Genomic DNA, 72089 nt, shown 5'->3' on the forward strand with positions numbered 1-72089 from the left:
TGAGATATTCTGAGAGAAAAAGAAGGAGAAGAAGAGACCACAGAACTTTTATTAGAGTATATTGCTATAATTGTTCTGTTTTATTATTAGCTATTGTTAATCTTTGTGCCTATTTTTAAAACGACTTCATTTATTTATTTGTCAGAGAGAGCGAGAGGGCATATAAGCAGGGGGAGTAGCAGACAGAGGGAGAAGCAGGCTCCCTGCCGAGCAAGGAGCCTGGTGTGGGACTCAGTCCCAGCACCCTGGGATCATGACCTCAGCTGAAGGCAGATGCTTAACTGACTGAGCCACCCAGATGCCCCTCTTTGTGCCTAATTTATAAATTAAACTTTATCCAAGATACCTATGTATAAGAGAAAACAGTATATAGGGAGTTCAGTACTATCTATGGTTTCAGGCATCCTTGGGGGGTCTTAGAATGTATTCCCCTCCAATAAAGGGGAGCTATTTATCATGTCATAAAATAAGTGAAGGTAAATGTTTTTATCATATTTCACTCTATTTCAAAATATATGATGACCTATATAAAGATCTTTCCCCCCTCCCCCCGTGACTGACCCATTGGCACTGCTCTGCTTCTCAACCTTCTTCCTTTTCATTAGTCCGACAGTATACTGATGGGGAACTTGGCATCACTTAAAGCGTGAGCCTGAAGGCTCACACTTATCTTAAAAGGCTGTCTTCTGCTTAAAAGGCTTTCATCTACTTTGAAACTGTAACAGCATCTCCTTAATTTCAATATGATAATTCCTAGAACATGCATCTAAACCTATTGGGAAAGGGCATTTGAAGTTTTTGAAGGAAGCATGATGCCTGATTTTTCTACAAAACAATGAACATGAAATCACTTTAGAATCAGAATATTCCTTCTTACCACTAATGCCTACTTTTTTATTCTGAGGTTAGAGATGGTGGAAGTGTTTCTTCAAATGTCGATAGCTATGAATAATCTTCTAGGCACAATGTTAAGATATTTCATAGTGTCTGAGCCTATGCCAAGGTTTGCGAAAGTTTCCATTACTACCTTCTACCTTCTTTCTCATGCATCGTCTTTTCCCAGGCACCAGGAACTCTCATTTACTCTTTGGTGTTCCCTTCTTAGATTAAAGGCTGATTTAGCTTCATCAGGCAATCTCCTACTCTAAAATATCTCTGATTTCCCTTCTGAAATCACACATGATATAAGTCTCTCTCTTAGGATTTTCTGAACAATTACTTCACACCAAATAAATGGTTGATAATGATACAACATTGCTGTTCCCAGGAGGAAAAATTAACTACTTCATCAAGGACTTCTGCATAAGCATGATTAAGTCAAAGACAAGGAACATCAAGGATAGGAGTGAGAATTTTGGGGCCGGACGTCTTACTCCGCTTCTAATGAGCACTGCACCGAGTCGAAGACTCTGATACCAAGGGGTTGAACCTGAGCTGTCCTGTTTTGAAAAACTGGAAAAAGGAGAAGCAGAGGCTGAGATATCAGTGGAGCATAATAACTGGGATTGCAAAAGATCAGTGCGTTTAGATTCAGGCACATCTCAGCGAGCGAAGTGGACAGACGTTTAATAATGGGTGAAATAATCAGATTGGATATAATTGGAACGTTCCTGTCCTTAGTTATTCTCCACTTTCCTTCTCTTTCCAGCACTCATACAAATGCCTCTTTGCAGTCTGGGACACGTATTCTTAAGTTGAATGTCAACAGAGGCAGTGAGACGGGTTCACGGGTCAGTATGAAAATGCTAATAGCCCGTCCTGCCCTGGGCTGTTGATGGTACTGGGCGCGCGCAGGTCCATCAGAGAAAGCTCGCCTAGGATTTGGGCTCTGAGTTCTTGTTCCCATTCCAGCTCTCAACCAGGAACAGTATTTGAAGCATTTTTTTTTTTTAAAGATTTTATCTATTTATTTGACGGAGAGAAATCACAAGTAGATGGAGAGGCAGGCAGAGAGAGAGAGAGGGAAGCAGGCTCCCTGCTGAGCAGAGAGCCCGACGCAGGACTCGATCCCAGGACCCTGAGATCATGACCCGAGCCGAAGGCAAGCGGCTTAACCCACTGAGCCACCCAGGCGCCCCTATCTGAAGCATTTTTTAAGAGATAAGTTTTATGTGGTTATTTCCCCCAGGAGTTTAGCATTTTAAATAGTTGCCTTTTTTTTTTCATTGATTAGTATCTGAAAAGATCAAATATATGTACAGTAGCTTGGAAACGGTTGTTTTATGTTTGCACACCTAGAGTCCCAGATATTAAATTCATGTTAACTGACAACTTCCTGAGGAAAAAAGTGTGCTATAGTTTAACAATATCTACTTTAGAAACGTTGTGTTGTATATGGTGTAACACTACCTACTTCAGAAACACCCTGTGAGGGGCATCTGGGTGGCTCAGTCCATTAAGGGACTGCCTTCGGCTCTTCTCATGATCCCAGGCGATCTGCTCAGTGGGAAGCCTGTTTCCCCCTCAGCCTGCTACTTCCCCAGCTTGGGCGGACAGTGTCTGTCTCTCTGACAAAAAAATAAATAAAATCTTTTAAAAAGGGGGGGGCATCCTGTTACATATGCATGTCAAAGAAGAATCAAAGATTGCTCGAAGTAATGAATGCAGCAGATTATTTTTTAAATTGTGTTTGATAAAGCTCTAAATCTGCATAGAGATGTTTATGTGACTGGGAAACTAGCAGTTGGAGATTAGCCATTAGGAGACTCAAGATGGCCACAGGAAATGATTTGGCAAGGAAGGAAATAGAGCTCATGATTAAATTAACCGTCAGTTAATTGACCCATCTGAAAAATGCATCCTCTATTACTATTAAAATTATTAATGTGTGTTGAAATACATGTGATAAGATTCAGTAAGCCCGTGTAACTTATTCTACATAAAAATAATTTTAAGAAAAAGTTACATAGAGAGAATGAAGATTTTTTATTTATCTTGAGTTCATTTATCTTACCCCAAATTTACCCCTTAGAATACACACACAGGCACACACACAACACACAACACACACACACACACACACACACACACACACACGTATATAGGTCATAGGAATTTATATTTTTTCTTAGTTAATGTTGTAGCAACAGAAAATATTAGTGGCTTTTAGAACCACAGAAGCAACCGAAGAGCATGTGTTGGGCATGATTAGAAGTGATCTTCTCTACAATCTCGCTAAAGAAATAATTAAATTATTTGACAGAATATCTAGGGCTAACAAGTACACATATCTTCCTCCTTCATTTCAGAAAACAAGACACAATTAGGAAAGAGTTTCTCAAGATTCTATTTCACACAATCACAAAGAAAAACATTTTTGTTTCCTTATTCTTTGTTTCATCTATTTCCTTGCTAAGGTTTTTGGTTTTTGTTTCCTTCTGCCTCCTAGCCATTACAGTTAGACATGCTTCCCGACAGGATAAGTAACACAGCATCATGTATGTATTGATATGAAATGTAAGGAAGATTGTCAGTATGACAAACATTTTATACCTACTTTGATGACAAATAAAAAAATAAAAATCTCTTTGACATGTACATTCCTGAGAGATTAATTTTGTGATCTAAGTCTGTTTGACGGCTTCCCAGATTATTAAGCAGCATTGTGTACAGATGCAGTAATAGGTAGAGAATCATATAATTTGACTTTTAAACAGGGATACTTGCAATAATGAAAAGGGCATAAAAAATAATTACCAGGTGTCAACCAATCTATAAAAGGCATAAAACCCAGTCAGCCTCGGAAGAATCAAGAATAGTGATAGTATACTATGTAGTAAGACCACAGAATTCCCCCGGATTTTCTCATAGATAAAAAATATCTTCCTTAGTATCACACTCCCTTCAAGATATTGAACAAGCAGCAGTCTAGCCATTCAAAATGGCTGAAAATAAAGGTGAGATTATTTGATTTAAGAAGTCAAACTTATAATGAGTAAACATTATTAGCATATGAGAAGTCTACATTTATTAATATGTTTTTGAGGTGAATATATCCGTTTGGAAAAAATGACATCTTCAAAAGCTCAAGAAATTTGCTTTCAAAGACAAGTGTGAAATACAGGATAATTCCATGGTATTGGCACATGGGAGGTAGAGCACAAATCACCCCCAAGTGATGGCAGAGGCTAGTTAATTCAGCTGCCCAGATCACTGGGTCAGTTCTCAGACTTGGGAGCTCTAGTATAATTTCGGCAAAGAGACAGACATCACAAAAAGAGTTGCACAAATATCCATCATCTCACAGACTGATTTCAGGGACATTGCCAGCTTACTTCAGAAGTAAAAGACAACAGGAATAGATCTGGAAAAGTTATTAGAGATAACTTTCTTAAAATTGCTATTGCACATAAAGTTACTGAGACTTATTGAAAGTGAGAGATTTGGCCAAGGTTAAACATTTTAAGAAATTTTATTATTGTCTTGTAGATGAAAACGAATTTTAAAAACTATTCCACATTCAGTCGTGAGATGATAGGAGTATGGCAGAAGTGAGAACACATATGACTAAGAAAGAGTGTTCCTAAAGGATTTTTACAGCTTTATGAAAATATGTAGATTTAGAAGAATAAGACACTCATTGATTACTTGTCATTTGAATTGTTAGGACAAGAATTAAATACTTTTATTATTTTCAACATTTAGAGACTCAGCAGTAACAGAATTTAGTACCTAAAATATTCTTAGAAATTTAGTAGAGATTTTTACAGCTTTGACCTTTCAATATTTCACATTAGGATTGGTTGGCAATTCTTTCTATCCCCACAGGTTACTAAGGCCATAAAAAGAGAAGGGAATTGAATAACTAGTGAATTAGATACATTATATGAAAAGGCCAAAGAGGAAGTCAATGGCTCCATAATTTATGGAAATTATAAGATATCAAAACACCTGGATGATAAGATGTGTACTATCTGGGAAGGGAGGGGGTTGTTTTCAATCCTTGCTAAAAATGGATTTTCTAAACCCCTGGCATTCAACCTCAAAATAGTTGTTATATATTCCAAAAATCTGGGATTAGAAACAAAGATGGATGCTTTTCAGGGGATTGCTGATAACACCCACACCCCTTAGGTTGCTGCATAGACAGCTCTGATGAATGCTGCATTATAAAGACTGTTCAGTACCAATGACAGAAACTGACTTTAGGTGACATAAGGCAGGAGGGACTATAGGGAGGCATATATTAACTCTGATTTATTCTGATTAAAAGCAGTAACTTTTGTTCTTACTTTCTCACATATAATACCCCCTAAATAATAACCTTCTCTATTAATCAACTGCCCCTTTATCGATATTCCTGGTTCACTCTGTCAGAGATGAAATATTTTAAAATTTTTCTTATATGCAAGTATTTAGCATGAAATATTTTAAAATTTTTTCTTATATGGAAGTATTTATCTAACTTCTTAGTAGATAATTTTGAAATATTCACATGGCTTAGGTATTTGAGTCATATTTTAAAAATGTTTGCATAACAGTACAAAACAAAATAGAAGGAATATCCATACAATATTTAATTAATAAAATGGATAGAGATCTATATGTAACAAAATTTATACATTCTTTATATGCTGAGAACAACAGGAAACTACTAGCCACATGTTTCAAAATAGACATACTCTCTTAGATCCCAAATTCTGACAGGGGAAAGAATTATTACATAGTAATTTTACAACTACACATATAAATGTATTTGTAAAATATTCTCCAAAGGAAAATAAGTTGCTTGAGAGTAAAACACAGAACATGAACTTATGCAGTAATTAAAATAAAACCCACATATTAACAGCCTACTTTTGAGTAGCCTATTTGTTGAGTAGGCTATGGTCAGCTATTAAAAATTGGGGTAGTTATCTTAATACCGATGATAAGGCATTAGAAATTTTAAGTGTTAGCAAATATAATGTAACACTTTATAAATATATAAATGAATGTGCATTCCATATACATGGAATATACATCTATTATAAATATACATATCTATCTATGAAATTGATTTTATTGCACTAAACACAATTATTAATATCAAATATACGCTAATGGATGTTGGCCTTATTCTCTTACGGACATTTAAGTTAAATAGTAAATTAAAAATTTTTATACAGTAAGTTATATATGTCATTTATGATTGTTCTCAAGTGTAGGATTATATTAGACATTGACAATTATAATAAAAGCTGGCCTAGAGAAGAATTTTATAATCTAAGGCATATTATGAACACAAAGAGTAATATGAATGGTTATTTCTAAAACATATAAAACATTTTAGAATGTTTTCATACAGAAAGTGGAGAAGTGGAGAGCAATCACCCCCAAGCCCCCACACATACAACACACACACTCAATGTATTATATTTAGTGCAAGTGCTGGGTGCAAAGATGAGTAAAATCTGAGCCTTTCCTTTTAATCACAAAACAAGTAACTTTTTTATATAAATGTACCACTTAGTGTTATAATTCTTTAATGTTCTTGAAATAGTTTTAAAACCATGATTCATTTTGCTGTGTGTGTACACAGACACATGCATACACACACAATTGGCTCACTAAATTGAAGTTCTCCACTTTTATGTTAGTGTACTGTTAATTTCTCCAAGCCAGAACCTATCTCTTGTCTCTGTATCCCTGGCACCTAATACAGCTAATATAGTGCATGTCACACAGAATGAAACTGACTATTGCAGACTTATAAATAATTATGATAGAATACCTAAATTTTAAATGAGTTTTATTTATGTTTGATTGTAAAGCTTCATTTCTCTTTATAATATTCTTCTAAATCTCATTTTTGAGTATTTCATCTCCAAGACATATATTCTTAAACAATAACAAAACCCTCTAAAAATGTAATTCAAATGTTAAAAACCTTAAATATGATTTCATAATTTTAATTTAGAAACAATCAAAGCAATATGTTTCCTTCAATGTACATATTTGAATTAAATTGCATTTAAATAAGTTTTAACATTCTAGCAGAAAATCTTCAATTTGTAGATTTTAAATGCAAAATATAAAAGACTTCACATCTAGAAAATAGGCCTTTGGGATCTAAACTCATTATCATCAAAGTGTGAAGTTCTAATTGTATTACCTTTAATAATATATCTTCTACATAGATATTACTCAATGACTGCAAATTCAGGAAGTGGAAATGGAGAGGTTATAATGCAGGGGAGATTTATGCTAAGAAGATTCTGAGTTGTCACGATTAAAAATTTTCCACCCATTATGTGAATTCTATTGATCATTGCAGGAAGCAGAAAAGTGTGTTGTTCATTGATTTTCTTTGGCTACTGAATGCATTAGGCTTGACGCATTTGATGGGTAGGCAACTTTTCAAAGGAAGCTCAGTTAAACTAATCTTAGTTCAGAGGAATATACACAATGGAATAAGAAACCTTGTAATTGCAAGAGCAAATAGAAGAGTAAGAGGACTATATTATGAGCTATATCAGCATAAAAATTAGACATGAGCCTTCCCAAGAGACTACAGTAAAACACATCAAGGCTTTGATGCTGTTTTTCACAAATGTAGCACTTACTGGATAAATTGGGTTTTAGCTTTTCACCCTTCAGCCAAGATAGTGAATGCAAAGCAATTAGTTGTTCTGTCTTCTTAGCAAAGAGAGAATATCAGAATTCCATCAAGTTTATAAAAATACAAATGAGGACATTAGATAATTACATCCCACAATGAGATGAGTAGCCACAATGAGTGGCGATGCTACTGTCTATAAATTCAATTTTATTTCTAATGATGTATTACTGATTCCCATTGTTGTTATACTGATTTTTTAAGATACAGTTCACCCATGAGTTTTAACAGACTTCTAAACTAGAAAGAACAATAGCAAATGCAATCATAAAGACTGTTTTAGCCCCAGACATAACTCCTATTTAAAAAATAAAGCTAGAGATCATGATCTTGAATCCCTGTTGGAAGCTGTCTAGTGACATATTAATACAATGTCAGAGTATAATGTTACCTCTCAGTGGTACAGGATAGTGTCAAAATGCTATGTATATTTTTCCAGTACATTAAGTACCAGGGCAGTCTGTATGCTTTAGATGAGGATTAATTAAATTAACATAAACTAAGTGGTCCTTTGTGCCCACAAACAAGCATTATACATTTTACAACCACCTTTCTTATTTTTTTTTTTTTACAGGCCATTTGGCACACAAGCAAACAATTCAAATTTATAAGAACAAATGAAGACATATAAACTACTGATATCATGTTCTGATTTAAGGAAATTCCATAAAAATCCATCCCCTGGACACACTAATATGCCTTTGGATATGTTTGGAAATTTGCCTTTCAATACAAAAACTATTATGAGTTATTAATCACGTGTGGAATATTTAAATTTTAATAACTACTTCACCTTTTGATATGTTATCAAAATGATATAAAAATAAGTATTTTTAATATTACAATAACTAGATGTTGGCCTCTGTACACAGAAGGCAAGGAGGGACTAAATAAAGAGCCTGGCCACTCCAGATGGGTAGGTGGCAGGTTTAATAAGCAAGGGGACTTACATATGAGTCTTGTCTTGGGAGGCTGCAAAGTGAGTAGATGTCCACACCCCCCATCAGAATCTTAAAAGTTTGTATAGAGGCTTTCACTGGGGTCAATCACATAAACTACTCAGATGTTCTCAACAACACCTTACTCTCTCAAGTCTTCATCATTGAAAATAGCTCCCACTGTGGGAATGGTGAGCACAGGGTACATTTCAAGGATTGGGAGGTGAGAGCGGCCTTCTGTTGTTGGGGTCCAGCTCACAGGTCAGCCAGGGGTCATGTTCTCTTGATGACCTCCTCCAACACTCCACCACTAGTGACTGGCTCTCATAGTCTTACATGCACCCCTTCTTCCACTATATGCCCTAAAGGGTTTTACTAGTATGGAGGTGGCTTATTTGACAACTCTCTGGCAGTATTTGGGGGCAGATGCCACAGCATCAATACTAGACCCGTCAGAGTTGATATAGTCCTTTGGCTTCTTGAGTTCCCTGTTTTGAGTCTTTCCCATAGTGTGTATCTGTTTTGAGGACTTGTCAGTTTCCTCCAGATCAGCAGTGGATCGTCCAACTGTAAATGTCTTGTCCCTTGACTGGGCACAGCATGGATATTAGCATCCCATACCAGGGGCTGAGGGCAGAGTGCAGTAACCGGGCTTTCATTCCTGAAGTAAATGTAGCCTGGTCAGAGCTTTCAGAGGCAGGCTCAAAAGTGGCTTGTCTTCTCCCCAACTCCCTAACAATTTGTTGTAGCTCCTGTATAGATTTCCAGGTTTCCATGTGCCCAGGGACAGCTCCCTCATTAGGCAAAGCCTCCCTAAGGCTAGAACAAACCAATCCATAAGAGAGTGAGTTCCCTGAGCTCCCAAGCTTCATTCAGGTTTTGCTAGAGGGCAAGGTGTATGGTGATGTTGCTCATTTTCTTTGCCTTCTGCATTGACAGAGAAATGCCATTGCTCCCTGTTTCTCGTATCTATACTAACCATCCTGGATACTCTCTCCGAAAACTGTATCAATAAGCTCAGTGGGAGTAGAGTCTCTTACCATGAACATTTCCCAAATAGAGAACTGCCCTTCTGGTTGGGGTTGCTCTTGCCCTGCTTTTGTTTTCCTTTGTGTTAGGAGTCAGACAGCGTGAGCGGTTTCATCGGTCTCACTGTCAATCACCACAGCATCCTCCTCTTTGCTCTCCTCCTGGCCCAGAGAGTCCACCCCTTAAGTGTCCCAATCACTCTTTGTCACAATTGCTTGGACCTTAATCTGCCACATCTTGCACCCTCCCAGCTTTGCAGAATGGTATGCTAAGGTGTCCAGTTTATTACCCTGCACTTCCGCCTGTCCACCAGCCCTCGAGCCAGCAGAATAGTCAACACCCACAAATCCTTTTATAATATCAGTTCTTCCAACCTTCTAACTCAAACTTGAGCCTCTACGTGCACATGAGCAGGCAGCCGAACGGCCCACAGCAATGGCCAGCCCACTGTGGCAATTCATTTCCCTCTTTTGCTGCAGTACACTTTGTGTAGTTCCTGCAACAAGCACATCAAGCCAGTTGGTGTTTACATGGCCTCCCACACTCACACAGCAGTCCACCAGCCTCTAGTGTACAGCCACCTTCCCTCACATAGAAGATGATGGATAACTTGGTATTTCTCTTGCTTTGTTTCCCAAGGACTATTTCTTTAGTCTCTTACCTGGCTCAGCAATTGTTGATCCCCAAATTCTTCCCCATATGGGAGAACAAGGAGAAGAAAGAGGTAGACCACCCAAGACTGGTAAGTGGCAGTGTTAGTAAGCAAGAGAACGCATGCCCAAGGCTTTTCTGGGATAGCTGTAAGACAAGTCCATCTTTGCCCTGGCCTAGTAAAATCTTAAAAGTTTATATAGGTCTCTGAATGGGTTCAGTCATATTAAGAGGATAGTCTCAAAAACACACAGCTCTCTAAGCCTGTGTCTTTGAAAATTGTTCCCACTTTGGGATCTGTAGGTTGAACATACGTTCCAAGGACAGCGTAGGAGGTAAGGATCCTCCAGGTGCCCAAGAATACTTTGTGGGTTAACGGGCAGTCACATCCTTTCAATGGCTTCTTCCAACACTACATTATTTCATTGGTATTACTTATAACATGGCTTTTGGGGGCATGACATCAGTGCAGGACAAAAAGAAATTCATGGAATTTCATTTATTTACTGGTGTTTTTTCAGCCTTTTAATGAAAGTGTCAAGGTTTGAATCTAGAACTTCATATTGAAAGTCTAATTTTCTTTGTTCATGCTTTTAATGTCTCTGGTCTTTCTTTTCTTTCTTTTTTCTTCCCCTTATCTTTCTTTTTCTTTTTCATTCCCTTTCCTTTGCTTTCTTGCCTTCCCTCTCCTTTCTTTTCTTTCCTTTTTAAGTATCCAAGAAACAGTTCAAAGAATGATGTGCTCTAGTTGAGTAAATAGCCCTTGACTGGGATTCCCAATAGCTTATTAAAAGGTATATAATTTTACCTCTTTGGAAATACACAACTCTATTCTTCCAATATACTACCTACTTCTACAAAAATAATTCCTATGACATTTTGTTTTTCTTCATGGTTCCTGTAACTTTTGTTTTAGAAGGCCAGACTTCATTTTCCTTATAATTTGCTACAAAATAAACATTCTTTAAAGATTTATTTATTTATTTGACAGAGAGAAAGAGAGAGAGAGAGCACAAGCAGACAGAGAGAGGGGGAAGCAGGTTCCCTGCTGAGCAGAGAGCTCGATGAGGGGCTCGATCCCAGGACCCTGAGGACACGACCTGGGCTGAAGGCAAAGGTTTAACCCACTGAGACACCCAAGCACCCCACAAAATAAACATTTTAAAAATTCTGCCAGAAATAGTGACATTATATAAATAAAACTATGGTTTTATTTGGTATATGGTAAGGAAAATTTAAAAATTTGAAAAAGAGAATTTCCTCTGGGGAGTGTATATTTTGTGAGAGAACATATAATGTTGTAATGAACATGACCAAAAACTTATACCACGAAGTCAAAATTATGTTGCACTACTGCATGCAAAAATTTTAGTAAAGAAAACGATAGTAAAACTCACATTGTATTCCAGTCTGGAAATTGGAGATAATTTGGAGTTTTATTTAGAGGATGAAAGCCAAAGTGGAATGTTGAAAATTTGGAAAAAGATTAAGCCAGAGGCTTTGATAATTTTCTTCAGATATTTGAAAGACTATCTCATAAAAGTGACATCATTATGATTTTACATATTCCTGCCTAGATATTGCAAGAATGGATAAAAGTTACAGAGATAGAATTTGTTCAAAAAAAAAAAAAGAGGCTAAAATATTTATTGTAAGAGTTAGAGAATCATAAAGAGGGAATGATCGGACACTAATATTGGAGTCACCAAGGCATTTAAGCACTCAAGGAATGATCTTCCCCAATAAGGCAGGATACTGTTTTCTTAGACTAATCGTTTAAAATGAAAAAGAAAACTGGAACAGTATTTAAGTTTTCTTAATGCCAATTTAATACACACACACACACACACACACACAAATGAATGAGGTCTAAAAGTTGAGGCTTTGATGAGATTTTAACCAACTTCCAATATTTCTCACCTGACATTGTCTGTAGATTTCTATATGACTCTGAAAAAAAAAAAAAATCTAAAAACCGTCTCCACCATGTAAACTTAGAATGGTGCCTTTGTTAAAATTTATGTCTATATCAGCCCTCCTACACCCTTCTCTCCACGTCTTCCTGTAGGTGTCAAAAATCATTACAAAGTAATTATGGAGACAAGGACTAAGATGGAGTGGTAGAATTGAAATAAAATGTAAGTGAAAAAAGATGATTCCAAAGCAAAAGAGTGTAATGTAAATGACCTCCTAATAGGACTGTGAGGATATATCTATAACAAGAGCTATATAACTACTGTTTTGAATTTTTATTTGTTTTGCTTTGGTTCTTAAATGTTGCTGAAGCCCCTGAGGCAGATCCCTGGGTATGGCTACAGATTTTTGCTGCTGTAAAATGCAAACCTATTCAGCAAGAGTGGCCAATGAAAATATAAACCAGGATCTTTCTTTTCAACAGTACAGAAAAACAAACTTAAATTGTTTATTTTCTCTATTTCACTATGTGAGATATTTCATTATTCAGCAAATCAAATAGTCCATGCATGGATTTTGCCATCACAACTCTCAGCAGGAAGATACAACCGGTGATAACCACTGTTTTATAACATGTATAATGGAAGATCCTTGTGTGAACATAGTGAATATAAGAATACAGTAAAGGTTACTCTAGGTCTGATATAGAAGCCTTCTTCACTTCTATCAAGCATCCGGTATGTCTGAGATTGTGTCCTTTAGAATGGATAAGGTTACTGCTTTAGCATTAAGGTAGTAAAGTAATATAACTTTAGAATAAAACAAGTGATGAAATGAAGGTGCTAACTGTGCTGTTCATTCAGAAACATGATTATTCATTATAATTTCACTGCCTACCATATAAAATCAAATGATGTATATTTTAATGTAGAATTTAATGAAAACTGTAGATATCACCCTTTCCCTTGAACAAGTTCCATATATTAAAATTAAGTATTAGTGTTTCATTTCAGGTCAGATAAAATACACCCCTCACCAAAAACCAAACAAACAAACACACAAAATCACATAGCAGACCAATGGAAGTGAAATGAAGAATTTCTGTAGTAGGAATAAGAAGAACAGCATCATCTTTGAAAGATAAATTTTTATCGTGTTTATATATGCCACATTGCTCTGACCTGGAATCCAAAGAGAAAAGTTAAAGAAAAATTTATACTTTCTACATGTGTCCCCAAGGAATAATACACATAAAACAATTTTAATTTCACTTTCTTAAAACTAGAAAGATGTCTGTCAACTGGAATATCAACCTCTGTAAAATGAAAGTGATTCTCTGAACGCGATGTCAGAATGCCTTATCTAGTGTTCTCTGGGTATATGACAGCCTACCGTAAGGGCTCTAGAGAGTATGTAAAATAGACTTACCATGTAATGTGATGATGTTTTCTTTTTTTAAAACATATTTTTAAGTGAGCTATTTTTTTCCCAAATTTGGATTTTTGTTTTACTCCAAAGCAAAAAGATAGAATGTTTGTATATATGGGCAAGAAATGTACTTAAATGAATTTTAAAAATGGACCTAAATGAGAGGGTTTTGCTTGGTACAGGGCATTTAAGTTTCAGTGTATTAATTTGAAACTTAATCTGAAATAATAATTATATATATACATGTATAATTAATAATATGTATAATTAATCTGAAATAATAATTATATATGTATATATACATATACATATAAACACAGGTTTTGCTTGGTACAGGGCATTTAAGTTTGGTACAGGGCACTTAAGTTTTGGTGTATCAATCTTTTGAAATAATAATTTATATATATATATATAAACACACATATATATTTATACATATGAATAAATATAAAGTATATATACATATATACTCAGTGATCATTAAGGGGGAAAGCAAAGCACAGAGAAGTACTCTACTTAGATTTCCTTATTATTCAGAAATTACATATGTATTTATTTATAATCACATAAAAATTTTATATTCATACAAAAAGACTATTACCATATATTGCAATGAATATCTGGAAAGTAAGTATTGGAAAGAAGAGATTGACATTTAATTTTATTTCTTCCCGTGTCTGAGTTATTTCATAGCTGTACATCAGTTTTGCTATGGTAAATGGAGAATCATAATAGTTATTAAGTTATGCTCTCTAAGATAATTACTCATTAATATAAATTAAATGGAATTTATTCTGTCTTTATAATAGTAGACAAATGTTTTTGTATCATTTTGGCCTACAGTAAAATGAAACAAAAAGAAACTCTAGAAAGTCTGATTATTAATTAACATTTTTATTGGTTTATTATCCTGGATCTCCACAAGATGTAATAAGTGCAATGCATCGTTTTCAATGAAGTTTCTTGCCAGTGTTTATTTGAAGACAGCGGAGCTGGTTATTTGCTAGAACCTGGTATAAATTTGTTTTTTTCCAATACAAAGTTTTGTCTTGAAGCAATATTTCAAGGGGTTGTTACTGTTGTTGCTGTTTTTATATTCCAAACAAAGAAAAACAGGCACAACTGAAGATACTTATGTAAGAACACATGTTATATAGTTCAGAAATGGTTTAGTTAATTATTAACTTGGAACAGAACATAAACATTTGATGTCACAATTTGGAAAAATGATGTTAACTACTGCAAAATATCTCACATTTCTTCTTACATTTTTAAGTTACTTACAATTTAATCAGTAAGATGTGGCACTTCCTTTCCACCTACTGACAAAGTCAGAAGAAAATTCCAAAATCGTTAATATACTTTTTAAACTGAAGGTATTGTCAACATTTTTGAAATAGTGAAATTCCTATATAAATAAAATGTTAAGTTCAAAAAAAAGCCATCATTATTTTTGTTAAATAGATCATCTGAAATTCTTATCCAACATGTCTAATTTAATTGCTTTGTTAAAAATAATTTAATAATCTAATTCATTGCTTAATAAGGAACATGCATTAATATTACTGGTAAATCCAGTAATTATGACTCATTAACAGAATAAAAGATAAAAACTACATGAAAATGCCTATAGAATGTTAAAAAGACAGTTGACAAAATTCAACACCTTTTCATGGTAAGAATATTCAACAGAACAGGAATAGAAAGAAAATATCTTGATGTAATAAAGACTATATATTAAACAGCTATAGCTAATATTGTATTTAATGGTGAAAAACTGAAAGCTTTTTCTCTAAGATTACGAACAAGGCAAGGGGCCCATTCTCATTATTTCTATTCATATAATACTAGAAATCCTAGTCAGATGATTTCGGTAAGTAAAAGGATTGAAAATCACCCTAGCTAGGAAGAAACAAAACCCTCTCTGTTTGTAAACAGCATCACCTTATATATTTAAAATCTTGAAGACTCCATTAAAAAAAAAAAGTGAGGGCTAATAAATGAATTCAACGAAGTTTCAGGACATGAAATCAACACACAAAAATAAACTTTCTATACACTAACAAGAAACTAACTATAAAGGAAGTTAACAAAGTGTTCCCACTTCCTATAGCATGAGAAAGAATAAAATACTGAAGAATCAACTTAATCAAGGAAGTGAAGGTTTATGCACTAAAAACTATGAAATATTGCTGAAAGAAATTAAAGCAAACATGAATGGAATGACATTTCATGTTCATGGACTAGAAGACTTAACAGTATTAAAATATATATACTACTCAAAATGATCTGCAGATCCTATGAAATCCCTATAAAATTTCTAGTGACATGTTCTTGTATACATAGAAAAAGTCATCCTGAAATTCACATGGAATGTTAAAGGATCTCAAATAGCCAAAAAAATCTTGACAAAGAAAAAAAAGCTGCAGGTCTCACACTTCCTGATTTTAAAACATGTTAAAAAATCCATAATAATAATAACATAATGCACAGGAATTAAGACATATCCAACTAATGGAACAGAACAGAAAGCTCAGAAATAAATTTGTATCTGGTCAGAAGGTCTTAAACAAAGGTTCCAAGGCTACTCAGTTGGGAAAGTATAGTTTCTTTAACAAATGGTGTTGGTGAAATTGAATATCCACATACAAAAGAATTAAACTGACCTTTAGTTTATACCATATACAAAAATTAACTGAAAATAGATTATAGACCTAGATATAAGACCTGAAACTATGAAACTTCTAGAAAAAGGGGGAAAAAAGTAGTTTTATTTTATGTACAATGCATTCCTTAAAATGATATAGAGCTTGAAAATAAAGAAACAGAAAAATATGCTGTCTACTGACAAAATATATGAGTAGTAAGTAAAAAATCAGAAAAAAGAAGTCTCTAATAAAACAAAACAGGAATATTGGGATGAGCAGGAAGGATTGGTAGAGCCGTGGTAAAACTAAAGCCCTAGCTCACCAAAAGTATATCCTCAGAATATATGAATGCAAAATTTAACCCACTTTTCAGGAGAAGTCTTAATAAACTCTTTCAGAAACAAACTCAACCAAACATAAAGAAAAAAAAAGTAGTAGATTGATGTTAAATTTTATTCATTCAAAAAAAGTCCTCATTATTCTCAAAATTTACCAAATAATTCAGAATGGCTAAGTAATATATAAATACTTAATCAAAGATCATCTTCTCTTTCCTTCTATATGAAAAAGCATTGAGGTTTGTTTTTTTGTGTTTGTTTGTTTTTTTAAATATGAAGGTTGTCAAGGTATACATCTAAAGCAAAGGTAGAAAATCTACATATCTAAAACAAAAGAAGAAAATGTTCATTTTTTTTTTTATCCCTAAGTAAAATTACGGCAGGGTTTTGGCTGATGATTTTTTTTAATTTCTATTTTTAAATTTTTTAATAAACATATAATGTGTTTTTATCCCCAGGGGTACAGGTCTGTGACTCGCCAGGTTTACACATTTCACAGCACTCATCATAGCACATACCCTCCCTGATTTCCATATCCCCACCACCTTCTCCCATCCCCACTCCCCCCAGCAACCCTCAGTCTGTTTTTTGAGATTGAACCTTTTATGGCTTGTCTCCTTCCCAATCCCATCTTCTTTCATTTTTTCTTTTCCTACTCCCCAAACCCCCCATGTTGCATTTCCACTTTCTCATATCAGGGAGATCATATGACAGTTGTCTTTCTCCAACTGACTCACTTCACTAAGCATAGTACCCTTTAGTTCCATCCATGTCATCGCAAATGGCAAGATTTCGTTTCTTTTGATGGCTGCATAGTATTCCATTGTGTATATAGAGCACACATCTTCTTTATCCATTCATCTGTTGATGGGCAGCTAGGTTCTTTCCATAGTTTGGCCATTGCTGATATAAACATTCGGGTGCATGTGCCCCTTAGGAGCACCACGTTTGTATCTTTAGGATATATACCCAGTAGTGCAATCATTGGGTCATAGGGTAGCTAGCTCTATTTTCAGTTTTTTGAGGAACCTCCACACTGTTTTCCAGATTGGTTGCACCAGCTTGCATTCCCACCAGCAGTGTAGGAGGGTTCTCCTTTCTCCGCATCCTTGCCAGCTTCTGTCATTTCCTGATTTGTTAATTTTAGCCATTCTGATGGATGTGAGGTGATATCTCATTGTGGTTTTGATTTGTATTTCCCTGATGCCAAGAGATGTGTAGCATTTTTTCATGTGTCTGTTGGCCATCTTGATATCTTCTTCACAGAAATGTCTGTTCATGTCTTCTGCCCATTTCTTGATTGGATTATTTGTTCTTTGGGGGTTGAGTTTGCTAAGCTCTTTATAGATTTTGGACACTAGCCCTTTATCTGATATGTCGTTTGCAAATATCTTCTCTCATTCTGTCAGTTGTCTTTTGGTTTTGTTAACTGTTTCCTTTGCTGTGCAAAAGCTTTTTTTTTTTTTTTTTTTTTTTTTTTTAAGATTTTATTTATTTGACAGAGAGAGGTCACAAGTAGGCAGAGAGGCAGGCAGAGAGAGAGGAGGAAGCAGGCTCCCCACCGAGCAGAGAGCCCGATGCGGGACTCGATCCCAGGACCCTGAGATCATGACCTGAGCCGAAGGCAGCGGCTCAACCCACTGAGCCACCCAGGCGCTCCCAAAAGCTTTTGATCTTGATGAAATCCTAATAGGTCATTTTTGCTCTTGCTTCTGTTGCCTTTGGCAATGTTCCTAGGAAGAAATTGCTGCGGCTGAGGTCAGAGGTTGCTGCCTGTGTTCTCCTCAAGGATTTTGTTGGATTCCTTTCTCACGTTGAGGTCCTTCATTCATTTTGAGTCTATTTTCATGTGTGGTGTAAAGAAATGGTCCAATTTCATTTTTCTGCATGTGGATATCCAATTTTCCCAGCATCATTTGTTGAAGAGGCTGTATTTTTCCATTGGACATTCCTTCCTGCTTTGTCGAAGATTAATTACCATAGAGTTGAGGGTCTATTTCTGTGCTCTCTATTGTGTTCCATTGATCTATGCGTCTGTTTTTGTGCCAGTACCATACTGTCTTGATGATGACAGCTTTGTAATAGAGCTTGAAGTCTGGAATTGTGATGCCACCAACTATGGCTTTCTTTTTCAATATCCCTTTGGCTATTTGAGGTCTTTCCTGGTTCCATATAAATTTTAAGATTATTTGTTCTATTTCTTTGAAAAAAATGGATGGGATTTTGGTGGGGATTGCAAATACTGGGATCATTCCCTGCATATTTTCAGACTACAATGCTCTGAAGCTAGAACTCAATCACAAGAGGAAATTTGGAAAGTACCCAAATGCATGGAGACTAAATAGCATCCTTCTAAAAAATAAATGAGTCAGGAAATTAAAGAAGAATTGAAAAAATTCATGCAAACAAATGATAATGAAAACACAATGGTTCAAAATCAGTGGGACACAACAAAGGCAGTCCTCAGAGGAAAATATATAGCAGTACAAGCCTTTTTCAAGAAACAAGAAAGGTCTCAAGTACACAACCTAACCCTATATCTAAAGGAGCTGGAGAAAGAACAACAAAGAAAGCCTAAACCCAGCAGGAGAAGAGAAATCATAAAGATCAGAACAGAAATCAATGACATAGAAACTAAAAAAAACAATAGAACAAATCAACGAAACTAGGAGCTGGTTCTTTGAAAGAATTAATAAGATTGATAAACCCCTGGCCAGACTTATCAAAAAGAAAAGATAATGGACTAAATAAATAAAATTATGAATGAAAGAGGAGAGATCACAACCAACACCAAAGAAATACAAATAATTAATGTGATACTATACATTAATAAAAGAAAGAATAAGAACCATATGATACTCTCAATAGATGCTGAAAAAGCATTTGACAAAGAACAGCATTCCTTCTTGATTAAAACTCTTCAAAGTGTAGGGATAGAGGGCACATACCTCAATATTATTGAAGCCATCTATGAAAACCCACTGCAAATATCATCCCCAATGGAGAAAAACAAAACTTTTCTGCTAAGGTCAGAAATGACAGGGAAGTCCATTATCACCACTGCTATTCAACATAGTACTAGAAGTCCTAGCCTCAGCAATCAGACAACAAAAGGAAATTAAAGGCATCCAATCTGCAAAGAAGAAGTCAAACTATCACTCTTTGCAGATGATATGATACTGTATGTGGAATACCCAAAACCTCCACTCCAAAACTGCTAGAACTTGTACAGGAATTCAGTAAAGTGTCAGGATATAAAATCAATCACAGAAATCAGTTGCATTTCTTTACACCAACAACAAGACAGAAGAAAGAGAAATTAAGGAGTCAATCCCATTTACAGTTGCACCCCAAACCATAAGATACCTAGGAATAAACCTAACCAAAGAGGCAAAGAATCTGTACTCAGAAAACTATAAAGTACTCATGAAAGAAATTGAGGAAGACACAAAGAAATGGAAAAATATTCCATGCTCATGGATTGGAAGAACAAATATTGTGAAAATGTCTATTCTACCTAAAGCAGTCTACACATTTTGCTGATGACTTTAAAGTTTAAAACTCATTTAAAGCTTCAGTCTTTGAAAACATACTTTATTATGAAATTCATCTACTTCATAAACATGTTCTTTTCTAAGGCTAATCTGTCCTGGAAGGAGACCCTGAGACTGAATTTCAATGCAAGTAGTTTCTTTGAGAGCTGATTATGGGAACTACCATAGAAGGGGTAAGGGAGAGAGTGCCTGGAAGGAAGTATTAAGATCTCTGAGCTATTGGTGTCCAATCCCAGTGGGAACCTCTGGGACAAAGTGGAAATCCTACATCAGACATGTCTTCTGAAAGGCATGAAATTGCCTTCATTTTTGGTCAGGCGCTGTTACTGGGCTGGTAAATTCTAGCACTTAGGACCTGCCAGGTGTGAAGCTAAAGCATGTTTTGGTCTGAGAAAACGTTAAGCAGAGTTTTAAGTACTCATAGAAGCTGTGGTATCTAAAAGACTTGTGAGTGCGGGCATAACAAGCCCGAGCTCCAAGAGCGTCTTCAACAGTTGTATCTTCTCCTAAGACTTGGGTTCTTTATATTTAAATGAATATATGCAGGACAGAAAGCATCCACAGCTTCTTCAAAGAGTTAATAAATTGACTTCAGAATAGAGTTAAACAAACCAGCAGAGCTTCATTTACTGTGAATTGACTAGCTGGTTACTTCTGTCATGTACATGTATAATTATTATTCATTAATATGTTAAGACAATAAATGTTAAAATATAGAAAAAGATTTCCTAGTAATTATTTATACTTGTGATTTTCTGCATAAGTGGAAAAATAATATAATAAAAATACATTTTACATTTGTTGCTTTAGATAAATTATCTGGCATAGAGTTTGTTTCTCTATCCCAAGGCTTTGGTAGACGTTATCCCTACCTCAATTACTTTCCTCGTCATGTAATTTTGAAAAGTTTTTTTTCTTCCTTAAAACAAATAAATCCTTTAATTACTAAGTGGAGGAATAAAGGATAAAATAATATAGTAGATATTATCTACTATATATTCTAACAGATACTGGGCACTCATAAATGTTTATTTGAACAAAATAAATAAATTTCAGTGAACAATTATTTCACTTTGATGTTATCCTTTAAAAAGATAATTTATACTTGCTCAAGAAATTAAAATCTTATATAACCAAATTTTAGGTTCGAATAGCTCTTTATTTCTTATTAATAGGTACTGTTTTTATTTATTTATTTGACTATGTATTGCTTTTAAATGTGTAATTATAAAAATATTTTAGGATAAGCAAAGTAAAAACTTGAACAAAACAATTCCAATATATATTGCTTCTATAACAATTTTAAACTAATGTGCCATCTTAAATCATGTCATAACCATATATTTTTCACGTTTCCTAAATTTCATGAGACATCCTGTGAATTCATTATAATTATAAATTTTATTTTGACGATTTCATTCTGGATTAATGTTTCAACCTCCTGGCAAGGAAGAAAAGAATCTAAGTTTGCCCTCTGACTCTTTGTAATATTTCTGCTAAATGTAGTGAGGAAAAAATATTTTCAATTTTAAATTCATTTTAATTTCATTACTAAATGCCCTTTAGGGAAAACATTTCTTCTCTGTCGACATAATTAATAATTTTAAAGGGTGTTTTCAATATGCATTTGCCTGTAAGAAAGTATATATGCAAAGGCTTGGGAAAACAAAAATTATTTATTTCTAGATATGATATGCTCCATGTATCTATTGGGAATATGACTACATTAATATCCAAAATTAAACATAAAAGATACATACTCTTTTCACAAAGTCAGTCTCTGAGATAATAGCCTATTAATATAAAAAATAAATAAAATATTTTGCTTCTATTTGCTTAACCAGTTGCTAATTTGTCTTTCAGAACTGCAGTAAGATACTTTCTGAAACAAATGTTTTGCTTTGTGAGCCCTCCCTCTCATATCTTCTCTCCTATCAACCATTTCCAACGTGTATAGTGACTGTTTTCTGTGACGAATTACTTTTTACGTCTGTTGGAAAACATTAAGTTTTTATGGAAAAGGGGGAACAAACCAGCCCTAAATTAAATGCATACTGAGTAAACTCAAGCACCGAGCATGTTGTTATTTTTTTTTACAACCGCTAACGCAAGGTGGGTGGCAATTTTATTTTATGGTTTGCTTTGTTTTGCTTTTTGACTTAATTGTAAAAATTTTATTCTTACGTGATTAAAAGATTCATAAATGTCCCCAGGTGGTTTACTGTGTGACGGATGATGACGCAATGGGAAGAAGGTGGCCAGGGGAGCCCTTGATCCCAAGCCAGGTGGCAGGACTGATCCAGCTGACAAAGCAGAATAATCTAATCACGAAGCACATGACTTAGTGTTAGGTAGAAAGTAACCTTTCAAGGAACATCTAAGGCTACTCCCAGAATAGCACCGAGTTATCAAGTGTAAAATTTTACAGATTGTATCTGAATAACTGTTGAAAATCAGTCTGGCATAAGGAAAGGAAAAAAAATTGGCATGTTAGATCTAACTGGATTTGAACCTTGATTTTGCCATTGAAAAGATGATGGTATTTACCTGAAATATTTAAATACTCCAAAATTCCTCTTCCTATGTAAAATGTGTACACTAAATAATCTTTAGGTACGTTCCAATAATTAAGATAAAAAATGTAAAGTTCAAATGAATAAGTTGATCCATAAAAGTGCTCTTTGTCATTATTGTTTTCATAACGTATATTTTAATAATAGCATAATTACAGTAGTCCCCCTTTATCTGCGACGATACATTGCAAGACTCCCAGGGGATCCCGAAAACACAGACAGCACTAAACTCTATATATACTATGTTTTTCCTATGCATACAAACATATGATAAAGTTTCATTTATAAACCAGGCACAGCAAGAGATTAATCAATAATAATAATAAAAAATGGTATAATTAAAACAATGTAATACAACGTATATGAATGTGCTCTCTCTTTCTCAGAATATCGTATGGCACTGTATTCACCCTTCTTGTGATGACATGACACAATAAAACGCCTACGGGATCAGATGAAATGACATGAGTATTGGAGGTGTTGAGGCTATTAGTGGAGGGTCTAGTTCAGAAGGAGGAGGATCTACTTCTAGACTGCAGTTGCCTGTGAGTGAAAGGAGCCTAGAATGTGAAATCATGGGTAAGAGTGGGACCACGGTTATCTTGTTCAGTAGGGATCTCTCCTCCAACGTGTAGATACTGATGTGTTACTGATAACCTTCAAGCGTTAGCCGTAAAGCCCATGACTAAAAGGTGGTTGTGGCAAAAAATAATATGAGCTTTATGAATGCACTTATAAAATTGAAGTTCTCTGAAGCCAAACTCTATAGACCACTTTCTTTCATGCCTGTCAAAGCCAATTGAAGAATGCCTGCAAGTTTGGTGGCCAACTACACTCTTAAATGAAAGGCTGTCCGGAGCCTGGGTGGCTCAGTCGGGTAAGCGTCTACCATTGGCTCAGTCATGATCCCAGGGTCCTGAGATCGAACCCTGCATGGGGCTCCCTACTCAACAGGGAGCCTGCTTCTCCCTCTGCCTGCCTCTCTTTCTCTTTCTCTGTCAAATAAATAAAATCTTCAAAAAGAAAATAAATTCAATGCCACTTGTACTTAAATATTATGCTTTAGTAAGAACTGGGAAGTATTCTAACCAGTTATACAAACACTGGGTGCTGTTATATTGGTCTGGTTAAAGTGGCTCAGAAATTACTGCTGCCAAATGAAGATTTTTATTTGTTTGTTTTTAGAATTCCATTTGGGAATGTAGATTGCTATAATGATATAAAGATGCAGCAGAAACCATTTTATACTTTGTCATAGCTTCATTAAATTATATAACCAAGAGCATGGCTTTAGTGGGAATAGTGAGGCAGATCCTGAACTTGGAGCCTGTTCTTACAGGTTCTCCACTAACCCCACTCCTCACAGCTGAAAGTCAAATGAGGGAGATCTGAACAGAGCACCTCCATGGCTGACACAGGATTATCCCAAGCACTGAATTGTGACAGAGTGGTGGATAATTGGTGGATAACACACTTCAAATAATTAGTTATCTTTGTACCCCAAGATAGGAGTAAACAAAACCACCTCTTTGAGCATAATTACATTGCTTTAACACACACTAATTAAGTCTTATAATGATATTTGAATATCCCAAAAATTTAAATTTATGTCTCCTGCAGCCCATTAATTAATATTAACTCCCTATTCTGAAAGTGTTTTACCATGTCCCTCACTGACACCAACATCAAATTTTATCAAGAAGTTGATAAAAATCTGCAGAATAAATTAATAGCAAAAGAATATGACCAAAATCCTTCTTTAATCTATATTAAAAATAAGCTGTCCTATGTGAAAGATAGATACTCTTTGTGAAAAAATTTCCTCAATAATATTCCGCAGGGTAAGGAGATTAATACTTTGGAGAAAATTAGTGAATGTTTGCAGAAATCATGAAATAATTAATTTTTTGTAAGTCACTATCTAATGTTGTTAATTGATAGACTATTCCATAAGTAAAGGACACATGTATATAAAACCAGTGTTCACAGAGAGCACAACATCACTGGAATGAACAGCCAGTATATGGTTCAACATTTTGTTAAAATATGTGAGTGTTACTTTTTTTTAAAATTTTTAAAATTATTTGACAAAGGGAGAGAGAGAGAGATCACAAGTAGGCAGAGAGGCAGACAGAGAGAGCGGGGGGAGCAGGCTCCCTGCTGAGCAGACAGTCCGATGCAGGGCTTGATCCCAGGACCCTGAGATCATGACCTGAGCCGAAAGCAGAGGCTTAACCCACTGAGCCACCCAGGCGCCCCAGCATGTTACTTTCTAATTTGTCTGTCCTCCTCATTAGTTGTTCCACCTCCTCTAATGGTGAGGCTTATTGTAAGCATCTATTAGTGCTTTCCATATGTAATTAATATGTAATGTAATTTAATGTAATAAATAAAGAAATGTAATGTAATAATAAAATGTAATGTAATAAATAAAGAAACACTGATGTGTAGAGTAAAACACAAGAATAGAAAGAGAAGGCTAACTCCTTCTCTTTGGGCAAAGAACTCACAGGGATTATTGGGACATTCCTTCATCTGAGAGACACACTTAACAGATAGTCTCCACTCTTTATTTGATGAATATTCAGAATTAAAACAAAGATTTGGAGAAAATATCAGAGTAAAGATCAAAATGACATGTTATAGATTAAATAATTTTCAAGAATAATTTTGAAGGCTTTTTCTAATCGGGGCATTAAAGTTCTCTGAGTATTTCATGAATATTAATTTTAATTCCTGTTCTCTACAACAAGTGTCTACTCAAGAAAATTATAACCTCTGTTGGGTTTTGTTTTGGTTTCGGTTTTGATTTTGGTTTTTTCCTAGAAAAGAACTGGCAACAATTAAGAGAAAGATGAATTCCCAATACTTTCTCTGGTAGTGGCAAAAACCCACACAGTAGTTTTGTGCCTCAGGTATGTTCTCTACCAGAAACTCTATTGTACAGAAGCATTTTCCTCCATCTAAAAAGTCCCTTAAAGTAATTGCTACTGCAGAAGCAAACATTCTGATTTGCATTGACTTACATTATTTCCTGCAGGCATGCAAGACCCTAAATGCAGTTTTCTCATCTAAAAACATGAGTTTATAAACTCTAGATTATTGGTCATTTCTGCTATTAGGTAGATATTATTGACTAATGCAGACGTTCTTTCATAATGCTCTCCCATTAAGGAAAGCTGGACGAAGAGTGAAAATACACCATGGTCTGCCTTGATACATAATTTCCATTTTAAAGATACCAAAATTGAAGCATACTGAGATGCTAAGTGTGGTGGATAAAGTTACATAAAGAATGAATATTACAAATTAAAATGGAGTTCCATAAGAGTTAAAAATCAAACATAGCAATAAAATATGTATAACTACTTAAATGAAATGTTAAAGCTCAGACATTAAAAAAGAACCTGTACAATAGGGAAAAGATGGTATCTTCAACAAATAGTGCTGGGCAAACTGGACAGCTACATGCAAAAGAATGAAACCAGACCACTTTCCTGTACCATACATAAAAATAAATTCAAAATGAATTAAATATTTAAATGTGAAACCTGTAACCATAAAACTCCTAGTAGAAAACATAGGCAGTAATTCTTTGACATCAGCCATAAAAAAATTTTTTTGGATGTCTCTCCTCAGGCAAGAGAAACAAAAGCAAAATTATTGGGACTACACCAAAATAAAAAGCTTTTGCACAGTTAAGAAAACCATCAACAAAATGAAAACGGGAGAAGATATTTGCAAATGATATATTCAAAAAGAGGTTAATATTTAAAATGTATAAAGAAATTATGCAACTCAATACCAAACACTAATAATCTGGTTAAAAATGGGCAGAGGACCCAAATAGACATTTTTCCCAAGAAGACATACAGATGACCAAAAGGCACATGAGAAGATGCTCCTTACCACTAAACATCAGGGAAATAAAAATCAAAAACTATAATGAGTTATCACTTTACACCAATCAGAATGGCTAAAATCCAAAGTTAAAGAAATAACAAGTGTTTGTGAGGATGTAGAGAGAAAGGAACCCTCATGTGCTATTGGTGGGAATGCTAATTGATATAGCCACTGCAGAAAACGGTATGGAGATTCCTCAAAAAATTAAAAACATAATTTCTTTATAATCCAGTAATTCCACTACTTGTTGTTTACCATACACATTACACACACACACAGAGACACACACACACACAGAACACTAATTTAAAAAGATATATGCAACCTTATGCTTATTGTAGCATTATTTACAATGGTCTAGATATGGAAACAACCTAAGTGTCCATGGCTGGGTGAATGGATAAAGAATATCACCTATATCTATGTCTATGTCTATAACTATACCCCCCCACACAATGGAATACTAAGCCATAAAAAAGATGGAAATGTTGCCATTTGTAACAACATAGATAGACTTTGAGAGTATCATGTTACCTGAAATAAGACAGAGAAAAATACCTATTGTTTTGCTTATATGTTGAATCCTAAAACAAGACAAACTAACCAAACAAAACTAATATAGAGAACATATTTGTTGTTAGGAAAGGGGAAAGGTTTTGGGGGCTGAGCGAAAAGGGTAAAGGGAGTTGATTATATGGTGACAAATGTTAATGACTAATTATGATAGCATTTCATTACATAATATATGCAAATATCAAATTATTCTGTGGCATACTTGGAACTAATATGTTACATACTAATTTTGCCTAAAAATTCTTTGTTTCCTGATGCTGCCGTTAAGAATGATTATACAACCCAAATGTGTTTCCTAAACTTCTGGAGCTCAGAAATCTTAAAGCAGTTTCACTGGGATAATGGCAAAGCTATACTTGGATGTGAAAATGTTATATAATATAGGTCTAAAAGTATATTCAATTATTTTCTGAGACCTTGATTCTGATTCTTCCAATTATACTTTAAGCTGTACTATTATTACCAGTAAGTATCAATAATCCAATGTCTGTTGCTTTCTCTAAGGAATCTTTCTGAAACAGTCCTCAATTGAAATATTTTCTATTTTTTTTAGTTGCTTATTGTTAAACATTAGTGTTTATCCTTTTTCAATTGAACATTTAACAGAAATCTGAAATATATACAGAGTCTGTCCTTTGAGGAGTATGTAGATTGGTATGTTTTTCAGATAATATTCTAATTATTGTATGTTTATGAGACTTCCTGTGGTATCAAAAAAATAAATATATAAAAGGGCAAGTATGGACTGCTCATGTTAATATGGCAAGAAACAAAGATTAAGATCAATTTAGAGTTGTCTACCATAGGACAAGACAAAGTGTATGTTTTCCTTTTTACTTATTTTACATGATATTCAGAACAGTAGTTAGAGTTTCAACCTAAATCATTAGTATTGAAGCCGCAGGATCCTTACTTAAGCAGCACTGTTTTATTTATGAAATAGATCATCATTTCAAAAACCCTATTTCAGAAGACTAGTCCAACCCTATTTACAGTGACTACTACTCTGACTAGATAATTATAATTTATATTATAATTAAAATGCTCAGATTGGTTTTATTCTCTGCTAGATAGTAATGAAGCTTTATGGGTAACTATAATTAACCTCCACTGATATTAATTATACACATTTAGGGATTTTGAAATTGCTGAACATGCAGTTCTCTTCAAGATGCATGGGGCAGTGTGGGATAAAGCATATACACAGCAAGGCTTGTAGCCACAGTCTAGGTGGTGAACGAGGATAGATTGTTGCTAGAAGTGACACGCAGGGGTCATTCAGTTCATGATTATAAATTATTTCCTTTTCTGCCTGTTAGGTATATGAAAGCCATGTATGATGTCACACATCTTCTCCAAAGTAGCTCAGGCTCTCAGTAGCTCAAGCTACCAGCCAATCTGTAAAAGGTAGATGACACGGTTCAATTTTCTATCAGTGACTTTCATCCTCTCCAAGGTTAGCCAAAGAGATCCAGCAAGATTCTGTTCCAGAAGAGAACATAATGGGAACTAAATCTTCATGCAGTGCCTTTATGTTTGAAATGTCAGGGCAAAAGCACATCTATCTCTCCTACCTCTTCCATTACTCCCTTTGTTACAATCCACTCCTAAAGTGCTTTCTTTCTTTGGTTCTAATAAAGTCCCTGATTTTGTGTTTACTAACATCAAGAGCAGAAGCACAATAGGAAGCGTGGGTGCATAGTTTAGCAGAGCTACTGCTTAAAATATAACAGCATTATGGAGGCAAAGGGGAGCCCTCTTACACTGTTGGTAGGAATGTAAACGGGTGCAGCTGCTCTGGAAGACAGTAGGGAGGTTCCTCAAAGAGTTGAAAATAGAGCTACCCTACGACCCAGCAATTGCACTACTGGGTAATTACTGAAAAGATACAAACAGTGATCTGAAGGGGCACTTGAACCCCACTGTTTATAGCATCAATGTCCATGATAGCAAACTATGGAAAGAGCCCAGATGTCCACTGAGAGATAAATGGATTAAGAGGATCTGGTTACACACACACACACACACACACACACACACACACCACACACAGAGCCATCAAAAAGAATGAACTCTGAGTCCTTGGGCTGCCTGGTGGAGTGAGCACAGGCCTTCCCCTCACCAGTGGAGCCTTCCCTTTCCTTGAGGTGTCATCCCTCCAGCTGCTCATGGATATGGCACCCAGAAACCAGGTTTGACCATGTTGTGAGAAGACTCTTGTTTTTGGAAATGGCCTGCAAGAAGGAGAAGCTGAAATCAAGCAAGAGCAGTTGATGAACAAGATTGTGGCAAACTCTGAGAGCACTAGCTCCCTGGAGGCTTGCATTATTGCCTTGACTGCCAAGATCAGCAATTATGAAGAACAGATGGAGAAACATTGAAAGGACAAAGTCCACAAGCATTATCTGTTGACGAACATCAAGGAGAGGAAAATATGCTCAGAAACCTCTGTAAAACCAACTACAGTTTCTTTGAGAAGACATGCACGGGGCTGAGGATGGAGTACACCTTCCCCCTCTGTACCACCAGAAAGGCCACCAACGCTGGGCATCCAAGAAGACCTTGTGCATTTGGGTTTTCCAGGAGGTACAAAAGCTAAAAAAAAAAAAAAAAGGGACCTTACAAGCTAGAGCAGCAGCAGCCCAGAAATGTGGCAGAAGAACCCAGACAGTCTTCCAAAGCTGGAAGAGAGGAAATCAAAGAAAACCAATAAATTTTATTAGAGTCAAAAAAAAGAAGAATGAAATCTTGTTATTGGCAATGACAAGGATGGAACTAGAGGGTACTATGTTAAACAAAATAAGTCAATTAGAGAAAGACAATTATCATATGATTTCACTCGTATGTAGGATTTAAGAAACAAAACAGAAGATCATAGGGGAAGGGAGGGAAAAATAAAATAAGACCAAATCATAGAAGGAAACAAACCATAAGGGACTTTTAACTCTAGGAAACAAACTGAAGGTTGCTGGAGGGGAGGTGAGTGGGGAATCGGGTAACTGGGTGATGGGCATTAAGGAGGGCATGCGATGTAGTGAGCACTGGGTGTTCTATGCAACTGATGAATCCCTAAACTCTACCACTGAAACTAATAATACACTGTATGTTAATTCAATTTAAATATTGTTTTGAAAAAAATAACAGCATTATGTTTTAGAACTAGCCTAAGAACCTGGATCACACACTTCCTTTTTTTTCCCAGCTGTGGAAATGTGACATGGGTTTTTGTTTTTAGGTTTAGTTAGCCAACATATAGTACATCATTAGTTTTTGATGTTGTGTTCAATCATTCATTAGTTGCCTATAACACCCAGGTCTCACCACAATTTCTTTTGACCAAGAACACCTGTCTTTTGCTTATGTTCCTTCTCTCTCCTCCTCTCCCACTACTTCTAAGACCTATTGAAACACCTATCTCACTCGATGCATTTAGTCACCACAGATGGGGTATAAACCACCACCTTTAGGAGTGGGACAAAGACCAAAAACACCTATGCGAGGTATGCATATACAAACATAACTGTGAAAAACTCAATTTAATTTAAAGTACCTTCAACCTTAACCCCAAGCCTTCTCAATACATTTCCAATTTCATGTTTTTCAAAATTAGCAACTCCAGCAGCCAGAGGGCATGAATTAGTGCCAGGTAATGGGAATTTTCCTATTATTATGGATCAAAAATTCATATTTATCTCCCTAACTGCTTCTTCCAGTAGGCAATACGGTATTCTTTCTGTATTTTGGGACATGCATTTTTTTCTTTACCCAGTTTATTCTCAATAGCTAAAAATCATTAATATTGACACTGCATGATCCTTACTTAAGTTGCATTGTTTTATTTATGAAATCTCATTGCTTCAAAAATCCTATTTCAGAAGACTAGCCCAATCCCATTTATCGTGACTACTACACTGACCAGGTAATTGATACTAACAATGAGGTCTGAAACTATGCAGGACCTTAGGTATTACATGGTTAGTAGGATAGCCTGCTGTAGTTTTACACACACATATGCACACACACTCACGCGCGCGCACACACACACACACACACACACACACACACATACACTCAAGCAGGTATATCACTTTCAAAAGGTCATACTAGGCCACTTTGCTTTTTTGAAAAACCTACATCTCTACCTGTTTTTGCTAACTAAAAGAAATGTGAAAAGGACTTCACTTTTGCAGGAAAAGGTGAAAAGTAAAAATAGCATTCAGCATGCGCTTGCAGCAAACTCACCCCCAGCACCCAGAGTGCCCCCGAAGCTCTTACACCCAGCATCTCAAACCACTGAACTGTGTCTGTGAACATACACTTTATCTCAATTTATTTTGTGCATTCTTAGCAAGATGTGCCTTAAGTTTCCAGAAAAACTTAAGAGAGGTTTTTTGGGGGGGGTCTGGAAATGTTCAAAAATTTTTTAATATAAATTAATGATAACTGTTTCTTCACCTAAGTTGTTTCAGCTTACAGAAGTTTCCATAGGAAAGGTCTTCTCTCAGATAGCAGGAAACCCCGGTATAGATGTATATATGTATACACACACGTGTATATGTATACACACATGTATATATGTACATGCACATACATGTGTTTATATATGTGCCTATACAGAGAGTATGTGTGGGTCTATCTCTCTATAACAGTCTGTACCATATCATCTATATCCATATGTGTCTAACCTCTATTAACAGGGACACCATATTTCTGGATCAGAAAATAGATTTTTTATTTACTCGCAGAGCAATCTGACCAGCACCAATTCCCTGTGCCCCAGTCCTATGCGGGGTAAAGCAATGAGAGCGAAATGTCACTGCATGCCGTGGTTGCACCAGGGGAGATGCATTTACGAAACCTGGAGAGTGTGTAGGGCAGCTCACATCCAACCACTCTCCCTCTGAAGGAGACCTTTGTTCTGGGATACAGACAAATCTTCTCTAAGAAAGAATAAGGGAAATGAAGAGAAGGTGTCTAGCTCTTTTGCGAGTCTGAAAGGTAAAGAAATGACTCCTGGTTTATTGTTCTTAGCATCTAAGTAAATGGATCCATTGAAGGGCCACTTTATAGTCCCTTGTAGTCATACACAATGTCTAACTTCAAAGTCATGTTTCCCATTCAATCCTCCTTAAACCCAAAAACCAGTTTTCTTTGTTCTCAAAGCTCTGACCATGTAGAAACAAAAAAAAATATTCATGAGTGTTGTTTCCAAACACCAACATAGGGTGTTTCCATAGATATTTTGTAATTGTGGGATCTAAACTCTAAGATGTACTTCCTTATTCCAACTTATTGCCATTAAATTAACAGCATTGTCTTTCCTCCAATCATTGTAGCTCCCTAATGTAATTTTTTCAATGATCTTAAATAATTACAACCCAGTGGTTTTCATTACTGAGGGACAATACTTTTACATTACACGGCCTGCCCAAGTTCCGATATGGAGGTCCTTAGATGTTGGTCTAAGTGTTGAAGCCATCTTCTCTCATTAAGGGAGACCACTGACATTTTTGAGCAGGTATGTGTCCATAGTGTTAAGTTATGATGATTATTTCAGTAGCGATTGGTTTGAAATATAAATGTGGAGAAATAGGAGACTGAGAAAATACATTAGAAAATATTGCAGTAATCCGGGCACAAGATGATATATTCATGAACTAGAGTCGTAATAAAAATAATGAAAAGGAGGAAGTTCAAGCAGGAGACATTCAAAGGAAAGAGCTGATACCTGAATTCGAAAGGATGGTTATCATGAAAAGTCAAAATCACCAATACTCCGTGGTGGAGAAAATGAAAATAAATTTACTTATAATTAAAGGGAAAGTAGGATGTCAGATACGGTGGGAACAGAGAGCTTTTAGAAATGTTATGTTGGAAATGTTAGAAGAGCCAAGGAGAAAGGAACAATACTCTGGAGCGTCACGACCAGAACACTGGGCTGTAGTGATCGTGGGCATGGCAAATCAATTGTATTTATGTTCTTTCCGTTAGAATAGCTATTTATCCCTGGTCTTATTCACTTAACGAAACTATTTTTCTGGTGGAAACTTAGTCTCATAGATGAGTATGACATGCTTTTCTTCTGAAGTCTTCACACATTTCTAGTTGTGTCATTATTTTCAGGAACATTAACTGTCACAGGTAGTATCAAAACTTTACAGGTTTTTGTCCTCTGAAATCTCTGTAATATGTTTTGTGTATGTGTTTCAGGGGATATCTTCTCTTGTCTTAAAAACTAAATTGCACACAGTTCAATCTCATTCCATTAGGGATATTACATTATGGGTGTTTCCCATCTCTGAGGATAAGTTGTATATTTAAGTTAAAGCAAATCAATATAATTATATTTCTAATGATTTCACTATCCCTGTGTAATATTAGTGTATTTTATGAATGAATAGAAACTGTACTTTGAATATTATTTAATGACCAATTGTTCCTTGTAAGTATTATTCCTAAAAATGTCTTTAGTAATCATCTGCTATTTTCCTTTCTGTAACACGTAGGTCACAATAGGATGTCAACACAGACCTTTATAGTTTTTACCTCCTTTTGATTTCATTTAAATGATAGGCATTAAAGCTTTTAACAGTTTTCAAATTATCTAAAATGATATAAGTAATATTTGGTTGTAATTCAAGAACAAAAATGTATAAAGCCTTGAACTAATCTAATTATCTGATTTATTTTACAAAAAAGCAGTTATACTTAATAAATAACCCTACCATTAGAACTCTCCTGGTACTTTAAGGTAAGGTATGGTGCATGTTGGTATGTTATATCTGAAGCTAATATGAGTCTCCAGGAACACAAGCCCTTAATTTCTTGTCTAGTTTTTATATTTTGTTGAATGAACAAATAACAAAGGTGAACACTTAAGTGATAGGTAGTAAATTAAACTTTCAAAAGGTACTACAATTACTAAGTGAGTAAAACCAACAAACTGACATATTTTTCAAACTACAGACCCTTAGACCAGGTAAAACTGCATGTGCCTAGGGATGCGTGGGTGGCTCAGTCTGTTAAATGTCCAACTTGATTTCAGCTCAGATCATGATCTCAGCAACATGATATTGTGATTCTCTCTGTCCCTCTCCCTCTGCCCTTCCCCCTCTTAAAAATGACAGATAGTTTAGTCTGGACATGCATGTATTCTGTCATAAAAGAAAGTGGATAAACATAGTAATTTCAGGCGTCTAGATAAAATCATTAATATAGTTCTGACTTGATAATATATTTTTGTGACTTCTTTGGTGGGCTTAAATATGCATTTGGGGGAAAAAAAGTCTCTTAAGATATCACCCAGTCTAATGTGTTTTTTACTGAAATGAAAATATGCAACAATAAACTTCCATGGCTCAGATTTTGAGATATGCCACTTTAAAGGAAAAACATTTTAAGGGGCATAGTCTTGATGTTGGAAATCTGCAAAGAGAGCTGGATTATAATGATGTATAAATTCATAGCAGAGTTAGTACAAAATCAAATCTTATCAACCTATATCCTTGAGATACAGAAATTGTTTGATTAAATTAAAGTGTATTTTTAGGCATCTTTTACCATATATTTCAATTGTGTGCTCCTTCTCCTCCAATAATAAGCTGAATGAGCTAGGAGAGAATTAAATATCAATATACTTGTAGGAATACTTCCTACTTTTGAAATGGCTTATTTGTGGAAATGACTTTAGGGGACTAATATGAAGAATGCCATGGAAGCAACCTTATGATAAGTCATTTGTTTCTCTGTAATCTGCCTTATTGTTTATCTTGTTAAGAAACTTGTTGAGCAATTCGGTTGGATCTTCTGGCACCTGACAGGGGCCTCATCAGTCACTGCACAAGCTTTGGCCTACAAACTCTTTTACGGGATTCAGGAGGGATATGGATTTAAATTTTAAACTGGTTTCTGTCAGTGTGACAAATGAACACCAGAAAATTGTAGGACAATGGTAGAATGTTGAAATGCATGCCAGAAGTAATGGGCCAATCTTCAAGTGGAATCGACAAAAATAGCCTTAAAGCATCTCCAGGTTATACCATTACCTTCATTCTGTGTCCAAGGCACATGGACAGCCTGCTACAGAAGATTTCAATTCTGCATTATATTCCCAAGTAACATAACTGACTGCTCCAAGTAATTAAATCCATTAGAATGGAAAGCCCTATTAATAAAGCATTAAATTTCTTAGCATCAATTTTTTTCAGGAGTTGAATAACAAAGAATAACCTAACAAAGTCTTAAGATAATGACATCTAAAATCCTCTCCCAGATTGTTTTTCCCAGATTCATTTGCTTTATTCCTTTACTAGTTACATGTAATGGTGATCCTCTGAAGTGTGTTATCTTATGCAGATTTTAAGAATATGTTTTTACCAGAAAGAACTAGAAAAGATAGATTATTGCATTTGATGACGTGCATTTTAATAGATCTAGGGACTCATAAGAGAAATAACTGAAGCAGTAACTGTGATGTTATCAGACGGAGCCCAGTGGGGCCTGTCTCAGGGCTTGGGTTCCATACTTAGGAGTCAAAGTAGAAGAATGCTGGGCCATTGTTTCTGAGAGAGAGAGAGCGAGGTGAGGGAGGACAGAGGGAGAGGGGGAGAGAATCTTAAGCAGGCTTCATGGAGTCTTGGGTGCTTAACCAAAAGAGCCACTTAGGCATCCCAAGAGCCTAAAACATGAGATGATATCTATTTTATTTACAGATAATAAGGGATACCGATGGCTGGAAATATGTGTTTGCTTTTATTAAGATGTTTTAGCCATTAGAGTAAGTGTTCAAATAAGTCTTCAAATTACGATGGCACAATTTAATACTTTGCTGAAAATGCAAAGCTGTCTTTCTTGTTTATTATTTAAAAACTATATTTCCTATATGACTTTATCTAAAGTAGAAATGACTTAAGCCATAGAGCCACCAAATATTTGAATAATATTAAATACATATATGTGTGTGTGTGTGTGTGTGTGTGTGTGTGTGTGAGACACAGGATAGTGGGCTTCAAGTTTCTAAAGGATTTGTATTACTCTATTGATATCATTGATATTTGTGAACATGCTTAATGAAACTACTATAATAAACAATAAAGTAGGCCTGGTAAACTAATTTTAGCAATCTCGTACATCTCTAGTCAGTTCAAATCTGTGTGACTTACAGATCAAACTGATTTTCTGGGGAGTCTGAGGAAATACCACCTCTTTATAATCATCCTGCTAGCTTTAGAATATATTTATGGAGCATTGCTAAAATATTATAAGGGCTATAAAATATATCACTAATCAATTTCATACAGAAATAGTGATAATGACAAGTAGCTAAGGTGAACTCTATTCTAAAAATGCACATACTACAGGAAATTGTGTTAGCAGAGCTATGAATTGATACACTGAACTAAATACATTAGCAATATGTTGTTTAATTTTTCTTTAGAGTATGGGAACATATGTAAAATTGAAATATAAAGACATGAAAGAATAAGGGAAAAAAGGTTTGGGCCATGAGAAAATTCAAATATTAAGGAAAGTGGAATATATATATAAAAAAGGAAGGTAATAGAACACAAGACTGTAAAAATTTCACCAGAAATATAGGTTCAAGTAAAACAAATGAATGAAGGTAATAAAGTGAAATGAAATGTGCTTTAATTTTCTTTCAACATCTCAGAGTTCTGAGCAGAATTACAACACCTACCCCATAAACTTGTTTAGCAAATATTCATTAAAATGAAATATAATGATGATGGTTGCCAAAAGTGAATAGAATTGCTCTTCTTTCTAAATACTGTGTAGTTGATTATATTGGAAAAGTCAGGATCTAAAGCCAAAACTTCTCGGCAATCAAATAAAAGCAAAACCATCTTTGGCAATCCTAGTCTAAAAAACAGCCTAGAAATCATTTAAACTCAAATTAACTTTCAAATTTCCTTAGCAAGTTGTGATGTTGAAGACCTGCACACTTTTTCTCATATGCTCGGCTATAATTCAACTGAAGCTTTTCTCTAGCATTGAAAGATATAGCTATTTTGTTTTGCAACACCTAAAGTAGTTGTCTTACACTGGGGGGCTTTATATTAAATTTAAAATTTTCCTTAAATATCTCGAATCACTTTTAGCATTAAGAGATATCTGTCTAATTCTGGGCCAGGGGTTCTGAACCTAAGGGAAGGAGCAAATCTAATTATTTCAGGCTCACTTTTGGGTATAAATTCAGTAAGTGGATTGATAATAAGAACTGTCCAGGCTTTTTAATCGCTATTTCTATCTTTGAAAAAAATCCCAATCTGTCTTTTTCCAAAGTCCCTGCATATACAATCAAGAATATTAAATACAGTTAAGTTGAATGTATGTGTGATGTGAGGCCACAATATAATTTTTATAGTATTTTGTCTTTATGTTAAATTCCCTTTATTAAGGTTATCTTATTGTTTTTACCTTTACAAAAACATGGGTATGTCTTTCTTCCCTAAATTGGTCCAAATGATTCCTTTGAATTAGATCAAGGAGTTGCTTATTTCCATATCTGATATTCTAACATAGTAAAGTGCTGGAAAAGATAAGGACGTCTGTCAAGGGGATTACGATTTTACTTAAGTGCATAGAAATGTGTAAAAATAATTTCAGTCTCACTTGGGACAATGAAATTTACTTTTTTCTCAAGATGCCAGGTGGATTCGTGTGGACTTACATGAAATGTTTCTTATGCTGTATCATAAGCACAAGCATTGGTTAAAATTCTTGCTCTTTTATACTTGAGTCATTTACAACAGAAATTTCTATCCACTTTGCACTTAAGAGTATTAAAAATCCATCTTTTATAAACCTAAGCTATTTTATACCTTTTTGTAAAAAATACGGTATATAAGAGATATACACGTAAAATCTCATTGTCAGTTAAATACTAGAGAAAGACCAATTGATGAATAGTAGAGAGACACATGGCAGCTCTGAAACATTTAAATGTTGATGCCAGTTTTTCTTCACCATTTCACAGATTGTGATCTGATAATTATCTATTTTTTCAATATTTTATTTATTTATTCGACAGAGAGAGAAATCACAAGTAGGCCAAGAGGCAGGCAGAGACAGAGGGGGAAGCAGGCTTCCGTTCCCACTGAGCAGAGAACCTGATGTGGGGCTCGATCCCAGGACCCTCAGATCAACCAGGATCTGAGCACAAGGCAGAGGCTCGACCCACTGAGCCAGCCAGGCCCCCCTGATAATATTCTGTCTTGATGGAATTCTTGGCTTATGGACTATGACACACCTCCTGTTTTGCTTTTCCTTCTAGTGAAACTCCAGTAATAATGGTACCGAGGGATTCTGGAGTGATGTTGAAGAGAAATCGCTTCCTACTGAGGAGATAATGGAGACTAACGAAACAGGAGGTTGGGATGAACTGGACACCGGAGGTGAATGAGAAAAAGGAAAATATCAGAAGGGCTGAGTAGAAAGTGTTCCTGTCTGAGGAACCAGAGAAGGAGAAGGTGAACCTCTGAAGAACATAAAAAGTTAAGTGATGAGAAAAGAGCAACTAAGAGGAGAAGGGGAAGAGATAGGCTGAAAACACATGCAGACGTTTGAAAGTTCCAGTCCAGCTAAGTAGTTTGGGCTTTATTTTAAAGACTATTCACTGTGGACTATCCTCATTTATAAAGTCAGGATAATTCTATTATATATTGCATAAAGTTGTTATAATAATAACTTCAATACAACGTGTTGGACAATGTTTAAAAATGTGTTTAGTAGTAAAACTCCTTTTTGACATAGATACCATCATCTCCGTTTTATAGGTGAGGATTGAGTCAGAGAAAAATAAATTTTACAAGTCACACACTTTGGACATGCAAGCACTTCTTAAATGTCAGAACCAAATTTTATACTGCAGCGGCCCACCGCTAGCTGCTGTGCTCCTGACCACACATGTGCTAGACTCTGTTTCGGAACGAAAGGAGATTGGGCATGGGATGAAGGAACGTCACCACTCTGCTACCGTTTATGTCCCACGCTCTAAAACCAACACCTCTCCTTGAAAATCTTAACTCTTTTAAATCCTGTACAAATTTTTATAATCTTCTTCAAAAGCTATAAGCCCTTGCTTCATTTCCTCAGCCTCTGTAGATTCTCATACCTGTACCTCCCCAATCTCAGTATCTCAACCTTCCTCTCTCACTTAACATCAAGTAAAATAAAATGAAATAATAAAATAAAATAAAATAACAGAAAATGTGTAAATAGCCTCACCTTCCTATCAATTAAGGTTAAAATTGTGTCTCTCACCCACTTTTGTACCCCATTTCATATTCTAAGGATATTTAAATAATTCCTATGACTAGATTTTCTGACCAGTCTGAAATGCACTTAATACCCAACTGCATTTTCTTACAGAAAGGAGTATTACTAGAGATTATAAAAAGTTGGGGCACCTGGGTGACTCAGTGGGTTAAGCCTCTGCCTTCAGCATGGGTCATGATCTCAGGGTCCTGGGATCGAGCCCCGCATCGGGCTCTCTGCTTGACAGGGAGCCTCCTTCCCTTCCTCTCTCTCTCTCTCTCTGCCTGCCTCTCTGCCTACTTGTTATCTCTCTCTCTGTCAAATAAATAAATATTTTTTTTAAAAAAGTTAAAAAAATATGTCAAATGGCTATGACAAAGGAGCAAAACCATGTTACAAATGTCAAGAATGTGTGTATCTTGTCCAAATAATTGTTTTCAAATAGGTATAGAGTCAAGAATTCATTAAAAAAATAAAAAATAAACCACACTTTTTGAATCATGTCAAAATGCAATTGTTTAAAAAGTTTTCCTTTTAGATTTAGTTCTATACATTAATCTCCTCAGCAAAAGAGACTGTTTTTGTTTTTGTTTTTCTTATTTCAGTTTTGTACCCTTTAAACTGTTTATTTCATTATTATGAGTTTTAGTGGTTCAGAAGTATCTGCATTTTTTTGGTAATATAAAATTATTTTCTCCTTTGGTGACACTGTGTGATGAAAGTACTTTGGTATGATTCTCAATACAGTCACTATAGTTCTTCCAATCAAAGAGTTTGAATTCAGATATAAAGAAAAAGTAGATTCCAACAGTAGATGAGACATCCTGTTCAAATCAGACATGACCATATACCAAAAATGTACTTGGAAATGATTTGAAGGTTATAGAAATCCAAGAAGCTGGACACCTGTGTGGCCCAGTCATTAAGTGTCTACCTTCAGCTCGGGTCGTGATCCCAGGATCCTGGGACTGAGACCCTCATCACGCTCCCTGCTTAGCCGGAAAACCTGCTTCTCCCTCTCCCACTCCTCCTTGTTTGTACTCCCTCTCTTGCCATCTCTTTCTCTGTAAAATAAATAAATAAAATTAAAAAAAAAATAAATCCAAGAAGTTATAATGCAAAAATTATCTCAAGATCATCATGACTATCAACTCAATTCATTTATAGATAGGCCTTTGTTTTTTGTTTTGTTTTGTTTTGTTGAAACATGCCAGAAAATGATGTGGGATTTCAATTTCATTATCCATTAGGTATTTGCTTCCAACTATGATGTATTAGAGATAACTTAGTTTTGATACTTTGGTCTTGTCCTCCTAATTCAAATGATGATTCCTCACTGGAACAAAGCCACACCTTTGATCTATTTGCCTTTTAAAATTACAAATCCAAACATCCAACTGTAGTTTTTCTTCACATACAACTTAGTTTTTTCTTCTAAACTGAGTCCATATCCTTCGATTTTCTTCTTAGAGAATCTATAAAAAATCCCAAAAATATCTGTTTTACCACACAACAAAATTACAATTTCCCTGTACATCAAATTAAAAATTATTTTATTTCATCCATTTTAGATATTGTATTTTTAAATTATGATTTCACATATATAACATGATTTCATTTTTTCTTTTTACCCTTCCTTGAAACATGAAAAATATAAATGTGATTTTTTTCATGGAACTAGGGATACATGTTGAATATTCTTTACTGAATGTATTTGGAATTATTATTGAATGGTATCTAACTTTCTCTTGTTAGAAAAATATTAAGATTGTCTTCAAAATACTTAAATTCTTACTTACAAGTTTCCTTATGGTGAAAAACAATTCAACCAACACAGCATTTCCTTTAATGTATGGAAGATCTTTGATTTAGTCCTAAATAGTCTTTAATTGGGAGTAATAACATATGAATGAGTTTGAGATTCTGAGAGTAGATGTGTTAATATTTTTTTAAGAATCTAGCTTAATAGTACACTTAGCCTTTGTCTGATTCAATAAGAAATCCTATAACCATTTTTCTTATTAGATGCAAATGGGAAAAAAATCCTCCCTGAGACGTATAGAACCAATGTTCTGGTATATTAACAAGAAATTTTTGACTAGTCATTAATTTGCCTCTTGAATTTTATTTTTAGCAGAATACTTTGGGTATCTTTTTTACTGGACTCATACATTATTTGAATTTCAACTATCTTTTATGTGTGAAAGTATTTCGCCATACTAAATAAAAATAGCTTACAGCTTTTAGGTGTCGATTCTATTTCTTGCATATTTCTACAGTTTTGGTGCTAATAATTTGAAACTATTGGGACAATGGCATATACATAAGTTTTTATATATACATGTCTTATTACAAAGGGAAAAATTCTGTCTCTAATCATAGAAATTAACAGTTTTAGAATTAATGTTAAAACAAATAAATTTCCATTTTAAACTCTAATATTCCTGCAATTGTACTAATTTTAGAAATAGCTATCTTGGGCACTTGGGTGGCTCAGTGGTTTAGCATCTGCCTTTGGCTCAGGTCTTGATCCCAGGGTCCTGGGATCAAGCCCCACATCAGACTCCCTGAGCAGTGGGAAGCCTGCTTCTCCCTCTCCCACTCCTGCTCCTTGTGTTCCTGCTCTCACTGTCTCTCTCTCTCTCTCTTTCAAATAAATAAAAATGAAATCTTTTAAAAAAAAAAAAAGAAATAGCTATCTTCTCCATAATGTTTATAATTAATGTTTCCACATATATTTGAAAAACATTTCCAGAGTTTCAAAATTCTTTTTTATGTTGGTGTTATATAATCAAGAAGTCCTCTCTTTTTATTTAAAAAAAATTCTTAGTCTTTGGACTAAATATAGTTTCATGGTTGGAAAAGTTCTTTTTGTCAATCTCAGGCAACTGCTTCCAGCACACAATTTGTCATTTGAGAAGTAAGTGGAGCATGGCCCAGGTGTGAAGCGAACTGATGGAAAATTATGAATCAAGTTAGGAAGAAGGAGAATTCCAAGGTTGGCTTGAAATAGCAGGAAGACCTACGCTTCAGGAATCAGGGGCAGAATTACGGAGACAGTTCTTGTAAGGCATTAATAAAAAGAGTCTCAAGAAATGACACAAAGTTATTATGCTAGTTGAAGGCTTGAAAAGTAGGGCAGATCCTGAGAAAAACTTCAAAGGGTAGAACTGAAAGCAAAAAAGAAAAAAAAAAAAAAAAAAAGGAATGGTTTAGTCAGTCCTACTCAAAACATATTCTTGTTCTTCAGACTGCAAAGCAATATGTTATATCCTGAGGTTAAAAATAATAAATAAAATAAATAAGGTCCATATACATCTAAACTTAAAGTCAGTGATGCCAAGATCAAGTCTATATATACATATTTTTTTTTTTATCTTGAGTAAAAACACTGGTCCCTCTACAACCCGTACTCAGCTCTACAGCCAGAGTGGAGAAACCTGAGTTAGTCGAACTAGGTCTAAGGGGAAGTCACAAATACATGCACTATAGCCAGAAGTCACCAATCAAAAAATTCAGGTATGGGGTATGGTACGGTTTGTGTTACCTGCTCCTACAACACTGATTATTTTGATTATAAAAGTCTTAAGTGTTATTTGAAAAATATCATATAATTTTTTAAAAAGTATAAAGAGTAAAACCAAAGTCACCTTTCATTATAGCTACCCCTGGTTGCTCTGTTAACTTCTTTTTTTTTAAAAACCTTTTTATGTGTATCTCTTCAAAGCTATAATACAAATTTAGATAAGCTATTGATTTTACTACTGAATTATTTTAAAACGTTTTTATCGTTATGACCTTTTACTTTTGATCAAATCCAAAACCCGTAACAGGCCCTGTGCGTTCCTTTACCCTCTTAAACCTGACTTGTCCTTCACTAAACTGGACAACAGTCCAGACAAGCTCCTCACGCTGACCCAGCCTCGAGAGAGGTCGTAGATGTGCCTGATATGTTCTTGCAACATGCCAGCTCTCACTGACCTAATCCTTCTCCTTATGTGTATTGCATCTTAATTTTCATTTTTCTTATTTTTTTAAAAAAATTTCTTCATTTTTTCTTTTCATTTTTCTTAATTTTTCATTTTCCTTGATGTCCCCTAACCCCTCAGGCAAGGTTGCATTTTGTATTCTCGACAGTAATCAATACACTTGAAATATCTTATTTCTGCCTCTTAGTTCTCACTACTTTTGTTTTTAAAGCTTTATTTATTTATTTGAGAGAGAGGAAAGGGACTAGCTATTTGAGAGTGCAAGTGGAAGGAGGGGGAGGGGGGAGAATCTTCAAGACCCATCTTGGGTCTTCAAGGATCTTCAAGAATCTTCATGACCCATGAGATCACAACCTGAGCCAAAACGAAGAGTGGGATGCTTAAAAGACTAAGACACCCTGGTGCTCTTCTCACTAACTTCTTAATTATATTGTTATATATTGTATCTTTACTCTTTACTGATATATTTTCACTTAGTAAATGTTGGCTGAATCAATACCTTTTCATAAACTGATTATTATAAATTTTAGACATATTTCCATATTAACAAACACAGGCCTACATATCTTAATGATAACATATTTCATTAAGTAATTTGGCTGTGTTTTATTCAGCAGTTTCTCCTTGAACATTGACAATTACCACTTTGATACAATTTTAAATAAACTTCTAATGAGCAATTTATACAAATGCGTTGCGTTATTAATTAATTAACTTATTTACTTAAGCACATGAATTAGAGAGAGAATTGTTAGGTAAATTCTTTTTTTTTTGGTATGTACATACATAAGATATATTGCCAAATGAGCTCAATACTAGCAATAAGTGTACAAATTTATTTTCATATTAGTAGAATATAAAAGGCAATGGCCATAAGAAATGGCATCTGAAGTCTATTTTGTGAGTCTTATTTTATGCTGTTCTTTCACTTTAATATGAAATAATATTTTATATATATTATTTTATGTTGAGTTTAAAATTTAACACTTTGTTCATAAACATTCAAGTCTAACTTGTTTAAAATGATGACAATGATGATAATAATATAGAAAATGGCAGTAATAACAAATAGTGACAGTAGTATTAGAAGCAGAAGAAACAGGTGTTACAGACGTATCACTAGGAATGTGGCAATCACTGCTATCCTATTGGAATAGGAACCCTCTTAAATATTTATAAACAAGTCCTGTCTTAACACTAAGGATAATTAAAGACTAGATTGGGTTGCTGAACATCTAAAGAAAGACAAGAAGCCAAAGAATAAGCAAATTATTTTATAAGAAAAGCATATGCAAAAGAAAATAGGAAATATTCTTAGTATCTCTGCTAACTTCTCAATTCTACTTTTACTTAAGTTTTTTTTTTTTTGTTCAAGATCATTTATTTATTTATTTGGGAGAGAGAGAGAGAGCCTGCACATGAGAGGGGGAAGGGCAGAAAGAGACTCCCCACTGAGCAGGGAACCTGATGCGGGGCTCAATCCCAGGATCCCAGGATTATGACCTGAGCTAAAGGCAGACATTTAACAACTGAGTACACGCAGGCACCCTTATTTTTATGTAAATCCTTGAACGGATTCTACTACACTCCAAAATTATCTATTACTTACTCATTATAGCAATTATAATGACCAAAATTTTCTCTTTAAGATTATGATCTTTCTTTTCTTTTCTTCAGCATCTCTAAAATACTGTAATCACTGAATAAATAACAGTTATATTGCTTTACAAATGGGAACTTCTTTCCAGATTAAAAAATGCATTACTAGATTTTTTTTCAGTTTTGTTTCTCTTGTATGACTAATATTTTGTTTTTCAATACTTGTCTGACATTTTTAAAATGTCAAGATTGCAAAGAAATAAAATTACAGTTTTTTTTTTAAATTTCTGATTTTGTAGAGAAATCAAGAAATTCAGGGACAGAAATAAAATGAGGGATCTGTGGGAAAATTAATATATATGTAAAATTATATATATACACATATACAAGTAAAACACAAATTTGTTCAATATCTACTAAGCAGAATCCAGAGTAGCTTATTAAAAAATAAATGAATAAGTAGGGTCTATTAGTGGATCATGGAATTCTGAATAATTTAGATTGATCTAGTGGAAGTTTTGTTTGGGCATGCTTATACATCTTATACTACAACAAACTTAATACTACAATCAATGATTTAATTCAGTATTTCCCTCTTCCATAAAATGCTTAGCATTCATATGTTCTGTTAACTATATATTAAAAAATAATAAACACATGACTTTACGATATTATTATATGCATTTTTTAAAAATTTGAAGTTCTCTGAAGAAGCAAAGTGTTGAGGCTTATTTCATTTCAATTCTTGTTATAGATGTTTTATACCATGATATTGACTTTGGTTGGGAGCTGCTCTCCTGGTAGAATTGATTTATGATACACTCTGTTGCTATCCAGACAGTTTCCAGTGAAGTGACAAAGAAGTTCTGCTTCCATACCCATCTAATCAATGGAAAGCAAAGCAAGACCAGACAAAACAAAACCCTTTATACAAGGTGACTGGACACTAAATGTTGTGTTGTGTACGCTATGTGTGAAAATAAATAGTGGACATATATACTTTGTTAATTGGCATTGTTATGTGCTTCCTAAAAGATCAATTTATACCTGGTACAGAGACTATAAAAACTGTTGTTGCATCAAATGGTTTGTTAAAAAAAATAACTGCCCATACATTTTATGTGAAACTTAGTACTTCTACTTTTAATCTTTGTTTTTTTTTTTATTTGTGAGGATATAGATGTCAAAACATTTAAAGAATAAATAGTAAGTGACAAAATGAGAGAAAATATATATTCAGGTATAAAACTGACTGATGGAATATTATTTTGCCAAACTGAAGACCATGAAACACGTTACGTATTATCTTTATAGTCTAAAACACTGAATATTGCAGTGCCCTGTCAGTAAAGTATTAAACCTAGGAAGAGAGGAAAGATAAATATGGAGGAGTGAAGGAAAGATACAGTGAAAGCAGATTTTAGTGAGTCTTGGATGCCATGATAACCCATTAAGAAAACTCAATTAATTAAAAAATAAACTGAATGTCCCATTTGTATTTTGCTTTAGAAATATGTTTGTGGGCAGTGTGTACAGGAAAGGGACTGGAAATACGGTGGATCAAGAGAAGACTTTTGCTCCGGTATGAAGAATATTAGGAAAGTTTCTAGGAGGGACAATATTATAGAGAATGAAGAAGAGGCAGCATATTTTGTGGTGTTTTGAATATAAATTCAATAACTTAGGTATTGATTGATAGAACATGGATAGTAAAATAAAGAAACGAACCAAGAGTGTTTCTAAGATTCTAGTCCAAGTGAGTAAGTACTTTGAAATGCCATTGATTAAGATACGAAACAAAAAGAGAAGAACATTTGGAAAGTGGATGCAGGGCTTAAGATCACATCTTAATATTGATCTTAAGCAATTTCCAAAATGAATCCAGGTAATCTCTGTAGAAAGTGCAAATAAACGCTCATTATGGTGCTCACCACTCCCCACAGGGTGCAGTCCGGCGTCATGCGGGCAGGTTGATGACACAAGACCACTTCCATCATGGCAGCGGTTATCCGCGCAGTGACAGACATGTATGTGGAGAGTAGGTTTGCCTGCTCTGTCTACAGCACTCCTGCCAGGACCTCCTCACAGATTTATAGAATATTGTGATCATTACCACAGTATTACATAAAACACTGCCTACCAGGGAAGTCATGGCGAGGTAAATGTGGTCGTATACTCCATGGCAAGGAATTTCCTGGTCTTATCACACATTCTATTATCCCAGAGACATCCGACCTGGGAAAGCCTTATGATGACTCTCAGAGGGCTCAGTTAAAGTCACAGGAGGCCAAAATGAACACGTCGCATTGGGATATTGGCTCTATGATGAAGCATTTGTCTCAGATCTGCAACCAGCATATAATGCAGTCTCTCCATGACCAGAAATATAAATCCTTAAACCAAGAGTAGAGATGGGAATGTTTTTTTCTTATAACTGTACCTAAGTAATCTATATGAAGAATATTTGATTCTCATAACTTGAGTCCACGGTGTCAAAGGAAGACTGCTGCCATCAGAGAATCTGGCAATGAGTCCAACGAATTGAAAAATGAAATTGTCTCCCATCATTGACATTTCTCATTCAGATTAAATAACAAATCAACATGGAAACTATGTTATTAGTTGATCCTGATTACTAGGGAAAATTATGTTGTTGATACGTAGCAGGGAACAGAAAGATTCATTGGAAGTCAGAATGAATTCACTATGATTCTTCTTACAACAATCTTTCCTTATAATTTTGGTCAGCGGAAGACTGTGATTTCTACTAAAAAAAAAAAAAGTCTACAGGAACTTATATTGTGCAGAAATAACACGTTGAGTTATTTCTCCAGGTCAAGAACTCAATTTATCTGTGGTGTAGAAGAGGATAGGGGAGATATGGAATGATTAGTGCCTATCATTATTTAGACACATAAAGGTGTCTATTTTTACTAACATACTTCATGGCTAGCTAGGAAGCCTAGGACTATTGCAGTTATATATTTTATATTATGCATTTTTCTTCCATATTCCTGCAACCTTATAAGAAGAATGACAGTAGCTAAAATGCATAGTACCCATGATGATACATTTACCAACAGATGATTATACTTTGTGTATGCCCTGAAATGGAGACACAAAATTTACGTGAAGGAAGAATGAGAGTGAAAATCTGAAAGGGCAAAATGATGGACTTTAACAGATCTTCCATATGTGGTTCTTAAAAAAAAAAATTTTTTTTAATTACTTGAGAGAGAGAGCAAGCACAAATGATGGGGGGAGGGGCAGAGGGAAGGAGACAGACTGCCCACTGGGCTGGGAGCAGAAAGTGGAGCTGGTTCCCAGGGCCTGGTGGTGATCATGATCTGAACCAAAGGCAGATGCTTAACTGACGGAGCCACCCAGGCGCCCCTTCATTGGGTTCTACTTCCTCTTCCCCCTCCTACTCCTACACCTTCCCTCAGCCTTGGGAAGCTGTGCTCATTGGCTTCCGATTTTATACAGGCAATGCAGAGTCCTTGCAAGAAATCACGGGGAGGAATTATATTGATTGAAATCTATTTACTTCACTCTATGTATCCCTGGGAGGTGTTTGGTCTGTCTGTGTCCCTTGAGTGGATGTCACTACTTCATTTTATATGACTGGTTTTACCCACCTCTTTCCAGGTTCTGTGAGCCGATTCCTCATGCCCCTTCGTGCCTGAGATATTCAGAGTTGTCCTGCTATCGGGGGAATAAAAGCTCCTCTGCTGCTACTTGCTGTGGCTTCCTGCATGATTCCTTGTGGTTCAAACCATCCTCATACCTTGTGCGCATCCTTATTGTAGAGAATAAACAATGAAATTTCCTCATGTGAGTTTGCCAGACATCTCCTTTTAGGACCATGAAGTTGATACCGTGTGACAGTTTTCTAAGACAAGCCATGTAGGAAGCCCTGAAAGTGCAACAGGGAACATTGGAAATTCTGAGGTGACCACGGTAGGCCCATCTTGTAAATTTTCAACCTCTCTGTTGAGAGGAAACTGCTGTGAGCAAGAATGACTGACCAAAGCAGAACTGCTGGTAGAAGCAGAGGAAGCTGCTTTAAAAATAATCTTTGATATGAAAGGCTGCAGATCTCAGAGATCACCAGTAAGACACAAGTTGTAGAAGTGAAGAGAAGCTGGGACTGGAAAAAGCTAAAAGAAAACACAGAGAGTCTTATGTTTAAGTCCTTTGTCAGGGGTGCCTGGGTGGCTCAGTGGGTTAAGCCTCTGCCTTCGGCTCAGGTCATGATCCTGGGGTCCTGGGATCGAGCCCCGCATCGGGCTCTCTGCTCTGCGGGGAGCCTGCTTCCTCCTCTCTCTCTGCCTTCTCTCTGCCTACTTGTGATCTCTGTCAGATAAATAAAGAAAAAATCTTTAAGTTCTTTGTCAAAGCAGCAATAAAAGAGAACTTTCTACAGGACCTATATAAATTTTAAAAATTACCTAATATATTTAGAGAAACTAATAAAAGCCTGATGAAGCAAGTTTAGTCTTGGAAGAACAGCATAAAGAATGTACGTAACACATACACACTCATAGAAACAAACAATAAAAGATGATGGCAGAAAACAGATAATTTGCAAAGGAAATGATAAAAATTATGAAATAATTTTTAAGTCTAAATAATTCCAGTAAAGACAAACAATAGTTTGGGTATCTTAAAAATGCTAAATCATAGGCAGTAATCTCTTCGAGATGGCCACAGTAACTTCTTTCAAGATATGTCTCCAAAGGCAAAGGAAACAAAAGCGAAAATAAACTTTTGGGACTTCATCAAAATCAAAAGATTCTGCACAGCAAAAGAAACAGTCAAAAAACCAAAGAGGCAACCCACAGAATGGAAGAAGATATTTGCAAATGATAGTACAGACAAAAGGTTGATATCCAGAATCTATAATGAACTCCTCAAACTCAACACACACAAAACAGACAATCATATCAAAAAATGGGCAGAAGATATGAACAGACACTTCTCCAATGAAGACATACAAATGGCTATCAGACACATGAAAAAATGTTCATCATCACTAGCCGTCAGGGAGATTCAAATTAAAACCACATTGACATATTACCTCACACCAATTAGAATGGCCAAAATTAACAAGACAGGAAACAACATGTGTTGGAGGGGATGTGGAGAAAGGGGAACCTTCTTACACTGTTGGTAGGAATGCAAGTTGGTGCAGCCTCTTTGGAGAACAGTGTGGAGATTCCTCAAGAAATTAAAAATAGAGCTTCCCCATGACCCTGCAATTGTACTCCTGGGTATTTACCCTAAAGATACAGATGTCGTGAAAAGAAGGGCCATCTGTACCCCAATGTTTATAGCAGCAATGGCCACAGTCGTCAAACTGTGGAAAGAACCAAGATGCCCTTCAACAGATGAATGGATAAAAAAGTGTGGTCCACATACACTATGGAGTATTATGCCTCCATCAGAAAGGATGAATACCCAACTTTTGTAGCAATATGGACAGGACTGGAAGAGATTATGCTGAGTGAAATAAGTCAAGCAGAGAGAGTCAATTATCATATGGTTTCACTTATTTGTGGAGCATAACAAATAGCATGGAGGACATGGGGCGTTAGAGAGGAGAAGAGAGTTGGGGGAAATTGGAAGGGGAGGTGAACCATGAGAGACTATGGACTCTGAAAAACAATCTGAGGGGTTTGAAGTGGTGAGGGGTGGGAGGTTGGGGTACCAGGTAGTGGGTATTATAGAGGGCACGGATTGCATGGAGCACTGGGTGTGGTGCAAAAATAATGAATACTGTTATTCAGTAAGTATGAATACTGTTATGCTGAAAATAAATAAAAATAAATTTAAAAAATGTTAAATCAAGGTATCTTAAAAATGCTACTTCTGGAAGGCAGAATTTCCTGTTGGAAAGCAGTTGCTACTTGAAGAAGATACTTAAGGAAAGGCCATGGAAAGCAAGAATATATTATCTACACAAGTTTTCTTTTGAGGAAAAGAACAAAGACAAATTTTTGAGTTTGGAACATGAAAACTAGAGTTCTAGACTTGTGGAGTCTATATAGCCAAAAATTGTTGATTAGGAAAAAGTGGAAAATGTCTGGAGGTGAACACTGAGAACATTTAACTATAACATTAAGAGTAAAACAAAGGAGAAGTAGGTAGTTCAATATAGAAGATAACTGGTGAAAATAAGAAAAAAATAAAATTGGGAAGGAACGGATAAGAAAAAGTAGAAATGGACCGATTTCCCTAATTTTCTCTTATGTAGTAGCTGGGAATTAAAAGCTGACAAATCAAGTAGTAGAAATTACTCAAAAGCGCAAAGGTAAAGATCAGAAGTGGCAATACTGATGGAACTGATAGGGTTCGGGTAAAGGTATTACAAAAGAGCATACATATAAGACGGCTATGAAGAAATAGAACATTTCCCTAAGTATAAAAACTACTATAAAAGGATTAAGAAAACAAAACGCATTTTAAGACATATACACACAAATGGTTAATATACCATAAAATATTATCACAGGACCATGACACAATGTATCTATATATGATTAAGACAAGGAGGTTTGGGTCTGTAATGGAAAGAAAAAAAAAAAACCTTAAACGCTTCATTTCCTTTACGTTTTTTCATATTTTAACATAAAATGGACATCCTCACACATCATTACATATTTATTCCATAAAATTATTTCCTAAGGCTACAATAGTATGAAAGTCACACAAATGGGAATTTAATTAAAATGTAAACTCATTGTTTAAAATAATTCATATCTTGAAACTTTTACTCAGACTACAATTTCTAAAATGCACTTGATAATTTTTCACGTAGATAGATAGTAGATAGTAATATTCATGGTTAAAAAATTTAAAAATGTTAAAAAACAAAAAAAAATCTCAATTCCGTATTTGAAAACCTTTTTTTTTCCCTCTCTCCCTCTTTTGTTTTGGGAGAAGAACTATTTTTTGCTATAGAAATAAAACAGTGAGAACAGAATCATAGTGAAATTCTACTTTTGTTTATTTTAAAGTCAGTGGCCAATATTTCTTGGATATACTTGGCTACTTGGATATTTTAATGTTTCCAATATTCCTCCTACTTCAAGCTGCCAAAGCCAAGTCAGACATGTGCTATCAGAGCAGCAGGACCACTTCCGAGGAAAAGGAAGTGTTACATTTTATAACAAAAGGTGCTGCTTAATCAATCATTTCTTTTTTGTTTCTCTAAAAAGCCATATATACAAATGATTTTTATATTTTTGTAACTTTTTCATAAAAGATATTTAGGTTTAAGTTCTATATATGAAATAATTTACTGTATTTTAATTTACACTTTTAACTCATATTTTATGACTCTTTTTTTGCCTCACTCTCACCGATATTTATAGAATATTCTAGAAACTCACAACAGGAAAAACCATACACATTTTTTCCAAGTGCACATAGTGTGTTCACTATAATGGACTATATGGTAGGCTGTAAAACAAGTCTGACTGATTGAAACTGAAGGTGGTATGAAGAATATTTTCTGGCCACAGTACAATCAAATGACATATCAATAACAATAATATAAGTAGCAAACCCACAAATATTCCCAAACATATATAAATAATCCATGAATCAAAGACAATGATTATATGAATGAAGAAAATTATATAGTGAAAAAAATTATAAAAATACTTTGAACTCCATAACAATGAAAATAAAACATCAAAATTTGGGAGCTTATACTGTGGAATAACTAAACTTTCAGTCAAAGTATTTGACCCTAGGTTTTATAACACCTATAGTGTCATGTTGAAGAAAAGAGACAAAAGCATAGAAACATGGAAGTAAAGGCTATAAAGACAATTGGAAAAAAAAAAAAAAAGATGTGGAAGGTGACGTAGTGATGAGGTGTCCATTTGTATAAAATGTTCAGAATGTTTCTCTAAGTGTGTGAGTATAAAGGAGTCAGCTAGAGCATAACAGATGGCAGAAAATATAAACCCAAGCCTTGGACTGGGTGAGTGTTTGCTTTATTCCAGGTGATTTTCCCAAGTCTCTTATACATGAAAATTGTAAGTTAAACTAAAAAAGGTGGATTTGACTCATATAGCAAAACGGAAAACGTATATCTACCATAATAGTGTTTGCTTGTTTTTTATGTTAACAAAAGTCCAATTTCAAAGTTTGAAATATGGTATTTTTCTGATCTGTCTTAATTTTTAATTGTACAGACTGTGAAAAGTCATTAATTCAGCAGTTGCTTCTTATTGAAAGGTTCTTGATGAATCATATCCTCTTATTACAAATGGTTATAAATCACTCTCCTTTAAAATCTTTAATTTTTAGTGGCACCTGGGTGGCTCAGTGGGTAAAGCCTCTGCCTTCGACTCAGGTCATGATCCTGGGGTCCTGGGATCCAGCCCCACATCAGGCTCTCTGCTCAGCAGGGAGCCTGCTTCCTCCTCTCTCTGCCTGCCTCTCTGCCTACTTGTGATCGCTGCCTGTCAAATAAATAAATAAAGTCTTAAAACAAACAGATAAATAAATAAATAAAATCTTTAATTTTTAGAAAATACTTCTTTTTTTTCCCTTTCTTCCCTGTAGAAAATAAATTACATCTTAATTTAATAAATCATTATTAACTGTCAGTAAGTATGTTATGTTGATACTGGCCTACCTACATAATTAGGTCCTGGATATGATTAGATGCTTTACAGAAACCTAATAAGAATCAACTGAAGGTGACTTAATCTATGACAAAAAAGGAAAGACAGTCTCTTCATAATGGTGCTGGAAAAACTGGACAGCTGCATGCAAAAGAGAGAAACTGGACCACTTTTTTACACTATACACAAAAACAATCTCAAATGGATAAAATAACTAAATATGAAACTTGAAACCATAAAAGTCCTAGACTGAAACAAGCAGTGTTCTCTTGGCCATCAGCCTTATTTACGGACGTCTTCTCAAGCAAGGAAAACAAAAGCAAAATTAAAGTATTGGGACGACAGCAAAATAAAAAAGAACTTTTGTATATCAAAGGAAGCCATAAACAAAACAAAAAGGCAATGTACTAAGTAGGAGAAGATATGTGCAAAAGATATATTTGTTAAGAGGTTAATATTCAAAATATATAAAGAATTAACACAACTTAACACACAAAAAACAAATAATCCAATTAAAAAAAATGGACGGAGGACCGTATATTTTTTCAAAGAATATATATCGGTGTCTAACAAATATATGAAAAGATGCTCAACGTCACTCATCATCAGGGAAAAGCAAATCAAAATCTAACCGGAAAAAAATGAGATAGCACCCCACACCTGTCAGAATAGCTACTGTCAAAATAAATAAATAAATAAATAACAGTAAAAAAGACAAGAAATAACAAGTGTTGGTAAAGATGTGGAGGAAAGAGAACTCCTGTACACTGTTAGTGGGAATGTAAACACAAACAGGAGTTAGAAAAGATACACACCCCTGTTAATTATAGCACTATTTACAATAACCAAGATTTGATTTGTAAACAACTCAAATGCCCATCCACAAATGAATGGATAAAGAAAATGTTACATACGCACACACACACACACACACACACACACACACGGACACAATGGAAGAGGAATATTATTAGCCACAAAAGAAGAATGAGATCTCCCCATTTGTGACAACATGGATGGACCTAGAGGGTGCTATGTTAAGTGAAATAAGTCAGGCAGAGAAAGACAAATACCATATGATTTATTTTATATGTGGAATCTAAAACAAAGAAACAACAATAGAAACATACTCATAAATAATGGGGAAAAATTGGTGGTTGCCAGAGGGTAAGTGGATTAGGGGGATGGTAAAGTAGGTGAAGGGGATTAAAAGGTAAAATAAGTCATGGAAATAATATAAATAAAATAATATTATTAAATAAATAATAAAATAATAAGTCATGGAAATAAAAAACACAGTATAGGGAATATAGTCATTAATGTTATAATAACATTGTGTGGTGATAGATTATAAGAACACTAATCATGGCAAACATTGCGCAATATATAAAATTGTCAAATCATTTTGGCATGCACCTGAAACTAATATAGCATTGTATATCAACTATACTTAAATATTTTACTAAAGTGTCAACTGAAATATAATCCATTATTGCTAGCTTCCCACGCCCTTATTTTATTCTGTATTTAGAAAATAGAAGACTGTTTCTTCCCCAGGACTAAGCCTATGCATATCATTTATTTTTTTTAAATATTATTATTCCTTTATCAAACAAAAACAATTATCATGGTCATATTATGCAGAAAGTTTCATCACAACCTGGATGAATTTTTACAATTTAAGCCTTTATATTCAGGTAGGACACTGAAAAACTACTATTGATATGATAGCTTTAAATAGAGTTAAGGAACATAGTCCCCTGGAAAATAATGCTCATTTGAATTAAACAATTAAGTACATACATACATATATAGATACAAAATCTATATATATTTATATATTGTTTAATGTATGTGTGCATTTATGGCTTTGTATATGTGTATGTATGTACTTAAAAATATGTATATATGCATATATATTTTTTTCACTGACCAATTTATGATTTCTTTTCCTATGTATATACATAAGTCACAGAATGTTGACTATAAGCAAATTCTTGAATTAGAATGGATCCAGAGTCACATCCACAAAATCAGTAGACTGGTAAAAGCTCAACCTAAAATATAGTTTTTGGGAACAGGCCAAAAGTATATATTGAATTCTTCAAATCTATGTCACAGTTGTCAATGAACCAGAGTCTCGAGCATGCCTTCTGGAAATATAGAAAAAAATTGAAACTCGGATATTCTTTCTGGTATGGTCAGCTTATCAGTTTTCTATTGCTATGTAACACGTATTATCTCTGTTTCCATGGAGAGAAGTCGGGACACGGGCTGGATAGGTCCTCTGTTCAGCATTCCATCAGGCTGAAATCCAGGTATCATTTAGGGCTGTGATCTCATCTGAGGCAAGAAAGCATACTCAGATAGAAAAGTGATTACCTGCAATGTCTCTTACTAGAGAGAACACAGGCTTTCCAAACACAAACATTTATAAGCTAATGCCACACAAATTACAGATGAAGGATCACCCTTCATTCTGCCCTGTATCTTTATTCAAATAAATTATTTAAAGATGTGTCACTTTTATTATTTTTGTTACAGGCTTGGATTTGTTTTATATTTGGCTGCTTATATTTTGTTACAGTATTACCATTCCATTGTAATTTTTTCTTAAATTTTACTATATTTTCTTCCCTTTCAAACAGAATGCTTTTTAACTATAAATAACAGACATTCAGTGTCAGTCCAAGAGATCAACAGTGCTATCAAGAACCAAAATCTGTCTCTGTTCTGCTCTCTACAGTGCTGGCTTCATCCTACTACTGATTGTTTTTATGTGGTTACAGCAAGATGACTAAAAAACCAAGAGGGATATCAGTACATATCACTCATTTCAAGTACAAGAGAAAAACAGAGTTTCATTTCTTGCTCTCTTTAAATACTTAATGTTTCTTTACCAAGAGGAACTGACTGGCTTCAGCCAGGCTCTGAACCCCTTAGTGTTAAGGAAAATGGAAACATGATTGACTTCGACTACTTTCCCGTACCCCAAGTCTCTGGGGCTGTGGTCAAATTCCCAATTCAAATTCCTTTTTTTTTTTTTTTTAAGATTTTATTTATTTATTTGTCAGAGAGAGGAGCGAGAGGGAGCACAGGCAGACAGAGTGGCAGGCAGAGGCAGAGGGAGAAGCAGGCCCCCTGCCAAGCAAGGAGCCCGATGTGGGACTTGATCCCAGGATGCTGGGATCATGACCTGAGCTGAAGGCAGCTGCTTAACCAACTGAGCCACCCAGGCGTCCCCCAAATTCAAATTCTTGCAGGAAGGGAGAAGTTGCCTGGAATTCCTCTTGAGGACCCAAGTGCAAAAGTCTCTTTCACTTCCCTTTATTTAAAGCATACATTATTTTGTTTACCTACTATGTTCCAATATTTGGGGAGACACTGCAACTAATGTTATTAGTTCTGTCATTTTATACTAGTGTCTTGAGCTGCAAATTAAACCCTTTTCATGATTCTATGTGTCATTTAACCATAGAAAATGATTTCAAAGTATATATCATCGAGATCCAAGAAGGTTAAAGAATTATATATGTATATAGGGGTGTATATTTTTCCATTAAATATATTTTTATTGATTTTTATGCTTAAATATATCAATAATTATAATTTTATTAAATGCTTACCTAAAACAACTGGAAAATTATTTTCATAATTATGTAAATTTATTATAAGTATGGCATACTCCTAGTTTCTAGTAAGAAAATACTTATGATTATAAATTATTATTTTGTATGCCATGTTGCATTAAGTTAGCTTTAATGGGAAAAAAAACATGCAGTTTTCAGATTGCTGCTAGAAAGAAATTGCTGGCTGAGGAGAGGGAGCTAGCAAAACGGCCTCATTAGAGATGAAGTAAATTTAATTAGCTAGGTCTTAGAGTGGAGCAAATATTAGGGAAAAGAAATGAAGTTTCTTCCTAGTTGAACTCTTGTTCTGCTCAAACTCTCCAAGGTTACATCAACCTAGAACTGTCAAAAAGTGCTGCTGTTATAGCTTAAACGGCCTTAAATAAATTATTTTTCAGGATCGGGCATTTTATAGAAAACCAGAGTATTCAGCAGACAGCTATGCTACTTGTCCTCTAAGGGGAGATAACAGAGAGTAAAATAAAATATCTTGAAATGATAAAAATAAAGTCATGTGGATAAGCAAATTTAGTATCATTTCACCTGAATTAATGAATCTGGCTGGATAATAATGAAATGCCAATGACAAAAAAGTGGCAGTAAACATATTGGAAAAATGCAATATAATGAAGAGATAATTAAAGATATTAGGCCAAGCAAATGATAGTTAAAAAAAAATACCTTTTTGGGGCACCTGGGTGGTTCAGTGGGTTAAGCCTCTGCCTTCGGCTCAGGTCATGATCCCGGGGCCCTGGCATCAGGTCCTCGTGGGGTCCTCTGCTCAGCGGGAAGCCTGCTTCCTCCTCTCTCTCTCTCTCTCTCTCTGCCTGCCTCTCTGCCTACTTGTGATCTCTGTCAAATAAATAAATAAACTTTAAAAATAAAAAAAACTTTTTTAAGATTTTATTTATTCATTTGACAGAGAGAGAGAGAGAGAGCAGCAGCAGGAGGAGACGCAGAGAGAGCTGAGCAGGAAGCCTGCCGTGAGGTTCAATTCCAGGACCCTGGTTCATGAACTGAGCCAAAGGCAGACACTTAACTGAGCTACCCAGGTGTCCCTGATATAGAGTTCTTAAGCCCCCTTTTTTGGGGGGGGGGCTTAGTGAGGGGAAGCAGTAGTAAGCATTAAACACTTTCAATTAAAAAATAGTCAACAGTGACATAGGCGGAAGGGATTGAGTATACTTAACACGATGAGCCCTGGGTGATGTACGGAAGTGTTGAATCCTATACTGTGCATCTGAAACCAAGACAGCCCTGTCTGTCAACTACACTGGAGTTGAAGTTTTTAAATAATAAAAAATTAAAAGTAGTCAATCAAATCTTTGTGTAAATCTGTAAAAGAAGCAAAATATTGCTCTTAACACTAGGCAACTGGAGAATTATACACTATAAATTTCAACTTTTAATTTTGTTTCTACATGTTTGCTTTCCTTACTAAACTAGAATTTGAGTTCTAGTTTAGTAATGAATGCATAATTTCCTTTACTAATTTACTAATTTCTTGCTTCTAACTCCTTTTTTATCCTTAGTTCAAGTTATTCTTTTTTTTTTTTTAAAGATTTTATTTATTTATTTGACAGAGAGAAATCACAAGTAGGCAGAGAGGCAGGCAGAGAGAGAGAGAGAGAGAGAAGCAGGCTCCCTGCTGAGCAGAGAGCCCGATGCGGGACTCGATCCCAGGACCCTGAGATCATGACCTGAGCCGAAGGCAGCGGCTTAACCCACTGAACCACCCAGGCGCCCAGTTCAAGTTATTCTTGATAGCCTGTGAAGAGTTACAGAATTCTACTTGCAAATGAACTGTAATCGAGGATTATTCATAAATGAATACATTGAGTGACAACTAAAGTTCTCAAGTTTCCCTGTAATTACTGAATTAAGAGAAAATATGTACATATTGTTCTGAGTACTTGTTCAATGATATTTTAATATTACACACATGAGACATTTTTGTGTCATTAGACATTATTTGTAGCTTCTTAAAGTTATAATTATTACTAACCTCAAAACTATGCCCAACTTGAGAAAATCTTCCAAATTATTATCTGAGACTTCATTCTGAAACAAGATTAGTATTGTTTTTGGAAAACTGTGGCAAGAACCAGATCATAACGCTCTGGGTTGTTTGAGATGCTTTCATTTAGGCAGATAAGCGTATCCCCATCTTCCAGCAGTAGGAGACAAAGGGCCTTTCGCTGAATGTATATTTCTGAATCTAAGTCATGATGCCTCAGTATTTGTCTTTCCTGGTAAGTACAGTTGACATTTCAACAACAGCAGCACCGAGTGGGTGGGTCCACTTACGTGTGGATTTTTTTTTAGTAGGAAATACTGTAAAGTTTTTTCTTATGATTTACTTAACAACATTTCCTCTAGCTTACTTTACTGTAAGACTACAGTATATAATGCATATAAACACAGAAAATATGTATTCATCCACTGTTTATATATTATAATGCTTCCAATAATTGTAGGCTTTCAGTAGTTAAGTTTTTGAGAAGTCAAAGTAATATATGGATTTCTTAATACAAACAGGATTTGGCACCCCCAATCCTCACCTGTATGGGCAAAGTTATATTACATATTATATATTGTTTATTACATATTATATTATTACATCAAAATATTATATTATACTATACCTTAATATATTAAAGTTATAAATTCTAGAATGGAATATGAAGAACTATTCTTTATAAATTCTTATTAGAAATATATATTTCACTTGTATTTTGGTTTTCCAAGTATTAAATCTCCATAGATTATTTGATAACCTTATTTTAAAATATTTTATGACTTGTATATAATGCTAGTTCATTTAGCATAGAAAGTTTACAAGATATACTTACAAATTTGTGTGTCAAGTTTTTATTCTTGTAACTTTTATAACAAAATTTATAAAATTATAAATTCAATAGATTGCATTTAGAATTTTAAATTTATCCTTCTAAGGAAAGGAAAATGATGTGGTACCTCGGTGGCTCAGTCATTAAGCAACTATCTTTGGCTCATCATGACCCCAGCGTCCTGGGGTTGAGCCCAGCATCGGGCTCCCTGCTTCTCCCTCTACGACTCTCCCTGCTCGTGTCCCTCTCTGACTGTATCTCTTTGTCAATAAATAAATAAAATCTTTTTTAAAAAATAAGGAAAGGAAAAGAATATAGGCTAGACTTTTTTTAAAAAAAATTTTATTTCTTTTCAGCGTAACAGAATTCATTGTTTTTGCACCACACCCAGTGCTCCATGCAAGCCGTGCCCTCTCTAATACCCACCCCCTGGTTCCCCAACCTCCCACCCCCCCCCCGCCCCTTCAAAACCCTCAGATTGTTTTTGCAAAGGGTTTTTACATACATAATCCTTTGTTAATTTAACATAGCATTCTGGTACACAAAAATCAAAAATTTAATTTTCAATAACTGTTTCACCTCAATTTAGCTTTATTATCTTAAACAAAAATATTGTTTAATACTATAGTGTTTTTCTTGTTTCTTAAAACTTTAGCAAATAAGACTTCATAAATATACAGTCCTATTTTACACATCAAATGATACTTAATTAGATACCCTAAATGACATCCAGTCTACTATTTTGAGAATAGGGTAAAATGTGTATTTTTATTTGGTAGTGATCTCAAGTATATTTTACTGAGTGATATCAAATAGGGTATCACAACATAAGTGATTCTAACTTGCAGGAAATAGGTGACTTCCCATAAAATAATAAAAATAAAATATTAAATATTAAAAAACTCACAGATTACATAAAATATCTAAAGAAATAATTTATGTTTTTAAACATATAAATATATATTTTAAATATATAAAATATATAAAATTTTACATAAATTACATAAAATATCTAAGAAAATAATTTATGTTTTTAAATATATAAAATTTTATAACTTTTATAAGTAGGTAACCTTATTATATTTTTTCAGAATAAATTTGTATTTTTTTTAATTTGTATTTTTTTTTAAGATTTTATTTATTTATTTATTTGTCAGAGAGAGAGAGAGAGAGTGCAGGAGAACACAAGCAGGCAGAGCGGCAGGCAGAGGCAGAGAGAGAAGCAGGCTCCCCACTGAGCAAGGATCCCGATGTGGAACTCGATCCAGGACCCTGGGATCATGACCTGAGCAGCAGCTTAACCAACTGAACCACCCAGGCGTCCCTGTATTGTTTATTATCACTACTTCTGTTCATCTATATATTTTCCAGTTGCTATAACTTCTACTAGAAAGTTCAGCATTTTTTTAACCTTGATAGTTTTTGCCCATACTTACACATTTTTTTTTTTTTTGTCGAAGTTGGCTTAGTGTGTGCATTTTTCCAATAGACATTTTCTACTAAAATTACCTGACTTTTTTTCATCATGATCTCTGATCTCATGAATTCTGTTTTTGGACGGGTCCATTTCAAAACCTCCCAATGCATATGTATTATATTGTTTTATTTATTAAAATCCTAATAAGTAATTTTTGGTGTTACTACTTCAACCACTGGGCTGAGAGTTTATCAAAAATTGCCAAAAAAAATTTATGAAAAAAAACTTTTTCATAATTATATATATGCCCTGCGTTTCCATCTATCAATGTCTTTTTTCAAAAGCTTCAGATTTTTGATTAAGATAATTAATGAATTGAGCAGTAGGGATAAAAGTAATCTAAATAAAATATTACCTAATGTTACTGACTTATATAAAAGACTTCCCTAGAGGTAAATTATCATATGGCAAGTGAAAATTCAGATCCCTGCTGATCTCATTGTGACTTCACCAAAATACCTGATGTATTGAAAGTCTTAAAATCTGCCATCTACATTTTTTATATGGCTAGTCAATGGAAACTAGTTTAATATTTACACAGCTAAAGCTTATCCAGCTGTATTTTCAAAAATAAATAGGTATGTATGTAATCCTTTCTAAATTTTCTTATCTTCTATAGAAAAATTTTTGGAATTTTCTTTTACTTCTCCCAACAATTTTATTTATTCTATTCAAATATATCATTGATTACTCGTTTTTGTTTTTCCAACTATTTTCATCTTCATCACTGTTTATATGCTATGTACAACAATTTCTGAAATTTAAAACAGAACAAAATAAAAATTTCCTAGAAGCATTTCCCTGTTTCCATTCTCCTTCCTTCTATTACATCAGACATATCACAACTTGATTGCATTTTCTATCCTAACTATGTAACATTGGTCCTCTTTAATCTTTTTTTTTTCTTCTTTAATATTGAGTAATTATTTTTGTGTTTAGTAAATCCAGGTTTTCCTTTCTTTTGCAATTACATCATAGATTGCATTCTGATTTCACAGATGCTAAAGATTTCCAAATTAGCAAATAATTAAAATGACAGTTATAACCCATAATTTAAGAGAAGGAGAAAATATAGGGGCACCTGGGTGGCTCAGTGGGTTAAAGCCTCTGCCTTCGGCTCAGGTCATGATCCCAGGGTCCTGGGATTAAGCCCCGTATCAGGTTCAAGCCTGCTTCCTGCTCTCTCTCTCTCTGCCTGCCTCTCTTCCTACCTGTGATCTCTGTCTGTCGAATAAATAAATAAATAAAATTTTAAAAAGAGAGAGAGAGAGAGAGAAGGAGAAAATACACAGTTAACATCATGATTTTGGTGTAATTATTTATCTATACTTGATTACTAATGATGACAGTAACTACAGTCATACACTTTGATCACATCAAAAGTCATATATTTGAATTTTTGTTGCTGTTGAAATTTCTAATTCTATTGTCCAGTGTGATATGGCCTGGTAGAAACAGAGTGGAATAAATAGGTGGGAATATTAGGTAAAACAAGAATATGTTCTGTTGTTGATAGAAAATGGCTCAAAAAAAAAAAAAAAGGCTTGAGACATTGTCAGAAGGATTGAGAAATCAGAATTTTATGATGAACAAAGAAGAGAAGAAGAGGAATAAAACCTATGAATGACAGCAAGGAAAGTCCCAGGAGAATACCAAATATAATACAAAAATGTAGTCCAGAATTACAAATGAGAATAGAATATGGTGAGACATTGATGAGCTTTGAAGCTTGTGTGCCCAAAAGATCTGAGTGGTTCTATTGGTTCACCCTCTCATGAGTCTCTAATATTCTGGAAAAGTCTGAAAACAGAGCTTGCAAAGCCAACTGCCTTGTGATGCCTTTATTAGGAATTCAAAGGATTCAGCTGTGTTGCTGAATATCAATATGTTTTTCTCATGGAACTAATTCAGGATAAAGTTACAGAACTATGTTTGACATTTGAAATTATTTGGATACTAAAGCATACAAAACTTAAAAATAAAGAAATAAATATGGTTCATGAGTCCCACATGCCATTTTTTAAAACAACTAAATCTATTTTACTGATTCTCATTCAAAATCAACAAAGAGCCTATTTCAAACATTTCAATTTGTACCACATCTTTTATAAGATGAAAAACAAACAAACACAAAAATAAACAAAAACAGTATCTTCCAAGGCAGGGTCCATTCAAAGGGACTAATTTGCAAATGTGATAACAGCTATTTCACTATTCAGGATCTAAGGTTAAGCTGAAAAATTTATTCGCCACTCTTTCAGTGGTCGACATTATGAGATAGCATCACTTGGTTTTGTGATTTTTCTTCCTCACACATTAAACTTACTCTTTTCATGTCTTCCTGTTAGTACAGTGTAAACAGAATATGCTCACTTTACTGGCACAGTAGAATAAATACTAACTCAGATAAAAGAATAGGGCTAGGATAATGTTTTACTTTTTTATATTACTAAATCGCAAGTACATTTGAATACAGAGCTGAGATAGACTTCAATAATGTCTAAGCCCTTGTTGTCTATGTTGAGGTAGACTAATGCTTAAAGCTTCCAATAGATGATTCTCTTTCTCTTTCTTAAAGAAAAAAAAAAAAAAACAGAGACATTTGAGCCTGTGAGTATGGGCTTTGTAATCCTAAATATGGTGATTTATCTTCTTTCATGGACACAAATTGCATAGTAAAATTGTAAAGAATGGAAAGAAATATTTAAGTTGAGGATATGTATCAAAGTACTTTGAAAATGTTACTTTCTAATATGATACAAATATGACTTTCATCTTAAATATGATGTTGATTTTCAGAAATTTGTGGAAGGTCCAGCAATTTGTAATGTGCGGTGATAAACATCTTTCTTTGTCACAGCCAAGATACACGACAAACAAGGAATAATAGAGTAAAAAATAAATACACAAAACTAGGAATACCGTCTTGAAAAACATTTGCCATCAGAAGCAATAGACTTCAGAGTAGAACTTCTGCATCAGTCTATGACGGTAGGGTTTATATTCCTTTCTTGACTTATCCTTCTAACCTTACACTATAAAATTAGATTCTTACAAAATCAGAGCTCTAAAACTCTCCATTTTCCACTGTTCTTCCTTTCTCATTTTTAGTCTTTGCATCTAAAATGATCTGTGAAAGAATAAAGTTATACTTCAGCTGCTGCTGTGTTTAATCTATCAGCATTCAGACATCTCTCCAATGACATTATTCACAGAGTCAAGAAATAAATGCAACTTCAAAGCATGAAATCTGGTCTCTCTCTTTTTAAATATGATAACATTTTCAAAGGTGAAAGAGGTCTTCTTTGAAACTAGCAACTGATTTCATGCTGTAAGTTCCTCATTTTATTTGAATTTGATATTAAATAGACGGGCGCACAACCATATCAAACACGATGGCCCTACTTTGTTAAAGTCAGACATATTAGAAAGCAAGGACCTATGCAATCATTATTGATCAGAAGATGACAATGTGTCACAACATTTATTGAGCACCTATTTTTATTGGACATTAGTGTCTAATATAATATCCATAATTTCTCAATATGGATAAAATTATAGTATATGGGAAAAAAAGGACAAGTCATGGATATGGAAAACTTCCTACTTTAATTCATGGCAGTTTCTAGTCAAATGATTTTGGCAAACTACTTCATATATCTCTTTCATTTTTCTGACTTTTAAGATGAGGGTATTAATCTACTTCACAGTCTATGAGCATTCAAAGAGTTATTTTATGATAATTTGCTATAAACCATAATATATTAAACAATTATAAATCATTTGTAAAGGTCCTATCATAAGATAGTAAAATTATAGAATTTCAGAAAGCATGGCTATTCTTCAAAGTAAAGTTGGTCAGATACCTCGTTACTTAAAATAAATCTTTCTAATAGAATCATGCATAGTGGGAATGAGATCGGCCATGGCCCCACTTACTCATAGAGCAGACGTTCCAAGCCAAGAAGACCACAGTACCAACCCCCTTGGTGCCCACTCACTGAGCAAGAGACCCATTCCAGGAAAACTGCCTCAGCGCCATGGCACAGGATATTGTGCAGGAAGAAAGCAGGCTTTAGAGAAGCAAATTATTCAGCTCAGCCTAAAGGGACTGCCTCAGTTTGAAGCAGAGAATGAGGAACCCCTTCTTAGGGTACTGTCCAAAAACAGTGGAGATCTTAGTGAAGAGCATTTAAGAGAAGGCTGATAGCTCCATGATATCAAGAACAGGCAGAAAAGCTAGACGTTTAACAGAAATAACTGGGGGTGAGGCAGGGGGGGGGGTGCTGGCGAGAGAAATCCTCCTGGGTTCACAGTCAACCCTGGGGATCTAAAAGCCTGTGCAAATGTCCTATGTTGGACTCACTCAAGAGCAATCAGAAAAGGATACAGAGCTGACTTGAAAACACACAAACCCATCCACACAGAGTAGAGGATTTATTGGTACCAAGGGCTTAAAGTACCTTTGAGCAGAGTCTGAACATTAAGTCACTTGACCTAGGACCAACTTCTTGGAAGGCAACCTTAAAAATAAAATCAGACATAGCCCTGGAAGTCTGAAAAAGTCTTTCAGTAACCAAGGATGTACTCTTTGATATCCCAAAAGAGAACTTTCAATCTAAGAGTCCTTGGCTAAAGATGGGAGCAAAGAAAGAAAGAGAGAGAGAGAAAGGAAATGAGGGAGGGAGAGAGGGAGGGAGGAAAGAAGTAGGATCAGGGACCAGAGTTACCATATGACCCAGAAATTCAACTTCTAAATATATTCCTCACGAAATGAAAAGACACACTCATCCAAAAATTTGTCCACATATGGATCAGATATCATTCATATTACCTAAAAATGGAAACAATTTGTTCATCACTGGATATATTAATAAATAACATGTAAGTCAAGTGTGATATATCCATACAATGAAATATTATTCAATAATAGAAAAAGAAATAAATGAATAAAACATGTTTCAACATGGATGCAACTTAAAACCTGGTTACTCTGTATTTAAATTCTTAAGAAACTGCCAAATGGGGGTGCCTAGGTGGCTCAGTGGGTTAAAGCCTCTACCTTTGTCTCAGGTCATGATCCCAGGGTCCTGGGAACGAGCCCCACATCAGGCTCTCCTTTCAGCAGGGAGCCTGTTTCCTCCTCCCTCTCTGCCTGTCTCTCTGCCTACTCTCTCTCTGTCAAATAAATAAAATCTGAAAGAAAGAAAGAAAGAAAGAAAGGAAGGAAGAAATAGAGAGAGAAAGAAAGAAACTTCCAAATTGTAGTATTGGGTTATTCAGTAGGAGCAAAAATATTCAAATTAGATTGTGGTCATGGCTTCACAACTCTATGAACATACTAAAAAGCACTGGTTGTACACTTTAAATGGGTGAATTATATCTTAGTAATACCATTTTTAAAACACGAGCACGTGGTAAAAATCAATGCCAAAATGTGCCGGGAGTTAACAATGAATATTGAATCAGTAGGATTAGATATAAAAGGTCTTCATAAGTAAAGCTGGAATAGACATATTTTGCCATTTCTGTCCTTTCGTGTTTCATTCCTAAAAACACCTCTCCAGCCCAAACTCAACACCTAAGAAATGCCATAGAGGTATTTTGACTTGGTGACTCTGTCCCTAGGTGCCATTGATTTGGTCAGGGACAAACTCCTACTCTACTAGAGAGTCCATCAGTGGACAAACAGGCAGATTAGTTTTCTGGAAAATTTCAGCAGAGAGACACATAATTTGCAGTAAGTTCATGTTGACGTGGAGCTTGAAAAGCCATTTTAAAGGCATTTTAAAACTTAACCTCTGTAGTTGGTTGTTGCAAAGAAAACTGTTGGCCAAACAGAAATGTGTATTTTTGTCTGGAGTAGCAGCTATTAAGCTAAGCAGAGAGCTAAGTGGAGAAGATGAACTGAGGTTGGGGCGCCACAGAGGATGACACCGAGAGAAAGAAGGACCGGATCGTTGCTTAGTTACTGTGGACCTCCTACTGCAATGTCTGCTCGCATGGCTTCAAGTCTGCATTTTTTTTTTTTTCTTGAAAAGTTTCCACACATTCCACTAAACTTGACCCAGCTTCGGGGAGTACTGGTTCTTAGCAACAAAGGAAGTCTATAAGAAAATCAACATTGATGACAAAACGTAGCTTATAAGTAAAAGACTGTCAGAGATGAAGACGTGACTGTGGAGATGGGCTGCACTTAGCGCCTGGTCCAGACGTGAAAGCAAACCGTCTCTGATATGATGTGCCAGTAAAGGTCCTTAAGCTGGAGAAGTTGCGTACCCATGCCTGTGATGATGACAGATCCTAGAGGACTTGGTTACCAAAAGCAGAAAACATTAATGTTTCTGTAACTGAAAACAGAGATGATATATATTTGCAATTCAGGTTTTGAAAAGACATGTTGTCAGCAAAGTGAATTTCATCTGAAATACAAGGGCCAGGTCATAATATTTAACTTGCTAAGGGATAGATGTAACTGTTTACAATTAAGAATATGCTGTTTCAATATTCAATGGCAAGTTTTATCTTCTGTATGTTTAGTTGTCATAGGGACTAGCAACACATAACAAAGTAAAGCTCTGCCCTTAATTTGATCTTCATCAAAGGTCCACTATTTGAATGTTTTGGCGCTTAATTCTTCAACATTTTGGATAAAGGCAAAGGCAAACTTCTCTCCAAAGTCTCTAACAGGGCACAGTCCTCAGACAATAATCTTAAGAGTAGAATTCTATGTAGTCTGCTTATCAGTCTTTACAAAGACTTCCTTTTTGTACCAGGGCATCAGGGAGAACCAGAAAAATGTTAATACATAATAACAAAATACTATTTAAAAATGGAAAATGAGCTTTGAATAGTAATTTAGAATCTGTGCAATGTCAAAGACATCCCCAAGAGTAATAGACGAAAATAAACAAGCCCTTTTGTAACATAAAAATTCCTCATGAGACACTGTCATTAGAGAGATTATTACCAGCGTTTTTTCTTTTCTCTTCATATTCAATAAAAACTTAACATTCACTGGGTTAATGCTGCACACAATAAACTGTAAAATAAGAATTTACAGTAATAGCAGAAGCTACATAAAATTTGTTTGTGATGCTGTATAGTATGTATAGGCTCTGGAGACTTGTAAACTTTGGTCTTTCCAGAATTCTCTGAAAAAGAGCAGTGTTCACACTGAAGCACATAACATTGCATGCAAAGGATTAGGACACTTTTTTGGTACATTTTGCCTGGTGTGATGACAGTTTTTAATTAGCTTTGAAGCTATTTGTTTTTTTAACATATGAGAAAATTTTACAGTCAAATTAATAATTCAATATTCAAAGTAAAGAGTAAATTTGGGCTGAAACATTCTGTCTTCTTAATTTGTGTACACATACATACATTTTTCAAGTGCTGTATTTTAACGGGTAAATCTTTCTAAACTGGCATTTGGCTTCACTGGCTCATGAACGCTTTGAAAATATATAAAAATTATGTGTGCATATATATATATTTGTCTCCAATTGTGATGTGAGTTTATTACAGTCCCAAAATAGTCCTTAAGTCAAGAAAGTTGAGAGAATCAATACTCTAAATGTTGCTAACAATGTGGGGTAAAAGGTATAATTTGAAAAAACACTTTTTAAACTTTAACCATGTTGTGGAAAAAAAAATAGTAAGAAAAAAAGCCACCAAAAACAGAGAAACAGGTCCCCTGTGTATTTTCTGTTTAAATGTCACATGTTCCAAATGTTGAATCTATGAACACAATTTATCATTGATGCTTTGACATTGTTATACTGATGATGGCCTTTAAAAATACTTTGCTTAACTAAATTCATCCTGTTAGAGAAATGCTTAGTCAAATTATAACGTCCTTGTGCACTGAGAAGAGACAGTCATAAATCATCTCTAGTAAAACAAACATTTCTCAGCAACCTTTCCATTTTAATTAATAATGAAGAAGATAATTCTGTTCAGAGGATAACATGATAACTTTGTCTCTAGAGACCATGAAAGTCTTTTCTAACAAGACTCTTTGAAAGAAATCTATCCATCTGTCCATCCATTCACTGACCCACTGAACACTTATTTTACTCATATATACCATGTTCAAGTCTTTACAGTTATTTAAAAATAATTTTGAACTCTTGTAATGTGACAGCACTGGGGAATTTTTTTTAAAGATTTTATTTATTTATTTGACAGAGACCACAAGGACACAGAGAGGCAGGCAGAGGGGCGGGGGGGAAGCAGGCTCCCCGCTGAGCAGAGAACCAGATGCAGGACTTGATCCCAGGACCCTGAGATCATGACCTGAGCTGAAAGCAGAGGATTAACCCACTGAGCCACCCAAGTGCCCCTGCACTGGGGATAGAATAGTAAGACAAAACAAAACAAAAGAAAACAAAAGCATTATTTTCCACCTGAAATTTATATTCTAATGAAAGCAATAGATATTTATCCAATAGTTAAAAAGATTTATAATTCCAAATTGTCATAGAACACTTGCACAAAATATAGGATCTCTACGAGTATATGAGAGGAAGACTTATCTAGAGGCAGATTTTATAACAGAATTTATAACTGATTTTATCAAATAAAGAAAAATCCACTGAAAAAATTGACCCAAAAAAGTTACATAATTTTTAAAAAATCCAGTGTTAAACAACATAGTTTCTTTTTTGTGTACTTTCTTTGGTTTCTGCAGCCTTATTTGTTTTCTACTTGGTTGTTTTGGCTGATAATGATAAGATTCATTTTTACTGAACTTGTTTAGGAAACCTATTAACTTGTGAGCTAATCATTGTGGCCAGGAGAATTAAATGTGCTATTTGCAAATTGTGAATGAAGACAGGAAGTTTTCAAGAAGACTCGCAAGATTCTTGTTCCTACACCATACTTCAGTACATGATGTCAACTGTCACTTATTTAAAAAAAGCAAAAAGGAATTTTTAAAAAAAGAAATAAAAAAGGAAATTCAACAAGTACAAAGTAGTGTAAGGATAAGAGGATCATACATTCACTTTTTTGAAATTCTGAGGATAAAGAGCTCATCATAATCCTGAGGGGAGATGTTGAATGGGCAGTTGTCTAGTTGCATGAAGTTCAGTGGAGTAGAATCAGGAAAATAGACTTGGGGATCATAAATGAATACGTAAAACCATAAACTGTGGGCATTATAAAATCATGTGAGTAAAGATTGGAGCAGAAGAGGGACCTAGGACTGAGTCTTAAGTCTAAGACATAAAAGCCAGATGGAGATGGTGGTCAAGAGATTTAAAGTGTTAGCACTGAAGGCACTAAAAACTTGGCTATCTACTCCACACAAGGGAAAGTGGAAGCAAAGACAAGAGGGAGTCATGAATATGCAGTTTCAGAAGGATAAAGTTGAAGTTCCTTGAAGAATGGTTTTGGTGAAAGTAGTTAGAAGAAAGCTAGAAAGCTGTAGTTAGAGGGATATGCCTTTGATGTTAAGTTACGTCCATATGACTTTTTGTATGTAAATGTACATATACACATGGGCAATGGCAAGATATTTAATAGCTGGTAACAGAGGGTCTTGGAGGCCACCTGTGGTGCAAACATCTATGCTTTAGTTGTTGGACTGAAGGGACCTAGAAGGCAGAGAACAAAGTAACTCCTCACTAATACCTGAGGAAATAGTTAAGTATTTTTTTTAAATATTTTATTTATTTATTTGACAGAGAGAGAGAGAGAGATCACAATTAGGCAGAAAGGCAGGCAGAGAGAGAGGAGGAAGCGGGCTCCCCACTGAGCAGAGAGCCCGATTTGGGGCCCGATCCGGGGCTCGATCCCAGGACCTGAGATCATGACCTGAGCCAAGGGCAGAGGCCCTAACCCACTGAGCCACCCAGGTGCCCCATATTTAAATATTTTAATAGTAAATCTGCAAGATTTTAGGAACAAGCAAAACTGTACCTCTACCACTTGTACAATTTCTATATAATCAGAACTTTTTCATGATCATTGTTAATAATAACACTTAAACCAGGTCTTTGGGTCTTGCCTATGATGCCTCTGAATGTGTTAATAATACCTACAATGCCATAACAATATATTTTGCAAAACTTTATCATTATTCCAAATATATTTGCAATCCCTAATATACAGTCAGTAAATAGTTCTTCAAGCATGGTCATTTTCATCATTTTCATTTAGCAACCTCAAACCCTTTTTTATAGATTCTCGTGATTTAGGCATAAGTGTTGGTCATAACCTTTTCTAGTTCAAATGTATCCATTATTCTATATAAATTCAATATCCACAAGACCATTCTTTTATTACAGCAATTTGATTCCTTAACTCTAATTACGTTTCCTTCATTCAGCTTAGGCCACCTACATATCTACACATAAGAGTGTAGTATCTCATATACTATTCAACTTCTAAAGTAGGAAAGAAATCATATTTTTACCAAATACCTGTTTAATCCTTTAATTACTTCCACTAAACCTCCTCTCATAGCTGTATTTG

The 72089-nt window shown here is 34.9% G+C and overlaps 1 pseudogene; it reads left to right on the forward strand.

Moving 5' to 3' along the window:
* The first annotated feature begins 23134 nt into the window (after positions 1-23134).
* LOC122903463 lies at positions 23135-29859 on the forward strand (annotated as a pseudogene).
* The last annotated feature ends 42230 nt before the right edge of the window (positions 29860-72089 follow it).

Source organism: Neovison vison, chromosome 3, assembly GCF_020171115.1.
Source record: "Neovison vison isolate M4711 chromosome 3, ASM_NN_V1, whole genome shotgun sequence".
Lineage (NCBI taxonomy): Eukaryota > Metazoa > Chordata > Mammalia > Carnivora > Mustelidae > Neogale > Neogale vison.